The sequence below is a fragment of the Dipodomys spectabilis genome, unplaced genomic scaffold (genome assembly GCF_019054845.1).
Source record: "Dipodomys spectabilis isolate Male_0828 unplaced genomic scaffold, ASM1905484v1 ptg000001l, whole genome shotgun sequence".
NCBI lineage: Eukaryota > Metazoa > Chordata > Mammalia > Rodentia > Heteromyidae > Dipodomys > Dipodomys spectabilis.
The window spans coordinates 758,202-830,058 of record NW_024870678.1 but is presented as its reverse complement, the minus strand read 5'-3'; the positions used below and the strand labels follow the sequence as shown (position 1 = coordinate 830,058).

Genomic DNA, 71,857 nt, shown 5'->3' with positions numbered 1-71,857 from the left:
GAAGGTGTTGTTTGAAAGCATAATTTCACACTTGTGGCCTTTGATAGGGAAATTCCTCCTGAGCAGCGATAGGTTGGTCTTGTGGTAGCTGGGTGTCATCCAATACTTTTACCTAGGCCAGCTCCCCAGCTAGATCTGGGAAATTTGGGAAAGATCCCAGTTTCTTTAGGAAATAGCAACCCAAGTATGGTGGTAGCCCTGCCCTGAATTACTCAGACTTTCAAAGTTGATTCACTTCTGTGATACAGAGAATTGGGGAACCAGGCAGCCACCCTGTTACACACCTCTTTGTCACACATAATCATGTAGAATCATCTGGCACAACTTGGATGGCTGTACAAGGAGATATTGTAAATTTTATTTGTAGAAGCCGGAGGGAGGCCTAGGCTGCCTGGAGGCTTCATCTCTGGAGATAAGGGATCAGGAGCTTCAGTCATCATGGACTTGCTCTGCAATATGTCTTCATGGTATCTGCCCTCTCCCCTCTCCCCTGCCACCCCTCAAGTGTGCCCCTCTTGGGCCGCCCACTGGCATTCCTTTCATCTCAGAGGAATCTCAGGCTGATGTGGTTGGTGGCTCTTCCTTCCTTGGCAAGCCCCCTGAGCTGAAGGCAGACAGGATCAACTCTGCGGAAGGCCTGCAGTCAGTAATCCCTCCAGCCAGCAAATCTCTTTGCACCTGCCTCACTTCCTCTTTCTCTCCTGTCTGCCTGGGCCTGTTGCTTCTTTCCCTTGACTGCCCACAGGCCAGAGTACAAGTACACACTGCTTAGATTCACAGAACTCTTAGTCTCTGAACTTAGAACTGATAAGCAGCTTCCCCTATTATTCTTTTGTGGGGCCCCTGGAATACATATTGCTTCCCTTTAGTTATAAGACTACAATGCATCTTCCTTCACTCTTCCCACCATTTATCCCAAGGCGCCCACACCCCTCTCCCCCACTCCAGCCAAGTACACAGTTCCATCTTCACAGAAGTGCATTGAACATCATGGCTGTATTTACCCTCCATTCACCTTGCCCTTTCCTTAAAAAAAATAAAAAATCCAGCATATGGCCTGAACACTGAACATTCAAGTGGTGATTACTATGCACAATGAAGATGGTATTGAGGGGGAAAAGATTTTTTTAGAAGATAAGCTTTCTGTTGGGTTAGTTGGTCTTCTAAATCCCTGGGGATTGTTCTTTTAAGCCTCATTCCCACCAATGTGATGTTTATGGCTGTTGCTATTATTAAAACCAATTTTAGTAATAACCATAATAATCTTATACTGCGCCAAGGTAGTCAAATAGTCCATAGGAGTAAAGTGCACATCCATTAACCACTGGAAGTTCTTGGGCCTTGAGTGCTGGGCCTCCTACACAGAGGCCTGGACTTCAGGCCTCTGTGATGCCAACCCCAGCCAGAGTGCTCGGAAGCAACACATAGGGTAAACAAGTAGAGGGGACATGTGTTCATCTGGGGTCTCCCCACTGCTGGACTTCAAAGCTTTATCTATAGATAATAGAGCCCAAAGTTGCTGGCACTGTCGGAAAAGAGATGACTCTGTTTGGTATATGCCTTCTCCCCTCTATGATGAACGAAGTCACATCAGCCTCAGATAGGACAGCTCAAGTGCTTTTTTTTTTTTTTTTTTTGTGAGAGAAGGTAAGTAGCCCAGGCTGGAATCAATGCAAGATTCTCCTGCCTCAGTCTTGCATGTGTTGGGATTATAGATGTCACCACTTATGTTTGACCTAGAATACTGCTGGGGTTGTTGTTGTGTGTGTGTGTGTGTATGTGTGTGTGTGTGTATCTACGCCAGTCCTGGAGTTGAACTCAGGGCCTGGGAGCTGCCCCTGGGCTTTTTAGTTCAAGGCTAGCATTCTTCCACTTGAGCCATGGCTCCATTTTCAGCTTTTTTGGTGCTTAATTGGAGTCTCATGACTGGCTTTGAACCACGATCCTCAGATCTCAGCCTGCAGAGTAATTAGAATTACATGTGTGAGCTACCACCAGAATCCTTTTAAAACAACAACAGAAAGATCAAATTCAGCGGGGGTACTTTGAGGAGCAATATAATGTTTCTCCTTTCTGAAATACTTTTGACAAAGAAGACTTCCCCTGAGAGAGGCCACAAAGACTTGACGGTGTTTTGCCCTTTGTGGGGCTCTGATACCACCCAGAAGGTGTCTTGACAGTGTGTGTCACCAGAGGGAAGTCAGTGCCCCGCCCTCGAGTTGTCAGTCAAGAAGCAAGTGAAGCAGGAACCAAGGTGACAGCACCCACCCTTGGACAGCCAGAGTTACATCACTGCAGGAGGAGTTTCTGCGGAACCAGAAGGACTGAGTTCCTTGCTCACTATGCGAGGCAGCTCCTGGGCTGAAGTGAGCATAGGATGCCCTAGGGAAACCCTCACCGTGCATTTTCTCCTCTCAGCGAGGCTCTCTGGGCCATGCAGCAGGTTTTAAAGAGAGTACTTTCGAGAATCACCTGTGATTCCTGGGCCTCACTGCAAATCTTTCCAGTCCAGTTTTCTGGGATGAGACCTAGAAATCTACACTCTGCCCATGCCTACTCCCTGCCCCCTGCCCACCACACACACCGCAAAGGTCTCTTGTACAAGTCACCCACCGTGGTGAAGCTGCTGAGGTGGTCAGCTGAGCCTGCTTCCAGTCTTACCCCTCTCTTTCCTCACTGGGAGCTTTGTCTTCTGATCTGCCTCCCTGGTCCCCAAAGCCTGTTGTCTAAGGGTTCACACCTCAGAGGCTGAGATCTGAGGATCACAGGTCAAAGCTAGTCAGGGAAGTAACATGCACGAGACTCTATCTTCCGTTAAGAAGAGGGGAGGATTAGAATTGGGGCTGTGGCTCAAGTGTAGAGTGCTAGCATTGAGCAAAACTGCTCAGGGACAGAGTTCAGGCCCTGAGTTCAAGCTCCAGGACTAGCGCCCAGGCTGTGTACCTGTGTATGTGTGTGTGTGCGTGCATGCACGTACACGCGCGCGCACACACACACACACACACACACACACACATACCACCAAACAACCTGCCTCCTTCCCCCCTACCCCTTATAACCCCAAAATTTGTAGTTGGTGGTGATGGTGGTTGGGCTTGTCTCTTCACACACCAGCTTGGGAAAGCACCCTTGCAGGACACTTAAAACAAAACTGTTAAATTCCAGTTGTTTTCATATTTTCTAATGAAAAACAGTACATTTCTTATCGAAGAAAAGATGCCATAAGGAAGAAAACAAAAAACCACACAAACTTATGAGATAGCTCTCATAACTAACATATAAATGAACTTTTCTCATGCTTTTCATTTTATGATGATTATGTACTGTTTTATCATTTGGGGATACAAAATGCCCATCGCTCTTTACCATGAAGATTGATAAGATCTGAGTCCTCATCCTGCTGGGGAGTCTTTTTCCTTCCTAGGGCATCTCTGCTTAGTCCAAACAGTCTGGTCTTGCTGCTCATTTACAGGGCTATCGAGAAGTGTTGTCATTATCTACAATTTTATTTCCTTTTACTATTTTATATTGATCATTTTATTCGTGTCAGTCTTGGGGCTTGAACTCAGGGCCTGGGTGCTGTCCCTGAGCTTTTTTTTTTTTGCCGGTCATGGGGCCTGAACTCTGGGACTGGGCGCTGTCCCTCAGCTCTTCAGCTCAAGACTAGTGCTCTACCACTGGAGCCACAGCGTCACTTCCGGCTTTCTTTGTTTATGTGGTGCTGAGGAATCGAACCCAGGGCCTCATGCTTGCAAGGCATGCACTCTACCGCTGAGCTACCTTCCCAGCCCTTTTTTTTTTTTTTAAGGCTGGCATTCTACCACTTGAGCCACAGCTTCACTTCTGGCTTTTTGATGGTTGCTTGGAGATAAGAGGCTCACAGACTTTTCTGCCTCAACTAGCTTTGAACCTTTATTCTCAGATCTCAGCTTCTTGAGTAGCTAAGATTACAGATAAGAAGCATTGTCACCTGGCACCTTTGATTTCAGAAAGTGACTTTTGTTTGCTTTTGGACCTAGAACTCAGACCTGCTTTTTGAAGCTATGGGGACTCCATGACACAACTCCAGGAAGCCAGTTATTCCTCACCAACTGGAATGGCTTCAGTGATGCCGGATTCAAGTCTGTCTGGCTCTCTCTTTCTCTTGCTTAGTCTCAGTGTCTCTGTCTCTCTCCTCAACCTCTGGCAGAAGTCAGGATGGTGGGAGGAGGCTGTTGGCAGATCCATCCATTCATTCAGGGCAATTGTCCTCTCAGCCAGGCAGGCTTCACTTTTTTTGTTTTTGTCATTGTGGGTCTTGAATTTGGCCTGGGGCTGTCCCTGTGCTCTTCAGCTCAAGGCTAGTTCTCTACCACTTGAGCCACATGGCCACTTCTGGTTTTCTGATGGTTAACTAGATATAAGAGTCTTACAGACTTTCCTTGCCTGGGCTGGCTTTGAACCAGGATCCTCAGATCTCAGCCTCCTGAGTAGCTAGGATTACAAGTGTGAGCTACTGGCACCTGGCAGGCTTCAGCCTTGATGACAAGTTCAGACTCCACCCACATGAATTCTCCTGGACAAAGTGGGATGGGTGTGGGCCAGAATTCTAGGATAACTTTTTTCATAGTCAGGTCAACATATACCAATCAGAGATGTTCTTACAATATTGAACCCCGTGGACTATCATTCAGAGCTCAATTCCTTTCTTCTGGCAGCTGTGATAGCATGTACTTCCTGCTACAAAGTCCTCTCAAAGGCAGAAGATGCCGTTGTCAGTCAAGCAAAAAAGAGAGGAAGAAGAAAGTCCTGCCATAATTATCTTATAGGGCAGAAGTGAAATGTTCCATCCAAATGATTCTTCCTAAGGTGAAGAGCCAGTTGTCACGACTGCTCAGAAAAGAGGTGGCAGACAACTTTTGAATGTCATCTTATCTCAACTAGGGCATATAAAACAGCAAGCCAGGTGAGTTCAAACCTGTAATTCTGGATACTTGGCAGAAGAGATTTGTAGATCCCAGTTTGAGGCCAGCTTGCCATAAAAGTTCATGAAACTTCATCTCAACCAATAGCTGGACGTGAGTGTTACTCCAGGGCTCAGTGGCTAGACACAGTGTTATACGTCTGGTGAAACACAAGTAGGAGATTTGCACTTTTGGCTTGTGCATAAAGAGTGACCTTACCTGAAAATAACCAAAACAAAAAGGAGGCATGGCTCAAATAGTAGAACACCTGCCCTGAGTTCAATCCTTGCTATCATAAAAAACAAATTAAAACAAAACTAGCTAAAATTATTTCTTAACAGTAATTCTCCTTTCTATATTCAATTCCATAATATTTTCCCTCTGCTAAAAATCATGTGTTTAAGCTTTTTTTTTTTTCTTTTTGGAGTCCTAGGTCTTGAACTCAGGGTTTGGGCACTGTCCCTGAGCTTCTTTTGCTCAAGGCTAGTGCTCTACTACTTGGCTCTACATTCTGTCTTTTTTGATAGTTTAGTGGTTATAAGAGTCTCACAGATTTTCTTGCTGGCTCCAAACACAACCCTCAGATCTCAGACTTCTGGGTAGCTAGTATTATAAGTGCAAGACAACCAGTGCCCAACAAAGCTATTTATTTTTTTAATACTTAAAGGATACTACCTTCTCCTTCCTACCATTCCCAAGACCTAGCCACTGGTAATAAAAATGTTTTAAATATAAATAATTCCTGAGACATCATCTTAAAGGAAATACTCGCTGGACTCATTCTGACCAATCCTGTGAATCTGGCTTTCTTACATCACAGCATTTAGCCTTTTTTCCAGGCCCTGTCCATCCTCAGGGAACAGGGATTTTTTTTTAAATTTAATTTAATTTTATTTGTGAACATACTGTACAGAGGGGTTACAATTACATGGGCAGGATAATGCGTACATTTCTTACCAAGCATTGCAGCCTCCTCCTTTGGTTTACCCTTCACATCCCTTCCCAGCCTCCCCCCTCCCCCCCAATCCCAGTCCTTCTCCTTCCCCCTCTTCCCCCTCCCCCCCACCGACGTTGTAAAGCTCGTTTTGGACATGACAACTTGTATTTCTCATTGTTGCAACAGGTCCACCTGTATCCTTAAACAACTGGTTTTTCCCCATCTCCTCCACAAGTTATACTGACATCAAATATAGTGAAAGCAGGGGTTATACTGTGGGGGAGGGACATACAAAGCAACAAAGAGATAATTTTATAAATGCGTTAGAAACACATGCATGAAAGAAAAAAACATTAAAATACATATCTAAGGGTTCATTTTCCTAACATCACATTATCTGACCTTTTCCGCTTGACTCATACATATACTAGATATTGCAAATAAGGGAAACCATGGGACCTATGTTTCTTTGGGCCTGGCTTACTTCACTTAATATAATTTTTTCCAAGTCTTTCCATTTCCTAACAAATGGGGCAATATCATTCTTTCTGATGGGAACAGGGATTTTATACTGTCTGAAGTCTTCTGCTCCAGAACAAAAATCATTTGCCAAAAATTAACTTATTCTAATAAACCCAGGTCTAAACAAAGTTTTGAAAGTTCAGTAATGCTCTCCAAGCAGAAACATTTACAGGGAGTCGGGGAGGGAAGAAAAAGGAGGAAGGAAGGAGAAGGAAGGAGGAGACAGACAGACAGACAGAGACAGAGAGACAGACAGACAGAGAGAGAGAGAGAGAGAGAGGAGCCAAAAATGAATCACAAATGAGGACCTTCAACCTGTGTGGAGTTCACACTGACACCCTTCTAATCACATTCACTGCTTGACTGTTCTGCTCTCCTGGAGGCCACCCCCAAATAATTCCAGCCTGCTGGAAAATTTAAATAGCAGGTGTTCCATGTAGGCTTAATTGTGTACTATTTGACACAAAATGTTAACAGTTGAGGCTAGGTGATGAGTACACAGAAATTCATTTTGCTCTTAAGAATATTTGAAATTTTCCATAATAAGATAATAAAAATGTTCTTGGGCCTGGGAAGGTGGCTCAGTGGTAGAGTGCTTGCCTTGCGTTAATGAGGCCCTGGGTTTGGTTCCTCAGCACCACATAAGCAGAAAACTCTGGAAGTGGCATTGTAGCTACAGTGGTAGAGCACTAGCCTTGAGCTAAAGAGCTGAGGGACAGTGCCCAGGCTCAGAGGTCAGGCCCCACTACTGACAAAAAATTTTTTTAAAAAAGTTCTTTAACCAAATACTAAGGTAGGATTGGAAGCTGGTGGTTTACACCTGTAATCCTATTCAGGAGCTGAGGACTGAGGACTGAAGTTCAAATCCATGAGACTCTCATCACTAGCAAAAAGCTGGAAGTATTGCTCAACTGATAAAGCACCAGCCTTGACAAGAAAAGTCAAGCAAGAACTCAAGGTCCTGAGTTCCAGGTTCAGTACTGGCACAAACAAAACAAAGCTAAGTTAGTAATAATATAGGGATTTTGAATAGGTGAATTTCGAATGTAAAACTCCATTGCTTCATCCTGTCACGTCAAAACTGACAAGTTCATTTTGCATACAGGAATTAACTGAAATAATCACACAAAAATGTGCCACAAATCCAGTTCCTTTCCCTCTAGTAAAATCATATCTTTATAATCCAGGAAGTAAAGTAGCATTATTCAAAAAGGGAGGGATACATTCCAGGTCCTCCAAAGGGATTAGGAGATTTTTCTGTGTGCCAAGTAGCCGCCATACCAAGCCTGCCTCAACTCTTGCCTGGATCAGCCATGAAACCTGCCCTAGTAGAAATGCAGGGTCTCATGAAACCGTCACACATACTTCCTAGACTCTGGAAGTGACTGGGAGCTATTGCTTCATAACCTGAGAACCTGTCACTCAGTGATATAATATTCTGGTCATCAGAACCTAGTTTCATAAATGATGGTACACCTTATCTTTAGGATAAGTTGCATGCAAATACATAAAGTAAAACTTGGCCATCCACAAGGCTTAGGGAGTATGAGTCACCTTTACTCTTGGTGTTATGGTAGGTTTCAGGAAATAAAACCTCAACAGGAGGGCATGGGAATTCCTTTACATGAGTCTTTTCATGATACTGCACTTGGTCCTGCTCTGTACTTGTCTTGGTGATGGAACAAAGGATGATGAACACAGTCACTGCATTTCTCCGGGTCAGGAGAGCTATGGGTGGAGCTATCATTCCCCACAACAAGGCCTCACCTTAATGCCTTGGTAAAGCTCTTCAACATGCTCAGTTTTCAGCTGCCTCTGCTGCCCACTGTTGGAGGCTGATTTGTCTGTATCTTCCCTTTCATCCTGCCTTTTTGGGCACAAAGTATCCAGACTCTAGTCTAAATGACTCAAAATGAGGGGCTCCACTCACTCACTACATGCTGCGTTTTACCACTGGAAGTTATAAACCCCATTTCTGGTGGATCAGGATTTTTTTTTTTTTTCCTTTTTGTTCCAGTACTAGGACTTGAACTCAGGGCCTGAGCACTGTCCTTTAGCTTTTCCACTCACAGCTGGCACTTTCTAGCTTTTTACTAGTTAATTGGTGATAAGAGACTCATAGACAGGGCAGGGAAGATGGCTCAGTGGTAGAGTGCTTGCCTTGCATGCATGAGGCCCTGGGTTCGATTCCTCAGCACCACAAGCAGAAAAAGCCAGAAGTGGTGCTGTGGCTCAAGTGGTAGAGCACTAGCCTTGAGCTGAGGAACTAAGGGACAGTGCCCAGTCCGAGAGTTCAGACCCCACAACTGACAAAAAAAAAAAAAAAAAGAGTCTTATAGACTTTAATGCCTGGGCTGCCCCCACAATCCTCAGGTGTCAGCCTCCTGAGTAACTAGGATTACAAGTGTGAACCACCCCTGTGTGGCATTAGAGATCAGTGTTCTGAATGGATGAGGTCTTATTGTCAAAATAACAGCCGATTCTCATACATATGCCATTTCTGTGATATAATCTGTAATCAGGATATATATCTGGGCTGCTTGTCAGTGTCTCCAGAGGAATCCTCTGGGGAGGAAGTAAGAAGTGAAAGCACTTGGGCTCAGGCCAGACGCCAGGGCTCCTTGAGGAAGCAGTGAGCTTGAACAACTTATTCTTCAGCTTTATGATCTCATGAAACACAAACTCACCTATAAGGAAGCACAGTCCTTAGTTGTTAATTAAACACCAGTTTGGTAAATGAGATGACCAAGGCTGAAGATGTGGCATTATCCATTTAGAGACCCAGTGCTTCTCCTCAAATGTTCTTAGAGTCATGTACAAAGACAGGCTGAAGAGCCCCTGTGCTGTGGCTGGAAGTAAGGAGTGAAGTTAGCTTAGGTGTTTTTTCAAACAAAATTTGTATCATTATTATAAAGGTGATATACAAAGGAGTTACAGTTTCATAAGTCAGGTAAAGAGTACAGTTCTTACTGGACAATATCATCTCTTCCTTTGCTCTCCCTTTCTCTCTCTCTCTCTCTCTCTCTCTCTCTCTCTCTCTCTCTCTCTCTCTGTTTTCCCCTCCCAACCCCATCTGTAAGTGCCAACACCTGTTTATCTACCAAGACTTGGGGTATTGGACCTAAGGAAGGACTGTTGAAACTTTCAATGAGAGCTACTCAATAGTTAGGAAAGTCAAGAGAAAGGCTCCCTGCTTCTACCCAGGAATGGGGAAATCCTCTCTGTGCTGCTAAGCTGCTGGGCTATCACCTTTGAAAAAACAAGATGGTTGGTGGTTTTTGTTGTAAACATTGAGCTGCAAAGGCATACCTTAAGCAGCTGGATGATCCACTTTGAGTCATGCTGCTTAGGTGGTGGAAATTCCACTACAAAAGCAGGAGGCGTTGGATGAGACTAGATTAAGTCAGGTGTCTATGGAAATGGGCAGAGATTTGAGGCAGGACTGAGATAAGCTGGTTCTTGTCCACATGAACTCCAAGTAGTCCAGAGCCTGTTTGCTGAAGTCATTATGAAAGAGGAAGCTCATCTTAGTAAATAGAAAGTAAACTTTGTCAAAGTACACAGGTGAGATTTCTGGCAAGATGTAGGTGGCCAGCACCCAGGAAGAATGAAGCTTCCACAGCCAACCAGGGGTCCCCAAGTCCAGTCACCTGTAGGCTATATTTGATCACATACGGTGGCATCAAAGAGCAATAGAGAAATGGGTTTCAATTGAGAAGAATTTTGGCCTTTGTTTCTTTGTACCTTTCCAAAAATTAGAATAATTGCTAGATACTTGTTTTTCAATAGAGAAAAAAGGCAAAAACTCTCAACTTATTTACTGCTTTATTCTTACTATAAAAAGAATCTGAGAGCAGGGCGCTGGTGGCTCATGCCTGTAATCCTAGCTACTCAGGTGGTTGAGATCTGAGGATCACGGTTCAAAGCCAGCCCAGACAGGAAGTCTATGAGCCTCTTATTTCCAATAAACCACTCAGAAAACCAGAAGTGGCATTGTTGCTCAGGGACATCGCCCAGGTCCAAAGTTCAAGCCCCACGACGTACAAAAAAAAAAAAAAGAATCTGAGACTGTAGGAAGTTGCATGTAACCCACGATTGATAGAAATCAATATAAGGTATATTTCAAGGTACACACATTGTGTGTGTGTGTGTGTGTGTGTGTGTGTGTGTGTGTGTGTGTGTGTTGGTATTAGGGCTTGAACTCAGGGTCTGGGCACTGTCCCTGAGCTTTTTTGCTCAACTAGTCCTCTACCACTTGACCTACAGCAACACTTCTGGCTTTTTTGGTAGAGAATTAGAGATAAGAGTCTCATGGACTTTCCTGCCTGGGCTGGCTTTGAACCACCCTCCTCAGATCTCAGCCTCCTGAGTAGCTAGGATAACAGGTATGAGCTCCCGGTGATGGGTTTTCAACTTGAAGGGTATCTGACCTAGAATATGTGTGTGTGTGTGTGTGTGTGTGTGTGTGTGTGTGTGTGTGTGTGTGTTTTATATCACCCACCTCATCTCCAGCAGGAGAAGGAACTTTCTGGATCCTCACCCTTACCATATACCTGGTTTCAACTGCCTGAACTGTCAGCCCTTGGAACTTCCTTCAGGCAAGTTCTAAGTGTGACTTAGCCTGTTTGCCCTCATAGTGTTGAGTTTTGGAGACATCACTACTATTCCTTTGTGCCATGGCTACAGACAGTCCCAGGGGGACTGTCGGGATGCAGTAGTGTTGTGAGAGCACAGTGGGTTAGAAGATCTAGAGTGAAGTTCCAGCTTTGCCCTTGAGTCCTGATGTGGCTCAGAAGGCCACTGTGCTCTAGAACCTGCCTGTATAAGGATAAACCAGGAGCAATTTGGAGCTAGGACGACATGAGCCATCTTATGACAAGGACCAGGACCACTTCATTCTCTGCATGATGATGGGGATTCAAGTGACAGAGGACACCCACAAATGTGACAGTTGCTATAGGTTCTCAGGAAGCACGAACCTTCCAGCTTGCTCTCCTGTGTCCCTCTGACTCCCTTCCTTTGGAGTAATGGTAACCTAAAGTGTCATGTTACATGTCATGCATGTGGGCCTCCAACCTCTCCATCCTTCTCTTAATGTCAGAAGCATTAGGTTGGAACTGACTGGAAGGAGACAGGGCAGGAAACACCCACCCCTTCCTTCAGCAGAGCAACCTCAAAACCTCTTGAAATGAATTCACTACATCTTCAGACCTCTATAAAAAATTCTCTCCCTACGTGTCTCTCATAATTCTTTGGTTCTCAGTAGGAGACCTAGCCAGAGGATCAGGACACGTGTGTGTGTGTGTGTGTGTGTGTGTGTGTGTGTGTGTGTGTGTGTGTGTATCAGGGCAATGCACTGATACTAGGATTGGGATTCAGGGGCTGGCACTATCCCTGATCATCTTTTGCTAAAGGCTGGTATTCTATCACTTGAGCCACACAGCTCTTCTTCTAACTTTTTTGGCAAGTGGAGAATAAGAGTCTCATGGCCTTTTTTGCCAGGCTGGCTGGCTTTGAACTATGATCCTCAGATCTCAGCCTCTTAAGGAGCTAGGATTACAGGTGTGAGCCAATAATACCTGGCTAGGGCGTGTTTTTAAATATTATTTATTATTTTCACAAAATATGAGCCTGGTACAAAATTCAAAAGTTATAGAAGACTAGTAAATAAGCTCTTCTCCACGATGTACTATATCTTCTGTTTCTTCTCTGAAGGCATGCACAGTGCCAGATTCCAGCGAATCTGTTCAAAGCTATTCAGTGTGAACACTGGAGATGTGGCTCAGTGGTAGAGGGCTTGCCTAGCATGTGCAAGGCCCCGGGTTTGATTCCTAGCAATAAAAAAACAAAACAAGACAAATTCAATGCATGTGTATATACTCCTGTTTTTCCCTTTCACAAATGAAAACACAGTACACTATTATACTTTCTCTTTCAGTCTCTTAAAGTTATATTTAGGTCTCTTCCATTTCAGCATATACAGAGCTGCCTCATTTAAAAAAAAAATACAACATAGTAGTCCATCATATAGATGATTGTAATTTATTTTACCAGTCTTCTATTAGACATTTTCCAAAATGTTATTATAGTGAGAAATGTTGCAATGAATGTTCTTGTACATATAATAGTGTCATATTGCTCCTTGTTTTGCATTGTTAGTTTTATTCTCATGTGTAAATGTTTGTTCTTCCTTTTCCCCTCCCTTCTTTCTTTTCTCTGTTCCTTCTTTCTTTCCCTCCCGTTTCCCTTCCTCCCTCTTTCCTTCCCTCCCTCCCTGTCTTCCTCCCTCCCTTCTTTCCTTCCTTTGTTGAGCTGGGGATCAGATCCATCTGTATTTCAAACTGTGTTTTAATGAGATTGCAAGTACCTAGTGGACTAGAGCAAACATTGTGCTGTCTTGAAACTCCCAAAGTAAAGCACAACATTATACTCATAGGTTGGGTCTCAGAAATATTGGATAAATATTCAACTATAACTGGGCATACCTGTAATCTCAGCACTCTAGCTGAGGCAGGAAGATTATAAATTTAAGGTTAGCCTGGGCTACATAGTGGGTTGCAGGCCAGCCAGAGCTACATAGACTCTGCCTCAAAACAAAACAAAATAAATCAATCAAAATAAACAAAACCCTCAATTTTGTCAGTGATACATACTTAAGAGAGAAGCACATGGTATTTGAAAGGTTAAATAACTTGCCTAAATTACAGCCAGTCAAAGGAAAGACCAATAAAATAAGTAGTTAAAAATAACCTAGATATCTAGATGTGTTCTGAAAGTAGAACATGTTCCCAGTATGTACATGTAGACTCAGAACAGATAACCCATTGGCTGTCCTAGTGAAGAGAGTAAACAACTGCTCTAGAAAAATCGGTCATCTTGGGAGGTTGGCAGATGCCTTCAGGTTTTGGAATTCCATCTGGCAGGTGTTGACTCCAGTTCACAGAATGGTGTCCTAGTGACCTGGAAAAGTTAAAGTTAAGCATCGTCCAGTGAGCTTGACTGAACAGTGATAGAGATTTCCTCTCCAGAGGGGAATCTAATTCATCTCAGAGGAAGACAAAAGAGGGGACAGAAGGAAGGAAGGAAAATCTGGAGGAGGAAAAGCACACCCTGAGCACATGACAGCTCCTGAATAAATCAGGAAAAAGAGGGAATGAGTAGATGACTTTAATTGTCCTGCATCAGCTGTCATGGGTGATACACGAGGAGAATGCTTCTTTGTTAATAAACAAGGAGGGTGTTGTTATCATGATGCCTAATGAACACTCATTATGATCTGGTAGTTCAAAATGTGTGGTCTGATTGGTGGACCTCAAAACAATTATGTCGACATCTTCTAGCTTAAGGATCATACAGCTCTGCAGTTTCGCAATCCCATTACCCCTTCAAAACAAAAAAGGTTTGCAGACACTAAATGTTGTGTTTAATCTTCCTGAATCTCTTCAGGGATTTCTAAGACCTCCACCTACAGTGAGTCCAGTGTCCACATCAGTTTCTTTTGTTTTGTGTTTCCGAGCTAGTAAGTTTCCTTTGCCCTTAAGGAAAAAGGATGGGGGAGAGTAATGAATGTTTCCTTTAGTCTTTAGGCTCCACACCTCAACCAATAAAAGCCTTGCCATCAGGTTTATGGGTTGGAAAATAACCTGCAAACTCTGCCACATGGGGCAATAGGAAGCATGGATGCCACATGGCACTGAAATGCAAGAGTCATTTGAGGAGCATAATTATCCAAGGTGGCAGTTTGGCCAAGATGGAGGGAGACACTCCTAAGCTTGAGTAAAGTGCCCTGGAATCTGAGAGGCTACTGAAACCATCCACATTTCAAGTTCCTACCTCGCCCCAAAGGGTTGGCATCAACCTCCTTCCAAGGCCCTCCTGAGCACCTGCAGCCCTGACCCATAGGGCAAAGAGCCACATGCTGACTCATCAGCTCCTACAGCACGGGGCCAAGAGCTACAGGGCAAGTCCACCTGGTTTCCTTTGCCACCATGACCAAAACACCATGCCAGGCAGAGAGACTAGAAGGGAGTGTCATTGGTGGATGTGGCATTTCAACAAGGCTTTGTAAATGTCAATACATTTTTATTACACTGAGCAATAAGCTTTACACACATTGGTTTGTAGAAATGGACTGAGAGGTCATCTGGTTTAACACTGCATTTTGCAGATGTGGAAACACACATGGAGAAGTCTTGCTAAAGTCACCCAGCTGGTCAAACCTACTTGATCACCTGCCTTCCAACATTCTCCAGCACAGTGCTCTTTCCATTTCCTGATACCTGCTGCCCCCAACACCCGCAACGTTCTTGCTACTGCTCTCAAGTGTATTCCTTTGACATAAAACAATGGCTGGCTGAAAAGCTTTTGTGCATCCTTATTAAATATGAACGTGTTTTGAAGGTAAGACCTAGGATATCGCAGCAGTGAATGTCTTAATGTAAGGTTTGAAAAGTCTAAAACAATTTAGAACTTTCTTTATGACTCTGTCCAGAAACTCATATTTCTGAAGATAGAAGTGTGTTGTGTCCTGTTTCAAGAAACCAACCATTTATTCTTTTTTTTTAAAGTTTGCCAAATTGGCATATGTTAGCTATACAAGAAGGATTTCATTGTGACATAACTGTACATACATAAAATCAAACTTACCCATCTCTATCGCTCACTCTTATTCTTCTTCCAGCTTAAAACAATTTCAACTTGTTTCATCGTTCTATTTTCATGAATACATATAAAATCTTCAACCATAATCACCCTCTCAATTCACCTGTCACGTTTCTGATGATACCCATCCCCCCAACAGAGCCTGTTGGACTTTCTTTGTCATTTCTTGTCATCACTACCTACTCTAAATTATCACCAACTCATAACAGCACATATTTTCTAATCTGGCACCAGATTAGACAAGTGTTGTGGTTGATACTTTGACAACAAGGTTTCTTGTTGTTTCTTGAAGCGCTGGAAGTCATCCTCTAGCCCATGCTAGGCAAGGGCTCTCCACTCAGCCACTATTGTTGATATTCTCTGTTGATATACTGCCCCATGCTAAAGTCACCCAGCTGGTCTAACCCATGGCAGCTAGTACACATGCAACAGAATGTAGAATGTGGAATTTTCTATTAGCTCTTTGAACGCAAATATAGTCAAAAGGCATAATATTCTTACTCAAATAACTTCTTTGACCCAAAAATCAACATAGACAAAAAATATCAAAAGCACCTATAAAATGAAAGAGTATATAAAAATCAAAGCTAGGCCTTACTGTTTTTAAACAAATTTGATCTTCTTTAATAGTTATTAAAATAGATCATTTATGTAAAAGAGGCCAATAAATTAATTGAATTATATAATACACTTTCTCTTCTGAAGCAGATATTTCTTTGGGTCAAATCATGGTCCTGTTCATAACTGGCACTCAACCTGGCCTGGCCCAGTGCTTGAAGCATAACAGTCAGGCAATAAATGCTACTTGAATGGATGGATGAATGAAGGGGTAAAAACACTAGAATTCTTTATTTACAGGTGATAAACCCATAACTTGAGACAAAAATAGAATTTTAAAAATCTTAGGATTTTATGTATTTGTGAGTCTTATGAGAGGATTTTAAAATAATAGTTTTTAAAATAATAGTGTTGGTAGGGAAGATTTCATGAGCACTTTTCATTCAGTAAATAGGTCAAAAGAATACACGAATCATGTCTATACAATGTGAATTACCTTTCAGACATCCTTCCACTCTATCTAATTTGATAGTACATGATAAAGAAGGTTTCAGAATATGTTTGAAATTACATCTTTAATGATCTCTGTGTTTTTGGGGATTGAGCCTGATGTGCTAATGTAGAGCATATAGGAAAGACACAGCTCCACCACAGTTACTATTATATGATATTAAACAAGTTAGGAATGTTTTCTAGATCCACTGGGTCAAGGTTCTTTCCCTGATTCAGCTAATTTATTTATTTATTTTTTTTGGGGGGGGGGTCCGGTCGTGGGGCCTGAACTCTGGGCCTGGGTGCTGTCCCTCAGCTCTTCAGCTCAAGGCTAGCGCTCTACCACTTGAGCCACAGTGCCACTTCCGGCTTTTTTCCTTTTGCTTATGTGGTGCTGAGGAATCGAACCCAGGACCTCAGGCATGCAAGGCAAGCTCTCTACCACTGAGCCACCTTCCCAGCCCCTGATTCAGCTAATTTATATACTCATTCTGGGTTTGTTTTTTGTTATATGTAATATAAACGTACCTTAAGCTAAGCAGTAGTGGCTCATGCCTGTAATCCTAGCTACTCTGGAGGCTGAGATCTGAGGATTGTGGTTCAAAGCCAGACCAGGCAGGAAAGTCCATTTAACCAATAAAAATCTGTAAGTAGAACTGTGGCTCAAGTGATAGAGCTTGATAGCTTTGAGCACAAAAGCTCAGGGACAGTGCCTAGGCACTGAGTTCAATCTGGGACTGGCACTAACTAACAAATAAATAAAACCCTTACCTCAAAGGGTATTTGTAAGGATAAAATGAGACAATGCCTGAGAAAGATCTAGTAACTTATTCGGGAGACATCAAATGTGAGGCATTCTTTTTATAATTGTTGTTGTATCACGGAAGCTGTATTTAAGGCTCATTTTTACTTTCTGTTTCTTCTTCTGGAACAATGCCATTTTAAATGAATACTGCAGAGGAAAACTAGGTGTGACTCATGAATCATGTGTTCTCTGGAACTTTAATCTCTAGTTCTCTTCCCTTACCTCATGAAGCAAATGAACCAAAGAAGGAAAAGCCATGACCAGAGTTAAGAGAAGATGAAAAATGACTCTAAGAAGTGCTCAATGAATTTCTAGAAAGCTTATCAGCAGATGGGATGATCAAGCAGTCCAGAGTATTTTCAAGAGTCTATAAAACTATTGGAATATGATTTCTACATCTCGCCTTGTATTTTTAGCTTCCTAGCATTTCTAGTGTTTTAAAAGTCTCAGAGTTAAGAAGCATATTGTAAAAGCCTACAAGCTTTGTTCTGGTCTGGGCGGGACTCTGATCTATTGAAAAACAAGCCAACTTCGTTCTGAGCTTGAAGCTTGACAGTGTCATTTACAGTGACACAGTCATGCAGTAAATGAGCAGAGACATTCCAGAGTTCATGACTGTTGTGTAACAACAACACTTCAAGGGTGGCTGCAGGCTGGAGGTACAACACGCTGTCCCGCCCCTGTGTGCTGTGTGGTAAATGTGGAGGAACCACTCCCCTGGAATGTGCCATTGCTCAAAGGCCTTCCTCTCCATCCCCACCAACCAAGCAGCACTGGGGTGGGCGGGAGCAGGACTGACTGGAGGGACGACTCTATTTTCAGGGAATGACAAATTGATGGTGCTGATTGGGTGAGAGTAGTTACTGCCCTCTGCTCTTGGACAACCTACAGGGAGGATTTGTTTAGTAGTGACTTGTATGAGGAAGTGTTGCAGAGCAACAAAGCACCCAAACAATCTGCTACCACAGAGGACATCAACCAGGGATGGACTAGCAAATTCTCTTCTCTATGTCCCAGCAACCACCAGGTTGCTGGAGAGGACATTCCATTCCACTGAGAGAGAGAAAGAGAAGGAGACAAGATGGCAGCCCTAAATTACATGTGCAATGGCCCAAGAGGCTTGTAAACATTGAAGGAGTTGATAGTTATTTTCATTCCTGACTGGTTTGGTGGGACAAATAACAGCTCCATAAACAGCAGAGTGCTCCTAACCAGAGTGCTGAGGGCATACGGTTGGAACTCTGACCCACAGTGAGTGATGGACGTTCATGACAGAGCCAATCCAACTGCAGGCCTGTTGATGTTTGAACTCAAAAGAGGTCTTGGTAAGGAAATTAGGTGTAAGGTCTTAACAAAAGGAAAACACTTGTGATCACTAGCACGATCAAGTGTCACTACCCAGGGGCTGAGGGGAGAGGGGAAGTGGGCACTGGGTGTTCGGGTACAAGGTTTCAGCTTTTTTTTTTTTTTTGGAGTGTGTGCTAGCATTGGAGCTTGAATTTGGGGCCTGGGCGCTTTCCCTTAGCTTTTTCACTCAAGTCTGGTGCTCTAGTATTTGACACATAGCTCCACTTCTGGCTCTTTTAATGGTTAATTGGGGATAGAGTCTCCCCAACTCTCCTCCCCATGTTGGCTTCAAACCTCAACCCTCTGATCTCAGCCTCCTGAGTAGCTAGATTATAGGCGTGAGCCATTGGCACCTTGCTGAGTTTCAGTTTTGCAAGATAGAAAGGTTCTAGAGACCTGTTGAACAAGGAGCATACAGTTCATCCTATTGTACTGTAGGCTTCAAATGCTTAAGATGGTACATTTTAGGTGAATGTGTTTGTGTCAAATAAAGAGAAAAGACCTAGGGCAGTCTGCTCTAAAACAGTCCAGACTAGATGTAGTGCCTTGTGCTAACCTCCTCTGTTCCATTGCAGGCTCCCATCAGGACAGGTGCTAAGGAGACAGGCAGAAGCTACTCTCAGTCTGTGCAGTGTCATTGTGGCCACTCTTTGGGCTTCCCAGGACCACAGAGCCCTTGAAGTGAATGCTTTTTTCTTTGCTTAATCATCTATTTCTCCTCACCCCAAGAGAGGAGTGTAGTGATAAGTATGAAAGAAGATTGACATGCCTCTCAGAGGTCTAAGGACTTTATGGAGGCCAGGGAGATGAGCTTCGGGACCTCTCCTCTCCATTCTCCCCTCAGCACCTCTCCCTAATCCCCAACACCTCCTACCCCCACATGTACCATCAAAAGGGACTTTCCCTCTCTAACCACCGGGGTCTCCAGCGGTGAGCAGAAGGTGATGACAAAAGACATGATGTGGTTTCTGCTCAGTTAGAAGCACAGGAAAAACTTTCAAACAGCCCTTAGAAGGAAGAAACACCCAAGTACGGAAGGAAGTCTGCACCTTTAGCAGAGACATTACCCTGCCTTTTTTTTTTTCTTTTTAACTCTTTCAGAAATATCTGCTTCTCTTTTGGAGAAGCCCAACAAGTGTCTCGCTGACCCTCAGCAGAGCCCACAGAGAGGCAGAGTGAGTGTCCACCAGCGAATGGTCATTTCCAAGTCACCTCTTTTGTACTCATTGGATGTGAATAAAATTCAGACCAGAATTTAGGAGAGGCTTCTCTCACGTCTAAGTTGTAAGATTCCTTCCTTCCTTGCTTCCTTTTCTTTCTGTTCAGTCAGTCTTTTTAAGAGGACATAATTCTTCAGGCTAAAGATGAGCAATAATATATCATGCTCGTGCACTCCAGTTGGAGGAAGAGTTGAAACAGCTGTGAGCTATCTAGGAAGGGTTGAAAGGTTTGCTTTGGATAATGTCATTTTCAGTCTGGAACCCACGTGCAGCATGCAGGTCAAAACTAGAGGTAACAAAAAACTACCATTTTGAAGCAAGATAACCATAAATCTCCTAGGGTTTCTGTTAGTTGCAAAAGTTATATGGTTGGTGAGAATATGGAAAGTCTTCAGATAATCTTTAATGGAGTTGTGCCATTTGCAATTCCATTGCTTCAGACAAAAAAAAAAAGGAGGAGCGGACTGCTCTTTCTCACTTTCATCCTGCCTCCATGTCCATCAGTCAACCATAGATGGGCAATGTTTAAAACAGAGAACATACCTTCTTTGACTCAAAGCAGCATGGTTTGTTTTTATGTGCACTTGAAACAGAAAATATGTCTATTTATAAATTTCCCTCCTTTCTTTTCTTTCTTTCTTTCTTTTTTTTTTTTTTGGTTGGTTGTGGGGCTTGAACTCTGGGCTTACGCGCTGTTCCTTAGCTCTTCAGCTCAAGGTGAGTGCTCTACAAATTTCCTCTCCTTTCTAACAAACACAGATTCCATGCTTCAACATGGAATGGACTTTCAAGGTAGTTTACTCATAAAAAAAACATCTGAAGGTGGGCGCTGGTGACTTATGCCTGTAATCCTAGCTATTCAAGAGGTGGAGATCTGAGGATAGCAGTTCAAAGCCAGCCCAGGTAGGGAAGTCCATGAGACTCTTATCTCCAATTAACCACCAGAAAACCGGAAGTGGCACTGTGGCTCAATTGGTAGAGCACTCAGCTTGAGCTGAAGAGCTCAGGGACAGTGCCCAGGCCCAGAGTTCAAGACCCACAACTGACAAAAAAAAAAAAATCTGAATCACCCCATGCCTCCTCCTTGGGGATCATTGTGCCCCTTAGCTGTAATCAGGTTTCTGATGCATGCTCTGAGAGGGTGGGGCTAGTGTGGTGCCTCAGTTTCCTCTTTGAAACCCCATTGACCTGTGGCTGACAGAACTTCTAAAGCCTGACATCTATTCTTCTGCTAAAATACCAGCAATATAGACTCTTTGGCACTTTTGGAGGGGTAGGGATGCCACCCCTGGAATGATGAAAACCTTACAGTAAGTGAAAAATCTGGAATGAGCCTCAGCTTCAGAGGCATGAGTGTTTGCACAGGGTTAGAAAATGAAATATGTCCTGACTGAGGGAGAGAGGGACCTAAAAGAGGTGGGGGCAGATGAATGGAAAGAGGAATGGTGGGCAAATACAGCCATAAGGCTCAATGCACATATGTGAAAATGGAACGGGGAAGCTTGAAGAGTCAGGTGGGGGAGAAACAAGGCTGGCTCCGATGAAGATACACTGTGTATGGAAATAGACATGCTAAATTACAACCCATTTGTAAAACTAGTTGAAGGTAGCAATGAAATCGAGGAAAAAACTTTTAAAAAACCAACTACACACACACACACATCAAACCAAAAAGTGAAATGGATTCTGAACAATGGTAGGCCAACACTCAATCTTCTCTTCTTGACACATCTTAGAACTACATAGGAGTCAAGCTCCCGATGAAGCAAAAGACGGTCACTTAGTGTTATAAAACTCAGTCTGCTAATGTAGAAAGCAGAGTTGGTGTCCAGTTTCAGTGTGTACTTGTTAGGTATCATGGGCATCAATCTTGATATGCAATTGACATCAATGTTTGCCAGCCTTGTCTACTTCCTTCTGAAAAAAACTCTGGGAGGAAGCCGGGCGGTGGTGGCGGCTCACACCTGTAATCCTAGCTACTCAGGAGACTCACCTGAGGCTCACTGTTCAAAGCCAGCCTAGGCAGGAAAGTCCATAAGACTCTTATCTCCAATTAGCCACCAGAAAACCAGACATGGTGCTGTGGCTTAAGAGGTAGAGTACTCACCTTGAGCTGAAAAGCTCAGGGACAGTGTCCAGGCCCAGAGTTCAAACAGGCCCAGGACCAAACAAACAAACTCTGGGAGGAGAGTATGTTGCCATAAGCCTTTCCACCTGCACATGCCAGGACTTCCTGCAACAGCAGAAAGAGCAGATAACAAGACCTCCCAAGTGCTGCCAAGAAACCCTCAGCCCTACTGGCCAATGGACAGAACAGCAAACAGTCTTACCTTGTTGAAAAATGAAATAGGTTCATGAGAACTGGACTCATTCTTTGATTGTACTCCCTGCTGTGTGCCTGGATTAACTGCTTCTCTGGGTCCAAAGTTTCCCTGTGGTTTTTTTTTCCCTAGGATCCCAATGAGCCACCTGGAGTCTGGCACAGAGATGAGGGAGGGAGAGGATGCTCACCCATCAAGTGCTCACAAAGCCCTTCCATGCAGCTTGGGATTGATGACCACTCATTTCCCCCTCACCTGGCCTTGAAAGCAGATACTCATGAGTGTTTAGTTGTGTGTGCAGATCTAGAACCTTGTCCTACTTGAGGTACGAAGTCAGGGGCAGGGGGCAGCCTGCAGTGTGGAAATGGCTCATGTCCTTATCGGACACTGGCTAATTTCATGACATTGAGTCTACCTAGCTTCCTGTGGTCCCCAACACTTCTGCTCACCATCCTCTTCAAGGCAGCTGAAGGAGCATAGTGCCACATTGGGGGGAACTGACCTACTTCCCTAGTGCTCCCTGTACTGCCTCAACTATGCAAAGGGGTGGAGGGAAAGCAGCTACGATTGCAATCGCCTTTGTGTCACCTGAGCCCAGATGTGTTCCTGAGGAGAATCGCCTGCACTCTCAGACTCAGCGCAGAGCTGCTGTGTCCTGGGAGAGAACATCTCCAGGAATGACGAGGAGCACTGACTATGACACCACCTTGCCTCTTTGAGGAGTCAGGGGACAAGCCATGGCTTTGGGCTCCTGAGCCTCCAGTTGGCTTCTTTTCTCACCAGGCCGCTCACTTTCCCCTCATCCCCATTCCTTGGTTGGCAGATACTGTGCGTGTTCTTCAGAGGGGTGAAGAACAGGCTTGGGGTGTCAGCAGGTTGCAGAGATAACCAATTGGGGTGGGGGGAGATGTGTGCGTGCACACACACACATGTGTGCCAGTACACGCATGTGAGTGTTCAGGGAAGTAAGGTGCCGCACCCACAATGGGGGGGGGGGCGGTAATCACAATGAAACTGAACACTCAAGTAGAAAACAGTGTCCGCCCACAGAGATTGCTGCCACCAACTGCTACAGTGAAGGGTAGGGGCAGAGTCACTGCTCAGGTCAGTCTCAGGCTTCCACGGGGCTGGTGATTCAGTAATAACTGGAAGCACAATTGCTTTTTCACTCACTATGTTGTTTTTTTTTAACGGTTTATTCATAAAGCAATTTTTTTTCACTTTTCACTTATTTCCAAGCCCTTTCGCATCTATCTACTCACGGTTTCTGTCTTGCCTTAACCTTTACCTCTCTCGGCTCAGTTTTTCTTTATTCCCCTTTTTAAACTTTGAACCGTTAAAAGTGGTGTCGGGGCCTCGATTGCTTTGCTAACTGAAATGTTTACTTTCAACATCTCTTTAAGGGTCGCTGCCCTGGGTTCTCAACTGCCACTATTTCTGTCCCCGCACACACTTAAATCTTCCTCACTCACCTTTCAAATGGGCCTTTTCTTTAAAAGAAAGATAAAAAAGGAAAGAAAGAAAGAATAAAAACCCATTAAACATCCTAGGATTCAGTCTAGCAGGAGTTTGATTAAAGCATAACCCATGATTTCCATTAGAAGAATCCTGATTCCCATCAGATGAACATATTAATTCCTAGGGAAAGTTCTCACAAATCAGCAAGACCTCTGCAGGCCCAAAGAAGCCACAATTGTTGTTCCCATGCAAGCTTGCCCCTCATTTCCATTTTCCCTGACATCTGCTCTCTAAACAACAAATATCTGCCTATAGCAACAAATCAGAGATCCAAGGAAAACAAAAGGGCAAAAGAGAAAAGGATGGAATCTTAGTATATTAAAGGTAGAATACTTCTAGCAGGCTGGAAGACAACCCAGGAATGACTCCTATTTTAAGAATCAGGAAACAGAGTCCCAGAGAAGTTGCAGGACTTTCTTGAGAGTATGAAGTTAAGAAAGAGCTGAACCAGGACTAGAGCAAAGCCCCTAAACTCTGAGTAGACTGCCTTTTTTCCAGAAGAGTAGAAGCTCAATCTCAGTTTCCACCTTTGGAGTATTATTAGACTTTGGCCCTGAGAACCATGGAAGAGTGACTGATCTTCAGTAGTTGGTCGCACAAGTACAGCACTATCAGATTACTAAGCTCAGGCAGGTAAGAAACAGCTGTGTGGAAGGGGATGAAGGTGCGCCTCACTTCCTTTACCTGTGTAGATAGGTGCCAGTACTTGAGGAAGCTAACCCTGACAGGAGGAGGCAAGGCAGAGATGTTGTCTCTCCTCTCTGGTAAAGACTGCACTGGAAACTATCCAGCCTGAGTGTTGCTCTCACTCAAGTAGTGCCAGGTACAATGCCATGGAGGATGGTGCTGTGTCTCTCTTCCATCCTCTTTCATGATCCCTGAGAATTTCAATGTGAAATCTCTTTTGAAGGATTTTACAAAAGATACAGCAGAGTCCATTTCATGGTACTCTGGAGTCTTCTTCAGAATTAGGCAAGCTCTCCAAATTTGTCTAATTACACACACACACACACACACACACACACACACACACACACACACACACACACACAAATGTCCTAGGAGGTTTGGGGAACATTACAGAAACACTTGCTACCAAAGCATTCGATCTATCTTGTCCCAGGTACGAGGTTGCTAGAAATGCTTGAATTGCAGAGCTAGGATGTACTTGTGCATCTCCTGCTTTCAAACTCACCTCCTGTAAGTGCTCTAAGCAAAGAGACGCTGCTTCTTCCCATGGGAAGGAACCTGCATGTTACACACTTTACAGGTAACTAGTCTCAGCTTTAAGCTCCCATGCTTCCTTTTCCTTTCTTTGCTTGGCTGTCCACAAGAGATCGTGGCTGACTGCCATTATCCACAGGTGAATCCTTCAGATGCTGGAAGCTAGGAAGCTTTGTCATAAATCTGTGAGAACAACCCCCTTTTGGTTCACACATTGAGAAATTGCTTACCAAAGATATCCAGTGGTACTCATCTGTTACTTCCTCTTTCTTGATAGCGATTGATGAAGACTAAAAGATGACTCGGTTCATGTTTGAGAAATAAAAACTTTCCATCTTATATTCAGAGAAGGAGATGCCGATAGGGCCAGATCTGGTTGAGTATGTGCCAAATCTGAAAGGAAAAGCAAATTTGGAGAGGGTTTGTTAGTTTATAGTATTCTGTGAAACCGGGCGATAGAAGAGTATTTGCATAAATCTGGCCAAAAATAACATTTTGGAATCTTGCTGCACTTTTTGCCTGAATCATACATTAAGGCTGTATTGAGATTAAAATGACTTCTTACTTATTTAGGGAACAGCTGGCACAGCATTTGGAGCAGATGGACTTGGGGATTCTGAGCTGTTGAAGCTTGGAAATGGATCTGATGGAGGCTTCTCCAGGAGGCTAGAAACATTTATTATAAGCTCCGTCTACCCAGAAGTAAACTTCAAAGAGGTGCCCAGGGCTCAGAATGATTTCTCCTGACCGGAAGTGAATGAAATCGACATGTTATAAACCAAGAACTCGGTGAAATCGCAAAGCAAACAGGAGCATCTTCTGGTCCAGTTCAGTGAGCACATTATGACATGCCACTTCATTATTTGTTTTAGCTGCTCTGTGTTACAGCCTTCCTTCTTCCTTCCTCGACCAGATAATCCTCAAGGCCTAGCTTTACATTAGAAATCTTTCCCCATGTGCCTCCAATTACTTTCATTCCTCTGCCCTTTCTCATCGTCTCCTTTTAGAGACAGCAAGACACACACACACACACACACACACACACACACACACACACACACACACACACACACACGAAGAGCCTTACTTAGGACAACTAAGGGATCCTATATCAAGCTCATTTCCTCCAATGAAAAAAACAACCTACCTAGAAATGTCCCCACAAAATCCTATGGTACTGTATACTGTTTCATGGTGAGAAATTTTAGTCATTATTTCTGTATATAGATGCTATTTAATTAGATTCAGAAAAAATTCAGAGGTGACTTCTTTGGTTTTGCTTCATCGTGTAAACAGCCGTGGGAAGCCTGAACCCAATAGCATATGGACTTTCACCAGAGAGCTTATTATCTTTCTATACAATATCTTCTTAAACAGCTAAGTCCCTCCACCAGTGTTTCCAAGGTCTAATTCAGGAAAACAAGACTTTTCCAAGTAAAGATTTTTTTTTTTTTTGGTCAGTCATGAGGCTTAAACTCTGGCCCTGGGCACTGTCCCTCAGCTCTTCAGCTCCAGGCTAGAGCTCTACCACTTGACCCACAGTGCCACTTCTGGCTTTTTCTGCTTATGTGGTGCTGAGGAATTGAACCCAGGGCCTCATGAATGCAAGGCAAGCACTCTACCACTGAGCTACCTTCCCAGCCCCCAAGTGAAGAAGTTTTTATTTGAGCTCGCAATTACTGCATTATGGATCTCATTGGGCTTTGTTTTGAAAAACTATTTCAATCATGGTACTGCAGAGTTTAGGAATATGAGCAGCACCTTTTGGAACATTTGTGACAAGAGGGTTCTGGTTTTCTTAATTCCATTTGCATGTTGGTGGCATTCCAAATTCTTGGCACAGATGTCTAAGTGAATTTTAAAGACGAAACATTGAAAACAAAAGAAAACATAGGGTAGTTTTGAGTGTCCAAATATAGAAATGTTATTCTCTTCAGATGGAACTGAGAACTTGGTAATGGATGAAATGAGAACCATAAAAATCACTTGCAAAGGGCTGGGAAGCTGGCTCAGTGGTAGAGCGCTTGCCTTGCATGCATGAGGCCCTGGGTTCGATTCCTCAGCACCACATAAGCAAAAAGAAAAAAGCTGGAAGTGGCGCCATGGCTCAAGTGGTAGAGCGCTAGCCTTGAGCTGAAGAGCTGAGGGACAGCGCCCAGGCCCAGAGTTCAGGCCCCACGACCGGACCCCAAAAAAAAAAAAATCACTTGCAAAGGGCTTCTAGATTTCTTCACGGAAGGCACTATCGCTTCTCTAGAAGCCTTTCCCACTCATATCTACCAAGTCATATTCAAATTGGATCGTGCCTTCTTTCTGGAAACATGTTATTTTCTGGCCCATCCCAGGATAAGCATGTGGACTCAAACTCATCACTTAGCTCCTAGGCTGTGGCCATGCCAGTACAATCCCTGGGGTTCACCCAAATCATGCCCAGATTCTGGTACAAGTCAGCTTTCTGAAAATTCGCTTTGAGGGCACGAGTCGCCTATTTACTTTCCAGGTGAAGAGGCAAAGAGGAAGATGCAGTGTGAGGCAGTCATTCCCAGTGGGATGCACGCATGCGTGTGTCAGACACTGAAGCCGGCTGTTCCCGAACCTAGGTCCTTCCCCCACCCCTGGGCTCGGCCTGCACACTTGCAAGATGAGAAGAGTCAGAAGGCATTTCTGAAATTGATTCAAGTCTTCTTGACCTCTTGCCACCATATCTATCAATGAAGGCTAACAAATCTTATCCCATTTACTAAGGATTGAAATACCGTCTTAGAAAATGTTTTTAGCTCATAATTATAGAAACCTCTTACACTGTTGAGTTATGAAGGACACAACAGATCAGTGCTGTTAAATTTCTCTCTAGTAGATCAGGAAGGAGGGGGTTAATCAAGACATTTTGGCTGGTGCTTCTTAGAACACAGCAGGGGTTGGGACAGGGGAAGGGGAGAGGCAAACTGGGTAGTGTTCAAAATGTGGACTAGAGTCACCTCCCATCCCCCTCCCAGTTTGGATAAGATATAGTCTACTGGCCCTTCCCTCATGACAGTAGACAGGCATTGTTTTAAGCATGAACATTTATATTTAATTTACATTTTTAACAATTTGCACATAAATAACAATGTAAACCGGTACGTAAACATAAGATAAGTTTTGTTCTAGCAAAGTAAAAAGCCAATAACTTTGGTCAGTTTTAACTTTGAGTAGAGGAAAAAAAAAATAAAACCACTGTTGATTGTGGGCTCAACATTCACATGTAAGAGGCCTAAGAGGAAAAGAGGTGATAAGAGAAGAAATCTTTACAAAAATTCTCAAAGACAAGAACACACAAAAGGAGAACACAGGTGTTCATTGGGAATTCAAAACATTTGGTGTCAATGTCAGTGTGATGCTTTGGCTCACCTACAATTAAAGACTGTGTTTGTCAAACACTGATATATCAAAAATTGTCAGTCTTGAGCTGTGGGTATAGCTTAGGGGTCAAGTGATTGCTAGCATGTGCTAGGCTTTTGGGCAAAAAAAAAAAAAAGTCTTGTGAGTTATAGGAACAGATAATAAGGCTCTTAGGTTTCCCTGGATTGTTTGAAGTTTGTTTAGTTGATATGAACAAAATGTTAAACATATAAAATAGGCTGAATAGTGATGTGTTAGTATTTAGGAAGGAGGGAGAGGAGGAGAGGAAGCAGAGTGGTGAAAACATAGTAAGTTTTGTATTTCTGTGACTTGACCGTGAGTGACCACATAATCATAACCTGGCAAAACAAAAACACACCTGAATCAGATAATCCTTTAAAACCCAAATGATGGATCTCTTTTCTTTCTGGGTGTGATGTGGTCCTAACCCCAGCATGGGAACTTTAGGCTCTCTGGTTAGAGGTGTCAGATTGAAGTAAAGTCTCAGAAAGAGGTTCTTTTGCTCTTAGGAAAAGTAGGTTCTTTTACATGGCTTGGCTCACAATTGAAGTGGTTATAAATATATTATATATATATACATACACATGGTATAGTGGTATAAATAGATTTATAAATATACACCATTCTTTGCTACACTTTGAATGCCAACAGGTAATCTTTGGGCTTATTATAGCACAGTAAAAGATAGAAAGATTGGGTCTATCTTTCTGGAGCACATTTACTCTGTATTCTCTAGAATAGCAAATCATGAGCTAAAGACATCACTTTCGGCACTCCTGGACACACTCAATGAGGTAATTATTGTTGAACAACTTTGCAATGCCCTTTCAGCTTCAGTTAAATTAACGATAAAATGCAAAAACACAAAGACTGAGGAAAGTGGAGTTTTACAGAAAAAAGAAATATAATTAAATGTGTTGGGGATAGGAATCTTCATTACCCGCATTTTACCTAAGATGACCACAATACCCGTTTTCCTTCTGTTTTTTGATTGTGTTTTAAATGTGGTCCGAGCCTATCTACTTCAAATCCTTCCCAGTACAGCACCACCTTTGTGCAATTTTGACATTTACAAAACAAAAAACAAAAACAAAAAACAACAATAAAATGGCACCCAGACTGAAGCCCTCAAGTCTCACACACACAAACCCTCTGTGCTCTGGGACCATTTCTCAGTGGTTTTCAACATGGAGTTTTGTCTTCTTCACATTTTTAGATAATACATTGGGATGCAAAAGTCATGTGGCCACTCAATGGTCATATGATTTGAGAATAGGGAGGGAATCTTACTTTTTTTGAGACACAGGTTGGTAAAACCTTCCTGTTATATTTTTGGTAAAAATTGTATAAATGCAAACATTGTTTTTAAAAACCTATCCACAGAAACATAGAAGATTCCTTTTCTTGTTCTTTCTATTCAAGTTATTATTGGGTAATTATTCTGCACACATACCCCCAAATTATACAATGCTGATAAAGGATCCTATGAGTCAACACACCAGATGTCTAACTTTGGCAATACCGAAACCTCATTTTCAAAACAATATAGAGAAAGGTTGACTGAAGTCATAGATATCTTAGGTACTTAAACAGATGTGCAGAAATTGATCTATAAAGAATGGCCACAAGACAAAAAAAATACATTTATACTCAAATTACAAAGAATCTTTCCAGTCATTGTAAACTTTTTTTAATTATTGCTTTTTTGAATGATAAACTGTATAATAAATTATGAAGGATTATCATTGAAAAAATAATTATGGCTAGACAATAGTCTTAGTAATGGGAAGGCTATGCAAACATATCCACACAAATATTCAAAATACACAGGTTCAAATATATAGACATGGGTGTAAATAAGTATATATAATATGTATATATATATATATGTATATGGAGAGTCTTTGCCTCATTTATGCCCTGAGATTTCGGTTACTTTGGAGTCCTTCTTTAATTCCAGGTAGGTGAGGGAAATCCACCTGCCAAGAAGAGAGCTTTCTTTGTAGATCTGGAATTATGTACAAGCAGTTTGCTTACAGGCACCCTGACTCACCCAAGTCATAACTTAAGAAAGGAAACAAAACACTTGTTTTCTGGAAATCTTAAGGATCCATCGGTTCGACTGTTTCTTGTTTGACCTTTACAGGTACCAGAGGTAGTGGTTTGCTGCGAGGCAACTTCATGAGGGAAAGGTCTGGTGACTCATAGAGGCCGCACCCCGAGGAGAGGAGTCCGCTCCCCAGGTTTCTTTGCAAAGCCACTTTCAGGTCAGTTTCTTCTTTCTCTTTTCTGACCACAGCTAGAATTTCCTTCTCCACCACAGAAGTCAAGTCAAGGCTGTCCTCCATGTCTTCTAGCCGGTCGGCATTGTCACTAATGTCAAACTTCTCGATTTCTTCATTGATGCGGGTCAGGTTGTCCATGGTCAGTCCGCTGGCGGGGGCCACGGGACAGTTCCCCTTCAGGTGCACCTGGAGGCTACAGAGGTGGATGTAACTCTTATGGCACTGGGCACACTTGTGGGGCCGCTCCCGGGTATGGAGTCGCTTGTGGAGCTTCAGGTGCACAAACTGGGTGAACTTGGCAGGGCACACTTTGCATTGGTAAGGTTTCTCTCCCGAGTGGAGTCGCAGGTGGGTTTTGAGATTGCTGGTGCTGCTAAATCGCTTGTGGCAGACCTACAGTGGAGGGGGGGAGGGGGAGAAGGGGTCAGGGAGGGAGACAGGGAAGACCAGAAGATTAAGACATGCCAACAAGGAGGAGCAAGCTGACCAACGCCCAGCAACCTGGGAGGCAAGAAGTCTCCCAGTGGCACCCATGTTGTAGTACTCAGCAAATAGGGATGTGGGTGCGCAGCCCACGAGATGCTGCTTGTTTCCCTACTATTTTCCCACCCACTGGAGGCTGGCTGTGTCATCCATTGCTGCAGGCTGTCAGCGGGCACGGTTGGGGGGGGGAATGGGGGGAAGCTGGGCAGGGCCACCACCCCTATCAAGACAGGATCCTTGTGGGGGGGTTCACAGGAAGGCAACTCCAGACATTTTCTACAAAGCTCAAAAGTTCTACCCAGAAAGCCGTGCGCGCACCTGGCATTCATGTGGCTTTTCTCCTGTATGTACCAGGTAGTGTTTCTGCAGGTGGGCGAGCTGAGTAAAACCCTTGTTGCAAGTCTGGCATTTGAAAGGCCGCTCTCCACTGTGGACTCTCAGGTGGACCTGGGAAGAAGCCACACGGGTAGGGGGGTGGGTTAGCTGTGCTGCCAAGATGGGGGTGAGACGCAGGGGTTGGTGATGCAAAACTCCCAAGAAAAGCATCAAGACAAAGCCTTCGAGAACACACAAAGCACCTGGGTTTTTAGAATGCTCTGTCTAGTAGGGCTTGAGCTAAAAGAGCCAAACTGCTAGGCTAGCAGAGCATGCCACCAGCCCGATTTCCACATGTTTACTATCAGGAGAGAGCTGGCAATGTGTCCTAAAACCACAGAGCTAGGAATGGCAAGAGGAAAGCAGAATTCACACACAGCAGGCCTGGCCTGGGTCTGTCCATGAAGCTTCTAACCAGCGGCAAGGAGTAAACTAAGTGCCCTCGTGGGCCCTGCTGTTTAAGGCCTACCTTGAGATTTGAGAGCTGGCCAAAGGTCTTGGCGCAGACATTACACTCATACTTGATCTTGCCATTCTGTTTCTTCAGTGGGTAGGGAAGCGTTTTGTAGCCCGTCATGTTTCTTTTGTTCTTAATGAGATTCATGGCTTCCTCGCTGCTGGGGGCGGCCATCACTGCTGAGGTAGCTTTGGGTTGTACCACGTGCTCTGACGTGGCGGCTGTCCCCGCCGTCGGAGAGCCACTGGTGGGGCTACATGTCTTGTCCTTCATGCTGGCTGCAGCCCCAGTGAGGGAAAAGGCACTGTGGGGTGCTGGGACCAGCACCTCCCGGGGATGCTCTGGAGGAAGCAGCCTCCGGGCTCCATCAGAGGGCAGGGAACTGGGCAGGGAGGCTGGGGTGAGCATGGGATGGGGCAGGCTGCCCCCTCCCAGGAGGTTACTGTAGACAGGGTACAGCCTGGGGAACAGGCCGAAGTTGTTGATGCCATTGATGTTGCCTACCGCGCTCAGGCCGTTACAATTCATGCCATAGGGGGGCAACAGGAACTTGGGGTAGTGAGCATTGTAAGAGGGGATGAACGCTGGTGGGAGGTGGGGGGCAGGGGCGCATCCAGGGTAAGAGCCTAGGCCTTCCGCAGAGGTGCCATAGGGTGTATTCAAGTAGGTGTAGGAGTCCCGATGTTCTTGAGAGCCAGGGGCCACGGGGGACACGGTGGTGCCCGGACTGCTGTGAGGACTGGAACTTTTGAGGCTCTGCTCAGGGCTGCTTCTTGCGGAAGGACTTGGAGTTGTAGATGATGGGAGCGGGGAATGAGTGATATAAGTCGGCCTCTCCATCCCATAGGCCAAGGAAGCTTTCAAAAAGTCTTCTGGCAGAGGTGCCCGGATGGGGTAGACCACCCGAGGGTATAAGGGGCTCCTGACTTTCCTAAAGTCATCCAGGTCCTTTTCTGGAGTGAAGGGTGAAATGTTAGAAGGGTACAAGTCCTTCCCTTTGGAAGGGTTGGAGTCCATCTTTAGGATTTCTTTCACGCTGTACTCTCTCTTTGGAACGTTCTTGGGGCAGAGTTCATTTGTATCAGCACCGGCTTGCTTTGGGTTGCTGTGTGTTGGTGCTGAAATAAAGAGGAGGAAAAAGGTGGTTACTCAGCAGGCTATGGAGAGCTGAAGTGAAATCATTAAAGCGGTTCTGTTCTTCTGAAAACCTGAGCAGCATCTGGTGACAAACCACCACCACCTGGCTCGAACGCTCCTTCTTGCTCTCGAGGCCCCCAGCCACCCACTCAGAAGCACTGCTGTTTCCTCCATAGCAAAAAGGGGACAGTAGCTGAGCCTCTGGATGCCGATGCGTCCCTCTGTACAAACTTTATGACAGAAGAGGGCTGTTCACACAAACACGGGCTAGTATAGAAGCTGGAGGTGGCGGGGTGTGTATATGTGGAAAAATACTGGGGTTGTCACCTGTCATTCAGATGCTCTGTTTAGGTTGCCTAAAAGACATCAGTGTACCCCACAGACTAGATGTGAAAGATAAAGATTCATTTCAAGTAATACATAGCCATTCATTTTCCATTCGACTCTTGTTTAGTAGGAACTAAAGATAGAGCCCTGTTCAAAGTGTCTGTGCCAAATGGATGAAGGACATGAACGCCACCCCTTAACGCTTGCATTGGCTGACAGCACCAGCATTTCATTTAAGTTCTGGTCTAACCAGGCTACCAGCAGAGCTGTCTCCTGGAGTCATGAGGTGTGACCAGTCACCTCTGCCAAACCACAACAAGTCCTTCCCGAGCCAGTTCAATTACTTTATAGCACCAAGGAAAACAGAGGCATCTCAGAAGAAAGCATTTATCCCGGAGTCGGCAAAGATCCCTCAGTAAACAGACTGTTTAGGAACACCAGCCATGGGAACAGTTTCAGGCTATCTGTGGCCCTGGACTGTCCATCACATGGAACAAATGAGGCCTTCAGGAAAACACCTGTCAGAGCAAGAAACACAGCAAAGCTTCTGCTCAGGCCTTCCCTGCAACCAAAGAAACATGGGAGATGTGCACTGCTTTCTAGAACTCTCACTTAAACCAGCACAACTGCCCCCAAGAGCATACTGAGGGCAACAATCTGAGTGTGGGTACAATGTGGAGTAAGAGTAAGGCCCTTTGGTTCTGGCAGTGGAACAGGTGGCAGGTTCTGGGATTGTACTGAAGCCACTGTGTAAGTACTCTTTGTCATCTTATAAAATGTACCTGCTTGCTGGGCACTGGTGTCTCATGCTTGTAATCCTAGCTACTCAGGGGGTTGAGATCTAAGGATCATGATGTGAAGCCAGCTTGGGCTGGCTGAAAAGCCATGAGATTCTTATCTCTAATTAACCAGATAAAAGCGTGGGGTGGCTGGACCTGTGGCTCCTGAGTAGAGCACCACCAACCTTAAGAAAAAAAGTTAAAGGAGAGTGCCCAGGCCCTGCAGTTCAAGCCCATATATTGGCACCTAAAACTATAAACAACAAAAAAAAACCCAAAATAAATAAAATAACCAAAATGCATCTGGCTTGCTTTCTTGGAGGAAGAACTCTAGGCTTGTTACCCTGTAAGATTCTGTTGAACTCCAGAACTAAGCTTTCAAATCCAGGCTGACAGGCTGTGGGGAATTTGATTCCAGTTAGAATCTCTTAGAGAATGTTATCTGCTCATTGTTATCACGGGCTCCTCTGGGCCAGCCAGAAGCCCCAGAATAAACACGGGGAACAACAGTATCAGGGAAGAGGCTGTTGGAGGGAAGTGATGGACAGGTTGTTGAGGGAGGATACTATCTGAAGCCACTAACCTAAAATAAATACTTCCTTATCGGGCCAATATCAGTCTTTCAGTAAGGCCCAGCAGGCAGGAAGTGCAAATTGTCACTTTTGTTTTTTAAAGCTGAAGTGGTTGAAGCAAGGAAAGACACGTAAGCTGGAAAACGGAGAGGCCAGGCATCTCACAGCCTTGGAAAGGAATTTCATGCAGGTGGAGGGTGGGGGGCGCACTGTAATGCATGCAACAAAAGTATGGAAGAATCACCTCCTAACTTTATAACGTGTCACATGTACGAGACAAATTGTATCTAAGTATTAGCCCCCCCCCCCACACACACCCAGTGGCTTTCCTTACTCCTATCATCTTCAAGGTAACAAATCTGGGCTATGAAAAACATCAAAACTTTGAGTCTATTCACAGAATTGAATATGCTTTCATATATAGTCATATGTTCTTTTCAAGCAACTCAGTTTAATGTGATTATTGAACTAACATTAAAGTAATGATTGGGGCCATATGACCAAAAAAAAAAAAAGTCATAACCTTTCATTTTCTATGAAAAAAAAACAAACAAACTCTGGCCATGCACTGGTGGCTCATGTCTATAATCCTAGCTACTCAGGAGGCTGAGATCTGAGGAATGCAGTTCAAAGCCAGCTTCGGCAGGAAAGTCCATGACTCTTATTTCCAATTAACCAGAAGTGGCACTGTGGCTCTAGAGGTTGAGCGCTGGCCTTGAGCTGAAGAGCTCAGGGACAGCACCCAAGCTCAGAGCTCAAGCCCCACGATTGACCAAACAAACAACAACAACAACAAAAAAAACAGCACACAGTGCCTGGTGTACAGTCAATCTATAGTAAGTGTTTGCTATCTCTGATGTTTTCAGCTAAGCAGATTTGTACCTTATTCTAAAAAAAATATTCTGAGAGGAGCTAACGTTAGCCTCTGTGAAATGCTCTGTAGGTGGAAATTGTGAAGCCTCTATGAAGGTACATTTTAAAAACTCATCCTTCAGCAGCTGAGTAATCAGGAGAGCTGGTGTCATTTCTGACTCTCCTACTTAGCACCAGTTTGAGTTAACATGAAAAAGAAAATCAAGATCTGTTTTTGTTCTTAAATCTTAAATGGCTGTAGGCGGACGGAGTCATTTCAAGAGTGAACTGCTTCTGAAGGCTCTGAATGGCTTAATTATGCCGACTCACATTTTCGATCTATAATAAGAACCCCAAGACTACAAGAAAGAACCTAGAAGTTCTGCAGTAGGCAAAACAAAGTCTGTTTTCAACTGAAACTGAGAAAGCAGATTAACATTTAGAAGTCTATAATTTGGTCAACTGTTTTCTAGATGGGTTAGATAGATAGAAAAAAGTAACCAAAAATAATTGGGTGGGGTAGGAACTTAATAGTTCATTTTTTCCTTTTGCTATACTTTTTAAAAAAAATGCCAAAGTGATTTCTGGCCACTTGCTCTTCCTTAGTTTGTCCTTGTCCCTTGTTTGTCCCTTCTTCTCAGCCATCACGACCACGAAGCCCTAATAGGAGGGCCGCACAGACTTCTATTATGTTCTAGCATGGAAACCCAACACAACTCATGTGAACACATAATCTACCTATGAGGCTTGATGAAATAGTGGAAATTTTCCTGATCAGAGTCTCAATCATCAGTTGCCACACCTAAGCCAAGTAGTTTCACAATCAGCAGCAGGAATCTTGTCATGTGACTAGTTATTGTTATTATGAATGCTGGACAACAATGATGAGGACCTAAAGTTGCTAACTTGACACTTAGAAAAATTTTGCAGAAATCCAAGGGGAAATTTATTTGGAGAAAGAAAAGCAATCATTTTGTCACATGCGAAAAGACACAGAGTGCTTCTGAACACAGGAATCAACACTTGAATCTTTGGGGAAAGAAAAATACTAGGTTTTCAAAAATCTTTGATTAGCACAATGTGAGGGTAGTATAGAACAGGTTTCTTCATGGTTATTATTATTGAGTGTGTGAGTGTGAGTGTGTGTATGCACACGGGCTTACAGAAGGGCATAAACTCAGGGCCTTGCACTCTGGCTTGGCTTTTTCCACTCAAGACGTACTCTCTATTACTTAAGCCAACACCCTCACCTCAACCTTTATGGTTATTCAAAAGCCAGTGGTATGGGGGGCAGGGGGGCCTGGGGATGACTCGCCCAGTAGTCTTACTGTTTTAACAAAACAAAAATCAAAGACTCTCTAAATTCATAAGTGATTAAGCTAAAGAAATGGAAGGTGATGCAGAAGAGGAAGGGAGAAGGTTAGGGCAGTAGTACGTTTCCAGGAGAGGCCATCACGGAGTGTAAGTCCATGGAAACGCCATTGTCCCTTTGTCTTAGTTCCAATTAACCACCCAAAAGCTGCAAGCGCAACTGTGGCTCAAGAGGTAGAGCCTTGAGCACAAAAATGCTAAGGAACAGTGTCTAGTACTGGCACAGAAAGAAAAGAAATTGGTGAGTCTGGGGGTGAAGGGTAACTGGGAATTCTTATACTTTCCTTGAAATGTTCCTTTAAATTAAAAATAATATCAAAACAAAAAGTAATAAAAATCTCAGACATAGTTTTAACTTTGGAACCAAAAGGAACTTCCTTTTTAAACTGTATAAAATTTAGCAGTCTAAGGACATACAACCATTGTTACAACTAAAGTTAGAATTTTAAATTGATTCTTAAATTATTTACACATATCTCTTGAGAAAGACTAAAGCGAAGAAGGCTTCTGCAGAAAGAGGTCATGACAGCAATGTTAACCAAATGGAGAAAGTAAAAGCTTATAAACCAAGGAACTGAGAATTTGTTAAGATAAACTGATAGGTGGTTACTGTAATACTGATTAGGAGATCAGAGTAATTCGTTTTACCATAAGGAAACTAAGAAATAAATTCTTTAGGGTTATTCCATTTGAATAGTAGTTGAGAAAATTATGACAAGATGTTTTCTAGAAACAACCTCATCAGCCTATGACTTCTTATTCAAGTGTGCATCTCCACATTATTTCAATGCATGATTTCAGCAGTGTGCCGGGGACAATCCTTATTCAATTCTCAACCCCATCTTTTTTTGCATACATTAAAGTTTGGCATATAGGATATATTTCTTACTGTAACCTTCTGAACTCAACATTCAAGGCTGACGATCAAGTTTCATAACAAGGAATAGGGACCATTTTTTTTTAAATTCCTCTTTCTAGTCCCTTGTTTAAGCCACCTACTTTGTAAAACAGATGATGAAGACATGTAATTAAACATGTTATTAGCTCATAAGGGCAGAATGACATTACTGGCATTAAAAAAATCATTTTTTTTTGTTTTTATAATCCACTTACTGAGATTCATCCCTGTGAGCTCTCCAGGATAAGGGTAGTGGAGTCTCTCTGCAAAGTCCCGACAATACCACACAAGAAGTTCCTGGTTGGCAGGGATGGGTTTAATGGTGTAGAAATAGATGTTCATCCCGTTCTGACATGCAGCCAGGCTTTGCTCCTGGGCATAGTGTGCCGGATTCACATAACGCATCCAGTTGCTTTTCTCCTCATTAAAGCCATCAATGAAGTGGTGAAGTTCCCCTCTGGAGTAAATCTGTCCAAAAAGAGAAAACAGACTTGGTGTTTCTGAAAGGAAGCTAGCCCAAAGCCATGGAACTCTTTCTCACCACCTGGATTCCGGCTCCCCTCCACTGCCCAGCTAGACAGAGAATCAGTCAGGGTGGCAGAAGTCATCCTGAATCAGCAAAACTCAGGGCGGAAACAGGTAAGGCACTGTCTGTCAGTTACCTTTTCCATTTCAGTTCTATGGTCTTTTCATGTGTGGGGGACGGGGGGATGGGGGGGGGGGGGTGGCAGGAAATAACTGAAGAATGAAACTCAAAATTTCATCTAAGGCACGGCTTCAGACTGATTTCAGCCACCACAGTGAAGCACTTGAGCTACAGCAGTGAATGACAAATGGGCGATGCTGCTAACCTGAGTTCTGATCACGGTGACTTTTAGTGCTTTGAGTCACTGGGTAGAAGAGCAGGCTGACTGCGTCAAACTGAGTCTCAGCTCTTTCTATGGCCTCCGTGCTAGCTGTTTCCTACACCTCCGCCCAAGGCTCAGACTATGCAAACATCCTCCACCCCCCAACCCTTGAGTCCTAAAGTAACACTTGTTCATATGAATACTTGGAACTGTGCCTTTTTGTGGAAACACTGGGTGGGGCAAAGGTGAATTTCACCTGCCATAACAAAGACAGCACTGGGACAGAGGCCAGAGTTTGACAGTGTACAGAGAAGTCACTTTTCCTCTTGGTAAACATGTTCAGCCCGGTGCTGCTTCTTTTTAAGTCAGAGGAGGGAAGAGAGAGTCTCGGGGAGACTACCCCCATATTTGAGAAGAGCTTGTCTAAAACACCACATGCTGAGATCCAGGCTTGAGCTTTTGGGGGGAAAAAAAGCCCCCAAAACTAAAACAACAGGCAGAAAGTGTGTGGTTCCTTAAAGACAATAAAAGCATAAAGAAGAATTCCAAGTCTGTCCTTGAGTAATACTACCTCTGGTTCACAGCTGCACATAGGGTGCTAGTCAAAAGACAGAGTTAAGAATAGGGAAAAAAAAAAAAATCAAAGGATGTACACTCACTGCAACCACATGGCAAAGCTCGCTCCTAACCCTTCGGGGAAGGTCTCACCTCTCCCTCCGACTTAGTTTTCTTCACCACAGATAGTCAGTGCCTGGCCATGAGCAGTTGGGGTCCCTCAAGTGTGAGGCACCTGATGGCTCTCACAGGACAGCAAAGAGACCTCTTGCCTCTCCGCCCCTGACTATGCTCCTCTATGAATGGGTTCTGTATTTCGCTCCAGTGCTATCAGAAATAAAAAGGAACTCTGTCCCTTTAACACAGGCAGTAAACATCAGAATCACTTTCTTTTAAGAGTAACTTCCTGTAAATTGTGAAGGGGGAAATACATGTGGCTTCATCAAAGCAGCTTGTGAGAGCATTTGCGGTGTGTTTTGTTAAGAGAAAATGGAACAAGGCTGGGTGCATTGGGCTATCAAGAGGGGTTTTCAAGTTTGTTTACTCTCATGAGCAAACTTCCAGGAACATAGGGTTCCACCACTCTAGCCCTTTTCACTAGGGCGGAAACTGCTTTCTAAAGCTACTGGTATCTTGATTCCAGTCAGCTTTCCACGGACTACCATTTACTGTATCCTCATTTAAAAACAGAACTGCCAACGCCATGAGGTCACACACATACAAACACACCCACCAGAAAAGAAAAGAGTGCAGACGTCAAATGAACACGGTAGCCTGTCACCTGGCTGCATTTCCATCTATTATCAAGAAGATTCAAAACGTGCTGACTCACAGTACAGTTACAAGAAATGTCACTGCTTTCTCAATTTGAACATCTCTTTGCCTGTGTAATTTGCATAAAACTTTTTCTTTCCTCCCAACAGATGTTCAGATTCCTCCTGCCAGCAAAACCCAGGATGCTTTTAGCAACATCAAGAAGTTATCTCCTACTATATTCTTGCCAAATGAAGGAGAGATTCGAATAAATCCTCCTAAGGAAATCTTTCTTGGGAGGCTAATTCCTACGAAGGCTACTTTTTAATTTAAAGATTCACTAAAAGTAATGAACAGGAAACTGGGATAGATGTGGGAAATTCTTAAGTAGTTCTTGCCTTTTAAAAAAAAGTTCTTCAAAATGATCCCATACTAATAAGACAGGCTGTACTGTCTTAATTCCAACCTTTTGAGTCAAAAATTAATATACCTATGGCTCATATCTCAGAAGATTTCATTGGCAAGAAAAGCCAAAAATAAAGTGCATCCCTTTTTCTATAAGTGATGTAGTGGATATATTTTAAGCATGAATAATTATCGCATAACAATGGACAACATACAATTCTTAGGGAAACTGTAATTGTTCGCTTATGCTCAACAAATAGTAGAATACCCTTCTGGAACTTAAAACTTCCTGGATTAAAAAAAAAAAAAAACACCTCAAATTTCCTGGCAATAGCTTCTAAGTAATTGCCTAACAAAAATCTTTTATGATACTTGTCGAAAAGATATTAAAATTTTTAGGTAAAAATACCAGCCAAAGGGAGCAATTCAATTTGGTTATTATCATGTAGTTATTTTATCAAAGTTTCACCCAGTATGTTGTTTATGTTAAAATATTAACACAAATAAATATTAACATAAAAATTGGTTGTGAAATTTAAATAAGCATTGCTGTTGTTTTTCATTTTGGTAGTACTGAGTAGGCAGGTGTCCACCATTTGAACCAATTGAGAAAACCAAATATACCAATAGCATGGGAAAATGGAATCAATCTGACTTCTCTGTTTAGTCTTGATTCAGACCCCAACTCAAAAATTCAATCTGAGAGCCTTTGTAAACCTTGACATTCCAAAGGCAACATATAAACTAGTCTTTTTTGTGCTGGTTACTGGGTTTTGAACTCAGTGCTTTCTTTCTTTTTTTCTTCTCAAGCTTGGTACTCTACCCCTTGTACTACTTAAGCTGTAGCTCCACTTCCCACTTTTTGTTGGTTAATTGGCACAAAGAATCTCATAGACTTTCTTGGTTGGACTGTCTTTGAACCATGACCCTCAGATCTCAGGAGTGAGCCACCAGCACCTTGTTGTAGAGCAGGTCTTTTGAATGTATGATAGAACCAAGTTTATCATCTCACACTGTGTGAGCATTTTCCTATGCTTTAGAAGTTAAGTTAAATTTAGTTTCGTGGTGCAGTTGAAGTTAAGGGCCATTCTGTGGTTCTTTTCTCTTCTCTAAGCCCATTTTTCACCTGTCCTTCATTCAGAGTTGTTTTTATTCAAAATATCGTTTATGAAAACTTCATTCAACTAACATTAACTCACCAAGCAATCAAGAAGGGGTGAAATCTAAGGCTTGGTGACTCATTACTACTTCCTTGAAGAGAAATAAAAATGAACCTGGCTCAGAAGCAAGCAGCACACCATTTCCTTTCATCACAAAACTCTAATGAGTTGCAAAAATTAAGTCCCATAGAGTCCATTATTGCCAACAGTAACTACCCACACTTTGTATCTCTGGACTGAACATTTAACTAGTTTCCATGCTCAGAATTCCCTATTTCCATCAGGATCCTCGCTTCTCCCCACACGCCCCAAATACTTGTGGGCAGACCCCAGCATTTCTCAATACAGGGCTGAAAAAGGAAGTAATCCTATATGTTCTTACAGCTTTAGTTTTTTCCCCCCTTAACACTAAAAGCCTTAATTTGTTGTTGTTGTTGTTGTGTTCTTACTTACCCGCCAAAAATATTTCCTGTTGGCATTTTTGGGAACTGTTTCACTGGTGTAGATTTCACCTACTAGGGGTCCAAATCGAGTTCCCTGTGGTATGTATTCTTTACTCAGCACTCCAATAATCTAAAAGGACAAACGTAGGAAACAATTACTTGCACTGTGACATGTTATCCGCTCTTGTTCAATGAATTGAATTGTCAAGTGGCTAACCAGTCAACATCAGAGACCAGGCATTAATGAAGCCTCAACAACTAACAGGTATCCGCAGACCAGGCTATCTAGAATCTCAAATCCCAAGCACATATTCAACCAAGCATTAAAATAGTCCACAGGATTATTCTCCACCGATGGAAGGTCCTTTACTTTTATTATTACTCTTCGTGCTAGGAGATCAGAGAAGATAATAACCATTCTGTTTTGAGAATAAGACACAGAAGAATTAGATGGTCAAGATTAGACAATTGTAGCTCTCTTCCTAGTTTCCTATTTCATTCTCCCTCAAACCATAAACATAGTGTACTCTAGGGAAATAAAACAGTTTTAACCTCAGAAACCAAAATAATGCTCTCTAGTTGTTCCACAAAGGCTCAGGAACCAGAAACCAAACACATTATATTTTCTTCATCCCAGATGAGCTCTCTGCCCGATACCCCCATAGCTTGTAAGTTCTCTTTAATTGGAAGAAAGATCTTTCAAGTAACTTTGTTCTTCTCTGACATCTATTCAAGAGTGGTCAAAGGTCCTCCTTTGAGATGGAATTTGTACTGAGGAGCTGTGAGTTCTAAGCACTGTGGGTTCTAAGATCTGAAGAAATGACCTTCTTAGACTCAATACATTTTGATTCTGGAAAGCCTTACCAAAGAAACATGTTAACTGTGTCACAGTTCCTGCTTGATCCTAAGTTTCTTTTGAGAGAATTAAAAAAAAAAAATCAACCAAGAATCAGGAAGCAATTCATCATTATTCAAAAGAACTCCAGAAACTTCTCCCTTTCCTATTTTTGATTCAAAACAGCCCACAAATTAATTACAGAATACCTTTTGAAATAGACAAAGGGGTGGAGTAAAAGATAATATTTATTACCAGGACTAGGGGGTGTGGTTCAAGTGGTAGATCACTTGCTTGCCCAGCAAGCACCAGTTCAACAAAGAAAAGAAAAAGGAAAAAAAGAAATCAGTAATATTTACTTCCAGTTCTACTATCCTTGATAGCGCCTGTGTGATTTTGGTCCTGAAATGTCAGATGCTGATACAAGAAAACGCACTGGTTCAGGTGGTTCACAATGGAGCGTGAAATTTGGGTTATGAAATCCACTGCTACCTGTTAAAGCTCATCAAGAATTTAAACCGCTGTCTCCTAGAGAATAGGCACACCTACCCAGCAGTCTTTCTTGTGTAAGTTTCTTATCAGGAAATGATTTATTTTTCTACAGTAATTTAGTATTCAATATACATGTCAGTGGAGCATACTTAAGATGAGAGAAAGAGAGAGAAGAGAGGGAGAGAAAAAAAGAGCAAGAGAAAGAGAGAGAGAATTTCCTATACCTAACACAAGTTGAAACAAGGCTGGCAAGCTCTAGTGTTATTTTTGGTCCTTGATGAATTTCTGGCAGAGAGCTGAAAAAAGCAGATGTTCATTTCATCCTCCTCCTCTGCCTTCATTTACATCTATCTGCCCTTTCAAGAACAGTTCATCATTATTGGTATTTGTTAGCAGCTCAACTGTTAGGGACAGGAGGAGGCATCTCAGAGCAGTCTTGAGATAAAAATACATCCTGAAAACTTAGGTAGACTTATTTGTTCAGAAATTCATTGTCCAGGACATATTATTAATTCGGAAGATTCAGGGAATTGCCTTCTGTGACACACAAATCATTGGCATTCACATGGAAGTGATTATTCCATAATACTGAAATGACAAACAGGAAAAACAAATAATACCATTTGTTGGTGAGCCAATAATTAGCAGCTGATATTTTCAACACATCCACTTTAAAGTAGTAATTTTAAGCCAGGTACTCAACTGGTTTATCAACATTGTTTTAATTATAGTCTCTGGGAGTCAGAGTTTGATTACCAACAAGGAACAGCACATGAAGGTCACAAGTTTTCTTCCAAATTGTCATTCTTCTGTAGAATGTGATTGGTTTCCAGTTATCAATCTTACACTAAAAAAGCACATTTTTTTCCCCTTGGCACCAAAAGAAAACTAGAGTAAACTAGAGTCATGTTCCTACCACAGTGGGATGTATGGAAGGCTCAAGATGACAGAGCCTCAATGGGAACCAATCATTGGGAAGAGATGAAGCAGTATCCCAGGTTCTTGCCACTGACAGATAACCTTCCAAATGTAATTCAGTAGGCAAGACCTGAGAGTACTAAGAAGAGAGTAGGCAGGAGTGCTGGTTTGGCCTGAAATCTGTTACTCTAGTGGCTAAAGCAGAAGGTTGATGAGGTCCAGGCCCATCATGGGCAAATTTACAAGACCCTGTTTTCAACAAACAGCATCAAAGTACAACAGCAAAAACTAGATGAAAAAGCTTCAGTAACAAAGTTGTCTTAACGAAGGAATGAAAGAGAGCCCTAATATTCAAAATTCCTACTATATAGAGAACTGTAGAATATATAAAAAGCTAACACAGAGATGAAGAGATGCAAAATCACTGTAGAATTGGGGGATTGGAAGGAATCCCGTAGCTCATAAACCACCTATGTCACTGGGTGTGGTAGTTCTCTGCCATCCTAGCATTTGCAAGGCTGAGACAGGAGGCTTCTCTCATGTTTGAGGTCCGTTTGGCCTATATAGCCAAGATTCTGTCTCAAACAAACCCAAACCAAACAAATACATAAATAAAATAAAAATAAATCACTTATATTTGATCAAAGCCCAGAATAAGAGACAATAGACACTTTCACCTCAAATTCATGTTCAAAGAAAAACATAAAGCTTGTAACACTCTAAAATTAAGGAGTTCTTCCAGATAACTGGAATGGGGACAGGAGGAGGAAGAAGAGGAGGAAGTCATAATCTTGTCCTTGAGAATCATTGTGTATCTTAGCAGAGTCCTTCTCTCTCACCTCTTACAGTATTCTGTCCTAGAGACAAGAATATGTGGCACAGAAACATGTTGCATGTTTGGAATTTCAAAGTACAAAAAGACCTAAGAGTGTATTCACCTAACTCAGGAAGGAAAAAAAAAAAAAATCTTATTGGAACTGACCAGGGTCCTAAAGAATTATTGCTGGGGACAGGCTGCTGTGGGCCTTCTATTATCCTATCAGGAAGAGGACACTGCCTTCCACACATCCAGACTTCACCTGCCCCAACAGAAGCTCTTTCCTATATACTTTATGTGCCACACAGGCCCCTTTGCCACTAGAGAGCTTCTGTCTCTGTCAGTGGCCTCAGCTATAGAACACACCCTCGAGGAAGCTTCCAGACCAAAAATCCCCCCCCCCCAAAAAAAACAAAAAACACTCCAAAACAAAAAAATGGGGCTTCTTCACTTTATACAATGGCAATTTTATAGCTAAGATGGGTTGGATGGGAGTGCTGGATGAAAGTCTGATAATAAGGACAATCTTAAGTTTGAAAAGTGAACTGTTTTTATTTAGAATGCATGTAAACCCGCACAGAGCAGAGGATTTTTAAGCAGAAACAGTATTCGGATTTCAAGGTAGTCTAAGCATCCTTACCTCAACCGACACTAGGATCATCTTAATTACTAGCTATCTCTTCCCCTCCCTGAATTCCACCTCAGAAAAAGGACTCAATTAAAATTCTCTGTTGATGATAAGGGTATTCGCTTTACAAGGACTCCTGTTCGGTAGTGGATCAAGACCTTTTAGTTTGTAGTTTGCCCCATTTTTAGAGGAATGGACAGAGAGATGTTTTTTTGACAAGTCTTCTTCCTTCATTTTGTCAGTCTTAAATGTGGTGATTTCTTGGTTTCTCACCTCCCAAATCAAAGAGTTTAAAGATAGAAATTGCATGTTAGGTGGAGATACTTTTTGTTGTTTGATTTTTGTTTTTGTTGGCCCTGGGGCTTGAACTCAAGGCCTGTGCCCTGTCTCTGAGCTCTCTCTTTCTTTTTTTTTTTTTCTCTAACTAGTTGCTCTACAGTTTTGAGCTACAGGGCCACTTCCAGACAGAGATACTTTTACAGATGGCCTGAGAATGGAGCTTGAGTTGGTCCTCATGATCTGTCCCTGTTGACGTTTATCAGCCTAGGACTTCAGGAGGTCATACTGACAGAAGACAGTGTCTCTTGGGAATAAGTAACCCCAGCCCAGAGCGAACTTCATCTCAGAGACCAATGTTGAGATGGATTTTTCTAGAGTCAGGCATTCACAGATTAATTCAAGAGGATGAAGGGGAAAACCCCTATAAGAGAATAACCCATCAGTTTAAAAAGCTCTAAAAGTTTGAATAAGATGTCTGTTTGGTTTTTAGTTCCAGAAATAAAGAAGCAAGAACAGCTTTAATAAAGGTACAAATTTAAAAGCAAAGGTCAAAATCAGAAATCTGATTTGTATGTTTTGTTTTTAAACCGAGGGTGGAAAAAAGGTGCTGACACATAGCACAAATTCATAATGAAAAATGATCTTGTTGAAAAAAAATTCCCCAGGATGTCAGCATAATAGCCCATAATGTGACATCTTCTATTTTAATGAAAGTCCTTAAAGAAGGGCAAAGTAGATTAGTCAGATAAAAACCTACAAGTAGAAAAGTTTCTTCCCTATTTCCGTGGCTTGTAGGACAAAAGAACCAACTGAATAATGACAATGTAAACACCTCATTGAACCCTAATGCTTCTGTCCTGGAACTGGTTTATGGATAGCACACCCTCAATGGCTCATCTCCAGGGAGCTACTCCTTCCCAAAGTTCAAAACAGAAAGAGAAAAGACACAGGGAAACAGGTACAGATCTCAGAGTAAGTTCAGGACACGGGATATTCTCATCCTTTTCCTGGTTGCTTTCGTGGTAAGGGACTGAGGCAGTCTCTCCTGGAGTCAAGTGCTTCCTTCAGTGCAGTAAAGTATGGGGAAATGGAGGAGCACCCTGGCCTCTGAGCGGGTTTTGCGCCTTCAGTGATATATACTCTGTGGCTTTTTGTTTGCTCGTGTTTTGGTTTTCTTTTCTTTTTTGGGGGGGGGGAAGGTGTTTAATATCCTGAAAGAGGGAACTCTATGTTCAAAAGGGGGGGGGGGACCAGCAAATAAGCCTAATAAAGGATCTGTCTGAAACATGCTGACAATAACTAAAGCCACAGTGACACCGAGAGGGGCCAGTGTACCATCATCTAAGAAGCACTTGTTGGAGGCGGCAGAAGAACTTTGTTTCCACTGCCGAGTCTGGTTCTAACTACAGCCTGTGGGCAAGTGACTATCTCCCTGAACCTTGGACTAAATGATCTAAGAGCATAACTTGACTCACCTATGATTTTCAGTAGAAGGATGAAAACTGAAATTCAGTTCAGCTTTTAGCTGATAATAAAATTGTGAGATAATGAAGGGTAGAGATGCCCTACAGAAGAAAGAGTTCTTGATTTCAGTCCTCATGGACCGAGAGGACAACAATGATACCAATGAATCTTGTGAACAGATCAATATTTAATCAAAACTGATAGGAGGAAAAAAAAACCACACTATACCTTTCAAAACCACAGCCAAATCTTCAAGACCCAAACAAATGCTACATTGATTCCAAAGGCCACATTTTTCGAGACTTTCTATTGAGAAGAGCATTACTTTCAGGAAGAGGTATAATTAAAGCTGACCTCTGGGGTTAATTTTTTTTTTTAATTACATTCACGTACAACTGCAATTTAAATTTTGCTTTCTCTAAAATTTGCCACTACTCTCCCATTAGGAAAAAAGAAAAGAAAAAGGGAAAAAAGTTGAGCTTTCATGAAACTCCAAGTAGAATTGTTCTATTTAATTTCAGACAGCTGTGTCTCTCCTCCACTAAAAGCACTGAAGTCAGACACACAAACAGGAAAGAGACAAAGCGTTTCCCAAACAGACTCCCGGATTCCTTCAAATGCGGTTGTTCCTTAGGGAAGGCGAAAGTGATTTGACATCACTGTAATGAATGGGCCCAGCAGCAGAGCCCTGTTCTGGCTGCAGATGATTCCCCTTGTACTGTTTTCCAAAGGCAATGGGACTACAGAGAGCACAGTTGAGGGTGGGAAGTTTGCTGAGGTTCAGATTCCTTCCCCTCTACCCAGCCACCAGTGAGAGCAAACTACAGAAGCCAAATTTCCCAAATGGGAGGTGGTTCTGCCAGTTATTTCACAGCTAACCATCACACCTCACTCTAAGTGTTATATAAAAGGGGTAAACACAAATCGCTTGCTCATTCCAAGTTTAGGTTTTCAGCCTCTTTGAAGCAACAAAGAGCGTACCCACTTCAGAGGCCAGTAAGGAATGGGCCTGTCAAACCCAGCCAGAGCAAAGGAGCTGCGGCTGATGGGCCAGCGGTTAGTGAAGTCATCTGACAGAGGACACTTTTACATGGCCCTCTGGCTTGGGTTCTGCCAGCACTTCAGTTCATAAACACGTCAAGGTTTTGAGAATAATTTTAGAAACCCAGCTAATAAAGCTGGCTCGTTAAAAAGAATAAAGCCATCGCATGAGCAGAGGGAGACAAAATGACACATGAAATCCTTCTTTTCTAAGAAAAAGTTTTCTCCCTGAAAAAACAAACAACACCCAACTAGCAAGCAAGCAAACAAACAAAAAAAGACCCTGGGAAGAGGAGGGCTGGTGGGTGTTGACCTCTCCCACAGCCCTCTGGCAATGAGTGACACAAGGTGTGACCCTCCGTGCTACTGCCCACCAGCTTTTCCAAGGTATGCCAATTTGCCAAAAGATTTAACTGTGGACTAATTAGTATGGAACAGCTGACGGCTGGAGGAAATGAGAAGGAACTGACTTTGGGACCGAGAAACCCAGGAATGAAGTGAGCATCTGTGGCGGATCCAGTCTTTGCTGATCCTTAAAAGAGATCCCCATCTATTCACCCCGGGAGCCATCAGTAGGGAGACTGGGCGCCAGGTGCCAGTGTAGCTCAGCCATCAATCAACCTAGAGGCTTACCTCTTTGCTGTCCGTGGCATACTTGAAAAGCAGATTCCTGGGTAAGGAGGCCTCTGCCTGCACCGGGGTCCCCCCATCAGAGCCCGAATCCCAGGGGTGATCGTTGACAATGTAGGTACAGTTCAGTTCAAACTCAGCCTCTGTCCACTGAGTCATGTCCGCGTCCTTCATGTCCATTTTCATGGTCTTCTCGGTCTCCTCTGCCAACTCTGGAACCTTCACAGCACTGGAGCTACACTTGGGGGCAGCCTGGAAAGAGAAGGGAGAAGGCTTTTTGTCTTTTTTTTTTTTAATGCTCCTGCCCACGATCCTGCCGATCCCCGCAGCTCCCTGCGCGAGCCTGTGACGAAGACTTGAAAAGCAGATGTGGTGCACTTGGTACAGTTGAGTAAGAGCCCCCCCCCCCCAAACCCCCCGCGTAAAGCCGGCTGGCTTGAAGAAGCAAAGTTCTTAACAAGAGAAAAAAAAGAAAATGATCCCCTGCATTCAAAAAGCGGGGGGTGAGTGAGGGGGTTTGGAGAAGAAGGTGACAGGCTCGTTGGAGGGAGAAGTACCCTGGAACAATCTCGGCCTTCACCTCTCACGGCAGAAAAATGTGGTGGGCGCTGCTGCTGCCGCCCTGCGTCCCGGACGGCCCGGGGTCATGGCCGCCAGCCCCTCAGCCCCGCCGTGGAAAAGCTGCCTCCGAAAAGTGTCACAAACAAGGGGAGGAAGAGGAAGGAGCTCCGTCTGCCTCTGAATGAAGCTAAAAATGGAAAGCGCGTGTGGTGCAGGAGCGGAACCCAGCCAGCCTTTTTCCAAAAGGGGAAGACCGAACTTTCCCACCGGCTCCCAACTCTGAACCAACTTTCAAAACAACTGCCCCCCTCCCTTCCCTCCCCCCCTCCCCCCCCCCGCCAGCGTCCTCCGCGTGGAAGACAGACGGAGAGGGGTGCGTCTGGCCAGCATCCCGGACCTAAGTTACCAGCCTCTCCCAGCTAGCTTCTTTGGACCACAGACGAAAAAGAATAAGAAAGAGAAATGGAAACATCCCCTAACTTTCTTTGGGATCTGTGGGTATCTCTCAAAGCCAAATTTGGGGGGAGGGAGAGAATCAATCAATCAATCAATCAATCAGAACAATATATGAAACTAGTCAATAGAATTCCCCGAAGGGAATTCCTTTCGGAAGCCTCAGCTACAAATGAGCACTTTCCATTTAAATCTGAAAGTGTGCAGATTCCCAGAAGCCCAAGCTTGGGCTCCCGTGGACTGTAACTAAAGTTATTAACCAACGCCCAAGACTCCCAGGATAAGCCCACGTACACACATGGCGAAGAATATGCCCGATTTTCTATCCTCGCTCCTAGGGCTATGGGAAGGGGGGGGTGGGAGTGCTTTCCAAAGAGAAAAATCGAGGTAAACAATGTCTTTAACGCATTCCCGGCACAGGCGCGTCGGTGGAAAAGTGAGGACCGCGCGCGTCCGCTTTCCACGGGGAATCGGGAGCGTGCGTCGCGGAGAAGCTTCGGGCTGAGTTTTACGCTTTTTCCCTGGGTCGCTAAAGAGGATCTTTTTCTTAAAAAAAAAATGCTCCGTGTCCATTTGCACATTGTAATTTCCTTCTAACGTGTATGGAGCAGTCACGCTGCCAAATAAAAATGGAAATACAATGAAACCCGGAGAGCCGAAGCCCGCCCAGCGTGGGTACTTTGTTGCTGTTGGTGGTGGGGGTGTAGGCAGGAGCAACTACTGAAATTTCAACGAATCGCCTAGTGTGTGCAGAAGCGAAAGGGTTACTGATTCATAAGGAAAAAGTCTTCTAAATGTTTGACAGCCTCACGCGCACCCGAGTGTCTCTTGCTTTTATTGAGACTACGTGATAAGAAAGAAAAATTGAAGGAAAAAAAAAAAAGAAGTTTCCAGATCGATTTTGGTTTCCAGATCAAATCAAATAAAATCGGGTTCCTTACCAAGGTCGTACCCACACGCTTTTCCAAGCAAAGATCCAACATCGGAGGTAAGTCCGGCTCATGTCTACCCCGTCCGCATTTCTCCCCGCGTCTCCGAACGGGCGCAGCGGTGAGTGGCCGTCGCACGCCTCGGCCGCTCGCTCCCCTTTTCTACCGCAGCTCGGGAGCTCGGCCGGTCCCCGGGCTGACTTGTGGGCGCACAGGTGCTGCGCGCTGCGCTTGCCTCTCCGCGACACTGGAGGGCCCAGCGAGTGTCTCACCCGCCGCGGCTCCGTCTGTGTTAACCAGACCGGCGGCTTTCCCCTCCCATCCAGCTGCAGATTAACCACTCGTCTCGTACACTCCCACCGGCTGCCAGGGGTGGGGGCGTGGCCTTGTACCTGGGCTGCCCGGGGTGGGCCGGGCCGGGCCGGGCCGGGCTGGGGCGCGCCGCCGCCGCCGCCGCGCGCGCAGGGCTCCCGCCTCCCCCCTCCCTCCTTCCCTCGTATTGCGAGAGCCGCCGCGCTTCCTCCCTTCTCGTAGAGAGACATTTCAACATTTACGAGGAACCTTCCTACTTCCCTTTCTAAGCCCTCCGAGTTTGGCTTTGGGTTGCATTGTATTCTAAATGCTGCAGACCGCTCTGCTTCCGGTCGTGTAGAATAAAGTGAGTGTGTGTGTGTGTGTGTGTGTGTGTGTGTGCGCGCGCGCGCGCAGGGGGTGGGGGGGAGATGAGGACGCGCGCTTCAGTAAGGAAAAATCTAAAAAAACTCAACTTAAAAATCATCCGATGGCTCCCGCCGCGGTGACAGGAGACCGAGAAACTTCCCTGGAGAGGTTCCAGGGAGATGGCTGTGGGGGGGGGATCTCCTGGGATGCCAGGTAGCCCTCCTCCCTCCACCCCACCCCGCCCCGTGCGCCCCCCCCCCACACACACACTTAGAACACTTCATTTCTCCCGCTTGGCTACAATTTGGGGGTGCAACCGACTGGGTTGCAGGCGAAGAGAAGAGGGTAATAATCAGATCGATGGAGCGCGAGGCTCCGGGCTCCTCCTCTCCAAGCCCGCGGGCGGGCTCGGGAGGTACGTGGAAGTAAACTGGGGGGTTGGAGCGGTAGCTAAGGGGGGCTCGTGCGAGTGGAAGGCGGTCTGAGGCCGTCGTCCTGAGCCTGGCTGGCTTTTCCTCCAGCCCCGGTGCTGTGGTGAAGGAAGGACATCCTGTGATGATGGCATACAGCGTCCTGTTTGTTTATTATTAAGTGCGCGGACCTTGCATTCCTGCTTCTCCTTACAAAACAAACCAGATGCTTTACTTCCTCCAGTGGTCTCCGCGCCCTCAGCGAGGGACCCTCTAATTCAGGGCGACCATGATGTCAAGGGTCCATTTGGAGCTAGCACCCCTTCCCAGTTACTCCTCAGATAGCCTCCTCCCACCTCCCCCCTCAACAAAAGTCTTTCCCCTTTCCCCCTTCTTTCTTCCTAGGTAGTTTTAAGAAGAGCCATCTCTCGATTGGGAAAGATGGGAGAGAACGATGGAAGGGCGGCACTGATCCAAATGTATTGTACTCGTAATCTCACTTGTTGAAACTCCTGGGTTAAACAAAAATGACTTAAAAAATAATAATACAATTAAAAAATCATCTCTCCTTCCAACTGAGATGGCAGTATCTTTGTCTAGCACTTAAAATACCCGTGTGCATACACACCCACCCCCACACACATCCACCCCCACATCCACACACCCAGTCCTGACTTAATGATACCAGCTTAGTCATACAATGAAGTGGACATTTGGGTATTTGTTTACAGGAAGAAATGAAACAAAGCAAAACAAAAGCCCAGACTCCATCATAAAAGCACGTCTGTTTATCTTTAAAATTTCTTTCAGGAAACTTTTCTAGAATATTTTTTTGGAGGGGAGAAAGGAAGGTGAAAGGTCAAAGATTATAAGCTACAAAATGGCATGTGTGTCTAAAGCTCTTCTACAAACTCTGTAGCACACAATTAAAGTTCCCACTAGGGGACAAAAGTAACACACACACACACACACACACACACACACACACCCTTTTTAGTATTGGGCCACCTGCTATTGCACGTTGTTCCAGAGGGGACGCTAGCATCCAGAAGAAAGAGGGCATTTAGTTGGCTGATGTGCCAGGGGTATAAAACTAAATGAACAATTCTTAAGAGCTCTTTGAAAGCTTCGAGATGATAATTAAACAGGAGAAATCCAGTCTTCTGGAGAGGGTTTATTAACTGATGCTGAGTCAGTGCCCCAATGGACAGAAAAACAACATAGTCATACTGCAGGCTGGGCTACTGCTGCTGCTGCTGCTGCTGCTGCTGCTCACAATCTCCGACAGATCAGTTACCAAGTATTTCACTTCCCTTTCAGAATCAAACTCTGTTCTTGCACCAGCAAAAGCTGGTGACTCAGCCAGGATGGAGTGAGGAACAGACAAAAGACAAAAGAAAAAGAAAAAGAAAGGCTGATAGTCAAGGTGGGAAGAGAGCTATTTTCAGCCAAATATTTTCTTTAATGACTAGAAGATGCCAGTGAGTGAACTCACTGTTAATTAATATCAGCCTGCACTCACCTTCAGAGGTGGTGAAATGGGCTTGAGTCTACAGAGGACGCAAACATCAAATACCAGTGTGGGTCTTAGCCAGGCAACCCTAAAATTAATTCCAGGTGCTCCAGCTGAGCTGGGCCAGGCCATGGGAGGGACTTTGAGGAAAGTAGATTGGGAGGCACTGCTGGAACAGAAGAACCCTCAAATGGTTGCTTTCTGATGTGTGTCAAAGTGGGGGAAAAACAACAACAACAACTCCCAGCCGACTTTTGATTATGATCAGAACAGTGAAAGATAGGCAACAATATCATTTAAAATGCAGGACACAGAAAAGGAAGAAGGATTGGAAGTAAGGAAGCAGACTTCTGTTGTAATATGTAGGTATCACCCAGTTTGAAGAGCTATAGGGCAAGGAAAAGGCCTGACCTTGTGAACTTCACTGACTTTTCCAGAAGGCCCAAGTAGAAGCTCTTCTAGAAGGCTGACTAAAGCTGGAGATGACGGCACCACTATACTGCCCGGACAGATCTGTGTGGTGCTGCCAGTATCTGCGATCCAAAGTCTCAAAATGTTTGTTCTAAGTAATACCTTGGTGCAGTTTTAGTTCCTGTATTGTCCCCCCTTTTCCTCACGGTTTAAATAATCCTCATCAGTTATCTAAATTAAGCAGCGTTAGGCAGAATTCTCAAATTTGGTAGCAATCCTGATCTAGTCTTCTCTTTGAGGGCATCATCACAGCAGTTCCTCACGCCCACCTTAAGTCAGCTTCAGCTACTGATGCAGATTGTTTCTTTTTCTTTCCATTTTTTCCCCTCCCAGCACTTGGGTGGGTTGGGAATGGCCATGTAGGCAGCCAGATGACTGCACTGGGGGGAAAAGGACTCCTGTGGCAGGAAGGGAAACTGAGTACAAATCTGGAGACCTGACTCCACTTGCCGGGAACCACACGTGCATGCGCGCACACACACAGCCACAGACACACATTCTTTTTTTTTTTTTTCCCTAAGGAAAGTAAAAAATGGGATAAAATATACTCAAGATGAAATGTGTTTTCATTTTCTAATTCAAACTCCTGCTATACCCAAACAAGGTCAATGACAGGCTAACCACATCAAGAGAACTCCCCCCCCCCACACCCTCTCCTCCCTACTCCCTACCCAGCCACCCACCCTCACCCCCACACCCATTTCCCACTTCCTGCAAGTTAGGCATCTTCATGCTGGTAAACATTTGGGGACCAACTGTAAGCCTGAGCCTAAAAGAGAGGCACTGTGGCTTTGAAGCCCTCCCACACGTCTCAAAGCCAGGCTGAAGAACTAGAAGGGACACTTGGTTTTTAAACTCTAACAGCTCCATTTCAACTCAAATCACTGGGCTTGGCTTTCCGGCTGCCTCCGTTCTCTCTTCATGCCAGACAAGAAGAGCAAGGGTGTGTGTGAGAGAGAGAGAATGTATGTGTGACACATGCTAGGTTACAATGCAGCATGTCTCACTGGTATGATATGTGTATGTTTCAATGATGGAGGAAATCAATTTAGAACTAGCACAAAAACGGCTTCCGTCTCTACACAGGTCACCTCCCCCAAACTTTGACCAACAGTGTTAGGGTCTAAACTTTGGGATGGAGTTCCTAAGGATCTCTATGGGATCGGTTTGCAATGAGGTCAGTGTTCTAACTTTTTAAATAAGGGAAACAAAAATTAAAGATGCTTGAAGAGCCAAAGCAGAGCAAGCACTGTCCCTTGTCCAGGAATGAAGATGGGATCTATGCTCTCTGGAGGGCTTTATAAAACCCACACGATGACTGAGCTCTAGGGGTCCAAAGAACCACCTGTGTCCTTTTTAGCCTTCCCATCAGACAGGTACAGTGTGGTGGTGGTGTGGTGGTGTGTGTGTGTGTGTGCACGTGCCGGTGCATGTGCTGGTACTGGGGCTTGAACTCAGGGCCTCAAATTCTTAATTAACTTTATCACTCAAGGGTGGTCCTCTATCAGTTGAGTCACATCTTCACTTCCAACTTTTTGATGGTTAATTGGAAATAAGAGTCTCATAATTTTGTCTGCCTGAGATGTCTTTGAACTAGGATCCTCAGATTTCAGCCTCCTGAGTAGCTAGGTATGAGCCACAGGTCCACTGGCATTCTTAAAATGCATCATTTGCATATTCATACAGTATTCATTTAGTTGACACCCACCAACTCAACAAATAGCACTAGCAACAATAATATTCTCCATGACATTTGTGAAGGGACAAAGAGGAGCTTCCAATGAATTTTTCTTTCTAATTATGTGTTTATGACAGTGAGTATTCAGACATGAGAGGGATTTTTAAAAGGGCTGTGGGAAAGGATGTGGAGAAGGGGGGTCATTTTTGAACTCGCCAGGCATCTTTTAATCCTATGTTCGGTGAAAAAGGAATAAATGTGCACAACCAAAGGCAAAGCACAAGTTCTCACAAGGGGAGAGTGTCAGGGCAGGTGCACATTTTCAAATGCAGCTTCCTCTTACTTCTCCTTGGGATTTGGGGTGGGGGGGGGAGAAGAGTAGTTTCCCTACAAAGGAAACTGTGGGACAAATATTCACTTCCCTCATTGAAGGAGGCTGCAGAGAACAGAGAGATGAAAGAGAAGCCAGTACAGTAACAGGGTGGAAGGATGAGCTGAGCAGCAGAACCAGCGAAAAGCAGCTCAGGACACCAGACGAGCAACACCAGGGGTAAGAAAGGAGTCCTGGGGTAAGCCCATGTCCCAGTGCTTCTCTGCAAACACAGAATACCAACCAAATGATCAAGGAATGATGAAGACTTTATTGTCTTAGAAAAAAAAGTAAGACTAATGATTTCTTCTCTTTTTTTTTGCGGGGGGGGGGGGGGTGCCAGTCCTAGGGTTTGAACTCAGGGCCCTCTCATTATCCCTGGGCTTACTCCCACTGCTGTGCCCCCTCCCTCCCCCCCAAGGCTAGTGCTCTACCACTTGATACAGCTCCACTTCCTTTCTCTTTTTCCTTTTGATAGTTCATTGGAGATAAGTCTCACAGAATTTCCTGCCCAAGCTGGCTTCAAACTGTGATATGTAGATCTCAGCCTCCTGAGTAGCTAGGATTACAGGCATAAGCCATCAGCGCTTGGCTTCTTCACATCCTTTTAAGAAAGATTCAAGGCTATAGAAGCTTAATGTGTGCGTGTGTGTGTGTGTGTGTGTGTGTGTGTGTGTGTAGGGGAGTTAGGAGAGAATAGACAAAATTAAAATTGCTAATACTGCGATCATGCACACGCGCGCGCGCGCGCACACACACACACACACACACTGCATAGAGAGGATCACAAATCCAGAACTTCACCCCATTTTCCTGTTAAGAAAACCGAGGACCAAGAAAACTGATGGCAATTTCAAGCCAGTGGGTGGTCAAAAGTCTCACAAACTTAGCCCCAATTGAAAAGCAAAAAGTTGCTGGTAAAGCGCCAGCTTTGAACAGGAGAGTACAACGCCCTGAGTTCAAGCTCCGGTATGGGCACCAAAACAAACAAAAATCTGAGGACCAGGGATCAAAAAGTTTAGAAAGAAAGCACTTTCTTCTGGCCGTCCTTACTGTAACTGATCTTAACCAAAACCTCGTACCTGGGATGTGAGGTGCTGAGCATTTCAGGGCTGGCTGCTCCCTTGGCTCCCAAGAAAACTGGAACTCAGATGGACCCTTAATCCCAGAGCTCTACATTGGAACCCCAAATCCCAGTTGGACTGGGAGAGAACCAGCATATCTAAGAGTAAAGCCTTTTAAATGTGAACTGGGGTTAAAGGTGAATATTAAAAAAATCAAAACACAGGCATTGCCTGGAGAAAAGTCCTTTCAATTCCTCCTCTTCTACCCGAGATGCTGGAGGAAAGAGAAGGTAAAGGTATTACAACAAGCCACAGCTTAATAGACACCTTATCTTTTGAGAAACTCTCCACAGAGGACTGTGAATAATGAGCCCCCTTTTAACAGGAAGATGGTGAAGCCACGGGCCCTGACTTATCTGTCTCCATCTTCAGCTCATTGTTTCCTGAAAGTACTCCCTGGGGAAGTGGGATGTTTGGTGACGTTCAATAGGCATCCCACCCCCACTCCCAACCCCCTGAAGGTGCACCCTGGAGGCCTGAAGGGCAACACAGCATTACCCCACAATGCAACCAATCACGGAGAAAGTAACAGCCCAGGGCTTTTCCTGCCTCTCCTTTGAAAAGAACTGGTGCAGTCGGTAGGAGAGCTAAGCCCACAATGGCAGTCCATTAAAAGTATTAGGAGGTAGCTGGCCGCCAGGATCCTTTGGAGGAGAGCTTGCTCCTGACAATAGACAATTAAATCTGGCAAATCCCAGCTACTTGCTGATGTTCTAATTCCTCCTAATTGTATTCAACTTGTCCACGACTCCTGCATTCAGGGATGAGGCAAGCCAGTCTAATCTCCCAAGTACCTGACCTACTTCCTGCGGGATCTCTTCAGTTTTCTTTCCCTCCCATCTGGTCTCATCCTCCTCAAAGCTCCAAAAGAGGAGGCAGGAGGGTGTGTTGATGGGGTTGGGGGGAGGCAAGGCAGAAGGCTGTGTTCAAATCAATAACTCCGAAGGCTTCATCCAGGTCACTAATCGGTTAACAGCTAATCATGCTCATGGGCATGTCCGTGATTAAACCACGCTTTTGCATTAGGCTCAACAAGTGGCACGGGGCACTTTTAGGATCCAACTGCCAGATCCCTGCTGGCTGCCAAATCTGCATGTGCTTGTTTGTGCGGGAGTAATGCCTCAGTGATTCCATTTAGAGCTGATGTTCTGCCAATTGTCTGCCAACACCAGTTGGGCAGAGAAAAGCAGTCAGCCCCACCTGGCCACCCAAAGGATAGAATCCCACCTAAACACCTCGGACCTTGTCATGCCAATTGCTTGCATGTGTGCATGTGTGCTTGCTCTTCTGCTAGAATCTATGAGGGGAGTAAATCTTTGTAATTCAGTCTTCTTGACTTGCATATGTAAAAACTAAATAGACCTATTTATGGATTTATTTATTTCTTGGTGTGAGGGATCAAATCCAGGACTTCTGCACAGATGAATCAAACATTTAACCACTGAGTCATATCCTCAGGCCAGGGATTATGTTTTTCTATGTATTCAAAAGGAGAAAGAAGGAAGTTGAGGAATGGAGCAGTAGAATGGAAGGCTGCATTCAAACCAATTAACGTCTCTACTTTATATCCTAATGAGTGTGTAACCATTTTTCCTTAAAATACATATGATTTACAATGAATTTCAATAGTCAATAATACTTTAACGTCAGACCCTCTGTACATCACCTTTACAATCACACTAAAAAAAAAACCCTTAAAATTTTAGATATACTATCTATAAAATACCTACAGATGTACTTACAGGCTTTGGGGCATTGCTTCAAAATTGTCAGGGGTGGTGTACAAATATAAACAATCCAGTTCTTTTTTTCTTGTCTTGTATGTATGTATGCGTATGTACGTGTATGTGTGTGCATGCACATGCGTGCTGGACCTGGGGTGCTCTCTCTCAGCTTTTCACTCAAGGCTGATGTTCTATCATTTGAACTATGCCTTCGCTTCTGTTTTTTTGTTGGTTAATTGGAGGTAAGATTGGGGGGGGGGATTTTTCTCCCCAGACTGGCGTCAAACCATGATCCTCAGATGTCAGCCTCCTGACTAGCTAAGATTACAAGGTGTGAGCCACAGAATCTGGCACACCCAGGTCTTGAGTTTATAATTGCTGGACTGGGTAACTAGTATATTAGAGGGTATATTTAACGTATTAACATAATTTACAAAATAAAATGTCAAATTCTAGAGATCCATAAAATGCTAATAGAAACCTTCAACCAGTTTAACTCCAGTTTAACAACTTTGTATCCATACAGATGAAAGTTAAATTGAAACAACCAAAATACATCATCTAAACTTAAGAGATGTCACAATGATACTCATTAATGTATACAATTAATACATGGATTGAAAATATATTAAAGGAGATAAAAGCTAAATAGACAGGGAGAAGGCTTCACCAGCTTTTTTTTTCTTGCCCTATCAAAAGAACCAGTCTTGTGACTGAAGTCATTTTGAGAAACACAATTTTCCAGTGCCAGCAAATATAAAGCCCTTTCAGCACCCTAAAAAAGATGCCAACAACCACCAAATAGGTGTAACTTTGGTCTTTTGATGACATTGACAGTTGTGTTTCATAGGCTGCAATTTTTTTGGCGATCATTAGGAAATGATTAGGAGCCCATGTGGAGATGAAACCTTCCGTGTTTGGAGGCAAAACTCTGCTCCCGCATCTGCATCTGTCGCTGAGTGAAGTGATCTCCCTCCTCTGCATGGAGGACCTAGGAAAACTGCAGATAACTCACTTTTTCTCTGTGGTCATCTGAACAAGTGGCTGGTGGCACCTAGCAGGGGCTCCACTGATAAACTCTGTCAAACTGCAGCCATTTGTCAGCTGGAGAGGGGAGCTCAAGCTGAAAGATGAACCCAGGAAGCAGATTTATCTGGTGCAACACATTAACTAGTATAAATACCAGCACAAAAAAGTAAACACAGGTTCCCAGCAAGAAAGAACTAATCGCAGGTACCTCTCTGCTTAACTCAATGTTCTCCAAGCTTTCACCGCCTCTGATAGTGACACCAATTTGTCTTGCTGTGTTACCCAGAATAGATTTAAACAAATCACAGCTTTATTTCCTTACTGATCTCTATTTTGTGAACAACTACTTTCATTAATTTAAAAAGGTTCTGCTGGATTTGAAGCAAGTTTCTCTGGTGATAATGTTCCTCCAGCCTCTAGAAGAGAGGTTTTTCTAAAACACTTTTATGGGTGAAATATGCATATTAAATTCACAATCCAGTTAGATGATTTGGGGTATTCTTGGAAATATTTCTTTAGGCAGTTCAGGGTTTGAAGTGAGGGCCTCAGGCTTGCTAGGCTGACATTCTACCAGTTGATCCATGTCTCAAACCTCAAGCCCTTTTAGTTTGGTTAATTTTCAGATTAGAGTCCATGCTTTTTCCTACGACTGGTTTCAGACAGTAATCCTCACACCATAGCCTTCCAGATATAAGCCATGATGGCCAGCTTGTAGATTAAACTAAGGTCTCAGTTTTTTGTCCAGCCTAGCCTCAAATTGCACTGCTCTCAATTTGTGCTGGGAATACAGGCTTGCACCACAATCGCCACTGCTTTCAGAAGCATTTTCAATTCAGAAGTCCCAATAAGCTATAACCTACAGTGAACAGATAGTCCTGGGTTAGAGAGTGGCTGTGGTTGATGGTCAGTGTTGAATGGCTTCCTTTTGCCTTGTTGGCTACATTTTGCTCATGCCTTACCAGTAAACTCATTCTATTGAATAGCATCTGTCTCTATGATCTACCTTGCAGGCTGTGGGCCATCAGGGGCATCTCTGCAAACCTGAACTTGGCACAGTGCCTGCTTGGTAGTAGATAAATGATTGATTAATGTGATGACAAATATTTGGATGAAAACTAGTCTCTCAAGTCCATCTGGGAGTGAAGGGTAGTGGCTCTCAAGGTATGTTCTCTTTTTCTAGAGAAAGCATCCTGCCATGCAGCCTGTGGACATAGTGCTTTCCAAATATTCCAAGGCAGCCAGGCGCTGGGGCTCACACCTGTAATCCTATCTACTGAGGAGTCTGAGATCTAGGGATCACAGTTCAGAGAGAGCCTAGGCAGAAAAGTTTGTGAGACTCTTTTCTCCAATTAACCAGCAAAAAGCCCGAAATGGAGGTGTTGGATCAAGTGGTAGGATACAATGAGAGGGCACAAGGCCCTGAGTTCAAGTCCCAAATTAGTAGCAAAAGAAAACAAACCACAACCACCACAACAAAAAATTCCAAGGCAGCCGGGCACTGGTGGCTCATGCCTGTAATTCTAGTTACTCAGGAAGCTGAGATCTAAGGATGGAGGTTCAAAGCCAACCAGGGCTGGAAAGTCCGTGAAACTCTTATCTCCAATAAACCACCCGAAAACCCGAAATGACGCTGTGGTTCAAGTGGCAGAGCGCCAATCTTGAGCTGAAGAGCTGAGGGTGCCCAGGTCCAGAGTTCAAGACCCACCACCGACAAAAAAAAGAAGTTCCAAGACAGAAGACACATGTAGAAAAAGATGCAATGTTTGGGAGAAAGAAGAAGCTATCCTTTGATGCCAAGTCCACCCGCTAAAAAACAAACACCATTGATGCTGCAGGTAACAGTGGTTCACACAGTCCTTATGTGTTCTGCTTTTATCCATTCTCACTTATATGCATATCTGAGACTTTTTCCTAAAAGAAGTTTCCCCTGCTTGGCTTTGGACCTTTTTCCCCTTCCCAGCTACTCTACCTTCATAATTAGGATTAACTACAGCAATTAACAAGATAAACTCCTTGCTACTTAGTGGGCTGATAATTCGTATGGCAAAATTGTTTTAGGATGTGTAGGGCAGTTTAGGATGAAGATAAGTTATGCAACGATTTTGTATAGAATCTATTTGTATGTATGAAATAGAGTTCTACATCTTAAAATATTGTAGCCTAAAGTTAATTTTACTGAACATTGACTTCCTCATAGAATAGTAATTCAGATCTAATGAATCTAACTTGGATTATTGTTTGTAGTGCTATGGAGTTTTGAACTGTTCAGAGACAAATATCTTTATTAGTGTGTAAAGTTTCAGCTCCTCATGCATTTTAAAAATGGAAGAGTAATGTAGATACAAACAATGCTACCCAATTCTGAGTGACTTTACAGAGAATGATGATTTGAGATCTAAAGTTTTCACAGCAGTATTTTTTTCTTCACATAAAGTGATACTATTTAATATTTATTTATTATTTAATACTAGTACTATATGATATCCCTACCCTAATAATATGTTTTATAAACTTTCAGCTTGATTTTACCTATAGGGATTTTTAATGACAGTCATAGGTCAAGTCCCTTAACTTTTGGACCAAGAGTAAGGTAAGGAATTGAGGCAACTTTCTGTAACTCTACCCAAACAGATACTGTCTATATTCAATTAAGGGCCTGTGTCTCTTTCCACTGGAAGTCCTGAGGAGCATCTGATACTAATAAAAGCCTCAGTTAAAACTGAAAAACAAACACAGTGGCCTGCCGGGGCTAGTGAAAAAAGACTTAAAGCCAGAGACATTTATGGTTAATATAAGGCTGTGTTTTATCTCTTGCATTTCCAAGGAATCCATTGTTGCCAAGTATCATATCCTTATTTTGAATAACACAGGTCACTGGGAATAAAAACCCAGTTGTTTTTAAAGTATAAATAATTGGTAAAGAGTCAGAGCTAAAATCTTACTTTAGTTCCTAGAAATCTAATTTAGTACATGAAAATGGTGTTCTTTTTTTTTTTTTTTAAGTGTTTTGCTTTAAAAAATGAAGGCTAATGGAAATCGTTCTTTTTTTTCAAACATGGATTCACTTATAAAAGTTTAGTTTTAGAGAAAACCTCCAAGTATGAGATACGTTAATATAGTAAATATTAATTATAAAAACTAAGTTCTTTTTCAACAATCATGATTAATATTCCCTCCCACACACACACTTTGACTGATAATCAATAGGACTGATGCTTTGGGGATCAATAGTTTAAAAATTATACAAAGTTAAACCAAAGACAGAAATAATAAATACAAATCTTAAATTATATATACATGTATATTCAAATGCAGATTCACACCCCCCCCCCCCTCAATGTATGTCAGTTTGCCCATCTTTTGTGTCTTCTGTATTTCTCCCTGGCTGCAGTACACAGTATCTTTATGCAGAAACCCTTCAGCAAGTGTTAGTGGCTCATGTCTATAATCTTAGCTACCCAGGAAGCTGAGATGAGGATCACAGTTAAAAGCCAGTCCCTACAGGAGAAGCCGCACGCATGCATGCGCGCACACACACACAGAGGCATTGGCAGTTCCTGAAATATGAATACCACATAGATAAACTTGGGCCAGGTGATAGTGGTGAGCTTGCTGGGAAGGTGGTGTCCCCAGATAAATGGCACCAGTCAGGTCCCTCAGCATTTAACATGAAAAGCAAAGACAAGAAGCTCTGATCAAAAAAGCATCAGGTTTGGTGATGGGCAAAAAATAAAGAGGGAAAATGGATTAAAAGAGAACTCGAAATCAAAACATGGTCCCCGAGTGAAGATGAAAACCACTGTCTTTCCAACTTGTGGTTTCAGAGCCCAAGAGGCAGCTTTACTGCATTTGCCCATAGATGCCCATGAAATTATCTGGTGTGCCTTATTCATAAATCCCAAACAGAAAGCTGTATACCTGACATGGTCTAGATGGGCTTTTTATTTCTTGCCACCAAGTAAGTCTTAACAAAAAGTCATTGTGAGCCATTTAGTGTAGATTCTAGCATCAAATATGGGAATCATATATTACCAATAGCATTTTATAATTCTATGTCTCTTACTACTGTGAACATTCTCCAATGTCTACATCATTCCTAACTGACATAGAATATAGTCAATGATCAAACATACATTCCTAGTTTCTTTTGGGGGGACTGACAATTGAACCCAGAGTCTCATGCATGCTGAGAATACAGTCTACCACTGAACTACAAAGTATTTTCAAGGTATTATAGAGAACACTCTGTTGGAAATGAACTTTACAACTTGGTTGGTAACAGGAGAAAATGAGGGAGGGGGATAACACTGTTCAAAAAGAAATGTACTCATTAATTATATAACTGCAACCCCTCTGTACATCACTTTTACAATAAAAACTTTTAAAAAGATTATAGAGAATACTGTGAGAAATGCATCATCTGAGTCTGAAATTCATGGAAAATGACAATGTCTAGCAATCTTTCTTCATTTATAGTGTCAAAGAGAATGACTTCCAGTCATTTTCTTTGCTCCCCCAGTAACAAAGACCCACAATTAATTATCTGCAATTCCCACATTCAGAAAGCTCTGAACATTCCAAGTTGTTTCACTTTTTAGTCCTACTATCACAGAGCACCTCTTACTACGAAGCTACTTCAATGACCCTGTAATGAATGACTCCATTTCCAGTTTTGCTCCTCTGCAGTTTCTATCACCTCCCAAGCCACCAAGTTGACATTCTGAATCACAGCTTTCCTGTGGCCTTCCCTCCCCTCCAACGCCCACAGTGGCAGAGACTGCTATCCACCTTGTTGTGGTGTCAACCTGCATGCAGTTTCCTGCTGCTGAAACGTGATGTTTAAAGAACACCTTACCGAGCATACGCATGCCAACATTATGTCTCCCAAATCTGAAAAACTCAGGATTGGAAGCCATATGTAGGCCTCAAGGGTCTCAGATGACATTCGGATGACATGCCTTAAGGCCAATACCAGAACCAGACCTTTCTCATTGGCCACTAGGCCTCCGGTTCCGTGTATAGTCACCTGATCTTGATCTCAAAAACATACATGTTGACATTCTTTTCTCTTCTCACACAGCCCTCACAATCACACATAACTTTTAAATAATAAAATACCTAGCCACCTTTTATCTGGGCAAACAAATGATAAATGAAAACAATAGGTCTTCAATACTATTCCACGGACATGGAAAAGAAAGTAATGGCTCATGCATTTTTAGAACATTTTTAAAACTGAAGAAACCACCCAGTAGTGTTCTGAGCACTGTTACAGGATTGACAGTGTCCCTTCACCCTCTTACTGCTGGATCCATGCCATCCGTGTACTTGAAGCACACAGAGTTATAAAGCCCCTTGCTCGCCTTGTGGTGAAGGAGCAGCCAGCAGCCAGTTCTCATCCCTTCTCTTCCCTCCTAACATCACTACTTCCTCCTCCCAGACCCACCAGAGTGAAATCTGTACACAACACAGGCTGTGACTTCCGGGGAAGCTCAAAGGCCTGCTGGCATAATGTTCCCTTCAAAGCACCCCTGGAAGTCTGTGTGGGATGAGGAGGATTGAAACCATCCTCTTTCCAGAGAACAACTAAATCCATCCCACCATGTTTCTGTTCTCATTTACCAGGGGCTCAGGACATAAATGGTTATAGAGGTTGTCCCGAAGCTCCCCCACGCAGGCAGTACCACAGCCAGCAGGAGAAGCCACACTCACATCTGGGCTGAACCTCCCAAATGGGACATGCGACAATATGGTTAGCTGGCCTTGAGTTTTATTAGAACTGGATCATAGAGGATAAAACTAACTGTGAGACTAATGGGGAGGGGAGGAAGAGAGAATTGGTTCTCTCTCTTTCTCTCTCTCTCTCCCCTCCTCCTACTCTTCTTTTTCTTCCTCTTCCTCCCCCTCTTCCCTATTCTATGACAAAGAATAAAAGCCTTATAGCTAGTTAGAGGCTACTATTTGACAGGAAGATCTTAATATCCAGAGTTCCTTTAGTTACAATCTAGAATAGTGCTTAAGGCCTATACATTTCTTCCCCAACTAACTTTGCAGAATAATATTGTTCTTATCTGGAAAGTGAATTTTACCTTCCTCTCCTCTCCTCTCTTTTTTCTTCCTCACAAAAAAATAGCTAAAAAGTTATGGAGGACTTTTTCTCATAATAGATGTGGATACGGGAGCCTAAGCAAAGACATCTGAAAATGGAGCACATTGAGATTAGAGTATTAAAATTCGTCCCAGGAATGTTTGCAATGGCTCTCAGATTTAGCTGCACAACAGAATGACCTGGAGACTTTCAAGATATCGATGTCCACATTTCATCTCATATCAGTGAGAGCGCTGGAGTGGAGTGGGAGCCCATGGGAGTCACGATTTGTAAAGGTCCTCAGGTGACTGCAGTGTGCTGCAGTGTTTGGGGACCACTGCTGTACTAAATCGGTGCCCACTTTCTGGATATTATTTATAGCCAAAATATCATCTTCCCTAATGCCTCCTAGCAACGCACTTTATGGAGATTGTGGAACAATTTGGATTGATAATAGAGAATCTGCTTCTTAAGTAAGATCTGGGGTAAGGAGACCAAGCACATAAATCCTGAACTCAGAATAGTTAGAATGGTCTGTGGTCACTGATTGCATTCTAAATTCTAGTTGTGAGCAAATCTTGTGACTTGGGAAGGAAATCACCCCAGGAGTGTGGACGGGTAAGAAACAAAGCAATACTTAGTCTCAGAAAATCAACTGCACTGTCTATATTCTGCTCACAGTAGGTCAGCATCATCTTCAGGTGCTTAATGTTTTGTTGGAATTATGATCATTCTAAATTAGAACCTGAATGGATGACAATAGGCATTCTTAATGTAACTGATTCAAGCAGGTCATTATGAATCATGTTTGTTCAAGGAAATATCTTGGATGTTTGGCTGAGATCATCTTAAAGAGTAATATTTGAAGGCAACAAAAGTTACTCTTTGGAGTATGGCATAAAGGCTAGCACCAGTCAGAGCCCAATAAGTTTCTCAAATAAGCCAAAGTTAGAAGCACTATGCTAGGATAATTATCCACAAATTAATGCTATCACTGATACTTACAAAAAGGAAGACATTAATTCTTAAACTATACTTTGTCCATGTAGCTTTTCAGAAAAAAATCTGACAAAGGACCTTAAAGATTTATAAACTTTGGTTAAGTGATTGTATTATAAGTATGCATCCACGTGAAAATAACCCACAAGAAGTAGCAAAGTCATATAGGCATATTTGATTATAATATTGTACATAGTCATAATAAACTGGAAATGGGTTGAGTATTCAAACTTACAGAAATTTGCTAAACAGATTATAATATTGGTCATATTATATGGCTATTATTATTCAGCTACTTGAGAAGTTTGGAAAGAAAAATGATATGAGAAAATGATCTAGGATAAAACACAAATGCACACATGCGCGCATGCATATATCCACAAACAAACAGAATAGTCCGCTAGAATGGTCTGTGGTCATTGATTGTGTTCCCAATTCCAGTTGTAAGCAAATCTTGTGACACACACACACATGCAAAACTGTATTGTGATTCATTTATAGTCTTCTATAACTACTAAAGATGTCCTATCTTTTATGTAAAAGAGAAACGGCTAAAACAATTAGAAAGGGGTATCTGAATGCTGATTCCCGATCTTCTTCCTCTAATTAGTCTTAATGAAGTCAGCAGTTTTGCCATAAATTTCAATTAACTGTAATCTCCATCTGACACACCGGCTCGCCGGTCCATATGCTGTGTCTTTTAGTTGACCAAAGGTAACTGCCTCTGAAAACTGACTGAGCTTAACAAAACATGCCAGGGACAGAAAGAAAATGAGTCACTGAGGAAGTCTGAAGGGATAATCGTGAGAAACAAATAGAGGGCGAGGTGGTGGATGGAAGAGGGAGGAATTGCATCGTCTAGTTTTCAAATTTTTTTCTTTCTGGCATCAGTTAACCCAATGACAGCCCATAAAGAATTGAGAGAGATGTTTTAAGATCAAGAAACCCCAGAAGGTGCTAGAGGGCAGGTCTCTGCTTTCTTCCCCTTCACTGGGGCAGACCCTTCCCCTGTAGTCAGGCAACCATGAGGAGTAAAGGGCATGAGAGTGCTTTTTTTTTTTTACCCAGCTGAAATATTTAGCTTGGCTATCTGCCAGAGAATGCTGGAAGAATGGACTGAATTAGGGGATTTACCTTCCACGTGTTCGGCACGTGTCATTTAGAGTATCTGAGATGCTCATGTCTCTTTCTTCCTGGTATCTGAGCAGTGCACAGTGTTGCCAAATGGTAGAAAAAGGAATACAACTAACTCCCTGTCATCTGAATTCACAAACAGGGCTTTTCTTTGCCTTCTCAGATTCTGCTTGCTTGATTTCTGTGATTAGCTATAAAAGGACATTTGAAGTATCTACTGTAAGGGGGGGGGGGTCTGTAATGTTTTCCTTAAATTCCAAAGATGCTTCCATTTTTAAACTCCTTAAAATTTTGAAAATTGTTATTATAAAGATGATGTACAGAAGGGTTCCAACAGTTACATAAGTCAGGTAGCGCTTATTTCTTTGGACACTGTCACCCCTTCCCTCACTCTCTCCCAGCCTCCCATTTTTTAACTCTGAATGACACTGTGGAGTTGCACAAGCCTATAAATAATTTTGAAAATCGTGGTTGATTTTTTTTGAAGTTCTCCATCTTAAGGCAGCTTACTTAGGAACAATATGTTCATTTTGGTGGTAGTAGGGTTTGAACTCAAGGCCTCATGTTTGCTAGACAAGGGATCTACCATTGAACCACACTCTCAAGCCTTTTTGCTTTAGGTTTTTCTTTCCCCCTAGATAGGGTCTCTCGCTTTTGCCATGGCCTGCCTCCTGTGATCCTCCAATTTCCACCTCCTGAGTAGCTGGGATTGTAGGCATGCATCTCCATATCTGGTCCTTTTATTTATTTTTAACTTAGATGTTATTGGGAGTCATGTAAATTCAGTTACTGAATTTGTTCTCAGCTTTGTGTTGTTTTCTAATTGATTTGAGCTTGTGCTAAGTTACTAAACACTTGATAGATTTTAGATGTTGAAAGAGCCCACAGTCTTTCCAGCCTGGGTATGAAAGTCTGTGAGACTCTTATCTTCACTAAACTAAAACCAAAAAAGCCAGGAATAGAGCTGTGGCTCAAGTAGTAGAATGCTAGCCTTGAGCAAAGAAGTTCAGGAACAGCGCCCAGACCCTGAGTTCAAGCCCCAGGAATGGAACAACAACAACAAAAAAAGCCCCTATAGTTCTTTCCTTCCTTCCTTTCTTTCTTGCTTTTTTTGGGGGGGGGAGGGGGGTCAGTCATGGGGCTTGAAGTCTGGGCCTGAGCACTGTTCCTGAGCTCTTCAGCTCAAGGATAGCGCTCTACCACTTGAGCCACAGTGCCACTTCCGGTTTTCTAGTGGTTTATAAGAGTTCACGGACTTTCCTGCCTGGGCTGCCTTTGAACCACAATCCTCAGATCTCAGCCTCCTGAGTAGCTAGGATTACAGATGTGAGCCACCAGCGCCAGGCTATGGGTCTCTTTTTTGTATCAGAAAACAAACTGGAGGGGATAAGAGCAAGATAAAGTTTTAATTTTCCTATGTGGGAAAAGGAAATGTCTGCTTGTCTTCTCTGTGTAGGAAGTGAAATGAGTTCGTCATAGCATGTAGAGTTGGAACAGTTTCTCCATGGGCCCTATATCCAGACAAGGTTGCTCATCTCTTCCAAACCCCCAACGGTGCAGCCTGGTTACAGGCAGCATTCAGTTGGATGACTATGAGTGGTTCTGGAGTTTAATCAAGTTTTTTAAAAGTACATGAGTTGAACTGGGAGAGGGTTCTATAAATCTAAGTTTTAATGAGTGCTTTACCAGATACTATAATTTATTTGAAAAGGAAGGAAGGGGATTATATATACTGCACACAGATACACATATGGCGTGTTACAAAAGAGGCTAAAAGTAAATGGTATCTTTGAGGAAAATAATTGGATAACTGGAGATGAGTGCACAATACTGGTACTGAATCTTGAACTCAGGGCCTTGGTGTTATCTAGGGTGCTTAGCTTAGCTTTTTGCTCGAGGCTGGAACTTGAGCCATAGCTCCAGTTCTGTGTGTGTGTGTGTGTGTGTGTGTGTGATATGAAGGTAAGAGTTTCATTAACTTTTCTGCCTGTGCTGGCTTTGAACTTTGACCCGCAGAACTCAGCCTCCTGAGTAGCAGTATTTTCCAAATCTTGGAGAATGGATCTTATTTTTATAAACAGAAAAAAATAACCTTAAAAATTGTATAAAGGAGGAACAAGACAATATCATTTAAAGATACTCATTACCATTTTTAATTTGAACTCCCCAAAGTAAACACGTCATTCAAAAGTGCCTGCTCGTTAGTTAAAATCTTATTTAAAAATCTGCTAACACTGAGTCCTCACCCTTGATGGTGGAGTTCCGAGGCTGTTTTACCCCGGCTTCCTGTCAGCTTCCTCCCATCTCATCACACGATCAGCAAGCTCCCCTTCACCCGAGTGATGAATTAAATGTATGACAGTTATGACAGGTGAGGGGTACATGGAGGGGCTTAACCAGCAGGGATAAGATAAAGCCCCCATTTAAGAACAAAGCCCCCACCAAAGCTGGCTCATTAACGACAACACATGGAATCTCTTTATTTGCCCCATTTGGAAGGAGCAGGAGGAACTATAGACAATGGGTGGCTGTGCAGGGCGCCTGCTTCACTGAGGGCCACTCAACCAATGAATTGAAAATCCTTGATATTCTGTTAAATTTGTCTGGAAGACAGGCTCAGCTTCCATGGCCAAGGCAAGGCTGCCTTTCAATGCATTAATACAATAGACTTAAATTCACAGCTGGACTAAGTGGAATTACTGTATGTAAACCGTAATATCTATCTGCAGGGATCCAGCTAAGCCCTCGAGAGACTAGACCAGCAGGACAAATCCAAGGAATTCTGGAAGTCAATCCATTAGGATTACGCAGCAGCCCCTGTTTTGGAAGTCATAGGCTCAATTGATGGAAGCAACAAAGTCTCAATTTTCTTTTATCCTAAACTCTTATCTGAAGGCCTGTTGACCCAATTTTTGCATAAGACAAACTGAGAAACTACAGATGACATTATAATCACTGCATAATATTTACATGACATTATTGGATAGGTGGCTGGGTTATGTATTAACATTGTACATTATGTAAAAACCTATTTTGAAAACTCTTCAGATACCATATTAAAAGTAACCTTCCAACTCCCAAGTTACTTTTAAGGGGTAGTAGAATACCAGCCACTGAATGAGAGTTTCAGATATGGAGTTTGGGTCCCAGTCTCAAACAAAAACAAAATAAACTGAACATTACTAATGATCCATGTTTTGAATAAGATTTATGTAAGGAAAGGTGAACTTGCTGGCTAAGACTTCCTCCTTCAAGACTTTTAGCCACTATGCATTCTAACTTATTAAAAGAGAAGGTGTTGTAAAGGAGCTAAATTCTAGAATGTCTTCTGGATATATACTGCTCTTGAGTCTAGTGGTTTGGAGTGGTTTGTCTGAGGACAGGTATATGAAGAGTAGTTAACCAAGAAATGCTTGGTTGAAGAAGTAATAAAGAAGACCATCAACAAAAGGACTAAAGGCAGACATTTCCCAGCAATCAGGTAACCTCCCAGTGCCCTGTCGACCAGAATAAATGTGGAGATGGGCTGTTGGGACACTGTGTGCAAGGTTTGTCACATGCACATAGTGGTGGCTGGTGGAGGATGGCCTGAGAATGTCATGGATTAAAAGCAGGGAACACAGGACTCAGGCCATCAATTGTCCCACCTTCAGAAAGCAGGTGAGTGTCTGGAGTGAGAACCCCCACTGCATCCATGAGGCTCCAGAGACTTTTTCCAAGGCTATCAGCCGCCTGGTTCCACCCCAGCGATCCTGCATCAGTGGGAACTCTGCTTATATGCATTCTTTCCTTTGCACTAAGTGTGGTGAACCAGAGCGAACCCTCAGGAACAGAAAGGCTCAGATCATACCTCCAATACAAGGAAAACCAGAAAGCTAAGTTTTCCTGCTACTCATGATCAAGGAAAGGAGACTGCTCACTTTGTCTGGTTCATCAAAAGTAGAAGGATCCTCCTCTGTC

The 71,857-nt window shown here is 43.3% G+C and overlaps 1 protein-coding gene and 1 long non-coding RNA gene across 3 annotated transcripts; both read right to left on the bottom strand.

The window, feature by feature from the left end:
* Nucleotides 1-11,993: 11,993 nt before the first annotated feature.
* LOC122103173 lies at nt 11,994-24,931 on the bottom strand. Its single transcript, XR_006146722.1, has 2 exons — nt 24,779-24,931; nt 11,994-12,233 (listed from the first exon to the last, which is right to left on the bottom strand). It is a non-coding gene; the product is annotated as an uncharacterized LOC122103173 (long non-coding RNA).
* A 2,664-nt stretch (nt 24,932-27,595) lies between these two features.
* On the bottom strand, nt 27,596-51,000 carry Prdm1 (PR/SET domain 1). 2 transcript variants are annotated; one of them, XM_042668574.1, is made up of 7 exons: nt 50,710-51,000; nt 48,758-49,006; nt 41,661-41,780; nt 37,702-37,954; nt 31,563-32,668; nt 31,037-31,165; nt 27,596-30,628 (listed from the first exon to the last, which is right to left on the bottom strand). In XM_042668574.1, exons 1-7 carry the CDS (start codon nt 50,749-50,751, stop codon nt 30,053-30,055), a joined length of 2,475 nt encoding a protein of 824 aa, XP_042524508.1. In that variant the 5' UTR covers nt 50,752-51,000; the 3' UTR covers nt 27,596-30,052. The 2 variants fall into 2 exon arrangements, with proteins under 2 accessions (XP_042524508.1, XP_042524569.1); XM_042668635.1 differs by lacking the exon at nt 31,037-31,165.
* Nucleotides 51,001-71,857: the final 20,857 nt, after the last annotated feature.

Bases quoted from the DNA above. Each gene is read 5' to 3' on its own strand.
- Prdm1 (XM_042668574.1), bottom strand. From the start codon at position 50,751: ATGTTGGATCTTTGCTTGGAAAAGCGTGTGGGTACGACCTTG. The intron at 49,007-50,709 runs GTAAGGAACCCG...TTCTCTTTCCAG, and splicing joins AGCGTGTGGGTACGACCTTG to GCTGCCCCCAAGTGTAGCTC. The intron at 37,955-41,660 runs GTAAGTAAGAAC...CTTTTTGGACAG, and splicing joins ACAGGAAATATTTTTGGCGG to ATTTACTCCAGAGGGGAACT.